General features: G+C 39.3%; 3 protein-coding genes and 2 pseudogenes across 3 annotated transcripts; 1 reads left to right on the top strand and 4 right to left on the bottom strand.

Annotated features, from left to right (window-relative positions):
- Window positions 1-12,861: 12,861 nt before the first annotated feature.
- On the bottom strand, window positions 12,862-14,817 carry LOC140242330 (5-hydroxytryptamine receptor 1A-like). The gene is made up of 3 exons (XM_072322068.1): window positions 14,503-14,817; window positions 13,589-13,766; window positions 12,862-13,112 (listed from the first exon to the last, which is right to left on the bottom strand). The coding sequence occupies exons 1-3, from the start codon at window positions 14,815-14,817 to the stop codon at window positions 12,862-12,864; spliced, it is 744 nt and encodes a 247-aa protein (XP_072178169.1).
- A 7,831-nt stretch (window positions 14,818-22,648) lies between these two features.
- LOC140242329 (uncharacterized) lies at window positions 22,649-25,048 on the bottom strand (annotated as a pseudogene).
- An 8,005-nt stretch (window positions 25,049-33,053) lies between these two features.
- LOC140242328 (uncharacterized) lies at window positions 33,054-37,750 on the top strand. The gene is made up of 3 exons (XM_072322067.1): window positions 33,054-35,068; window positions 36,526-37,085; window positions 37,122-37,750. The coding sequence occupies exons 1-3, from the start codon at window positions 33,054-33,056 to the stop codon at window positions 37,748-37,750; spliced, it is 3,204 nt and encodes a 1,067-aa protein (XP_072178168.1).
- A 5,327-nt stretch (window positions 37,751-43,077) lies between these two features.
- LOC140242326 (histamine H4 receptor-like) lies at window positions 43,078-45,026 on the bottom strand. Its single transcript, XM_072322066.1, has 4 exons — window positions 44,712-45,026; window positions 44,087-44,089; window positions 43,809-43,986; window positions 43,078-43,328 (listed from the first exon to the last, which is right to left on the bottom strand). Exons 1-4 carry the CDS (start codon window positions 45,024-45,026, stop codon window positions 43,078-43,080), a joined length of 747 nt encoding a protein of 248 aa, XP_072178167.1.
- An 18,092-nt stretch (window positions 45,027-63,118) lies between these two features.
- LOC140242500 (uncharacterized) lies at window positions 63,119-68,005 on the bottom strand (annotated as a pseudogene).
- Window positions 68,006-72,089: the final 4,084 nt, after the last annotated feature.

Raw genomic sequence — 72,089 nt, 5'->3', positions numbered from 1 at the left:
AGACGTTGCGGAGACGTCTCCGAGAATTGACGCGGGAGGCTGGCAAAAGTTTAAGTTAAAAGCACAGAAAAAAAAAAAGATTCTCTTGCGACTCTCCAAAGACAAGGCTATAGTCTCCAGGAGACGTCACCTGGTTTCCATCTATAGTCTTCAAACAATGAGATACCCACTTTAAACCTGGGAGAATACAGCGGAATAAATTGCGTGTAACATGGACGTGTTTTAGCAGGTTGAATGTTCACTTGAATGGTGTGAAGGTACATTTTGAATGAATTTGACAATTTTCCCCTCCCATACCTCCTGCATGCATGTCTATACTTGTGCAGAAATCTGTTGTAATTTGGATGGATTATACATGTAGTGCGTACGTATACCATTCCGAGTAAAGATAAGAAATACTTATGTCGCAAACTGACATTTAGAAATTCAGAAGTAATTACAATACGATAAACTTTTCTTGAATAGCTTTATGATATTCTATTACATTTTTTGTTGTTATTTCGATATACAGCGTGTCCCAGAAAAAACGAAACCGAGTTTCATTGCAATTCTTTGCGATCATAATTACATATTTGCTTTATGGGTTGTACATGTACATGGATTGAAAGACACTGAGTACACTTCTCTTCTTTCATTTGATGCACAACTCATTGTTCAAAATTCGTGCATGACTGAGTTAGAACATTAGACAGTAGTGCTACTGAATTTTCATTTGCACGAGCAAATGTCGACTTTGAATGAGTTTTTCAGACTTTTTCAGCAATCCCTTGCAAAAAATAAAATCTTAGCCTTAATATCCATTCTTTTTCCTTTCATATGATATCCCATGCGTCAAAAATGATCAACGCCTGCTCGAGAAAACTGAATTTGAAAATATGCTTCCATTCTACCCAGATGGATAGATAGTAAATAAGGAGCCTGTTAGCTTTCCCGACATGCCCAACTTGGCAGATAACGATGGCTTTCATGCTCAATGAATTTACACAAACATGAAGGGAGGGGGTAAAAGAGATTGTTACTGACGGTTCGGTTTTGAATAAGGTCTTAAATTAGCACATGATCATGAGCTTGCCTGACCATGCAGCTAACTACAGAGCAAAGGGTGTTCATCAGCGAAATGTTTGGGAAGGTGGGGTGGGAGAAACTTACCGAAAAAACCTTCCGAGCCTCCTCCCCCCCCCCCCGAAAAAAAGACGATTTTCTGCCCTGCACTTGCACCTCTGAAATGTTAGAAACGCAAGTTCAGTGATAAATAAAGTGATGTACCCTCTCTTTCTACTTCACCTCCCCCTTCAAAAATTTAAAAATCCTGTCAGTGATGAAGGACTAACCACGCGTGATCGAGGGAAATGTAGAGAGGAATGAAAACAGGGAAATATGTTTGAGGTACAAAATCATCAAAATGTGTATCATTGTTGTAATGTTGTTTCCCATAGCCATTAGACTGCGTGCAGCCTGAGCATACTCACGATATTAGTCTTCAATAATTTTGGTTATGTCTCATAGCTTATTCTAAATAAATGACAACAAAGGGCTTTCCGTCTCATGCAGCATTCTCTGTAAATACCTCCCCCCCCCCCCCCCGAACAACATTCACTGTAGCACTGCGGTTGTTTTGTGTGAATTCAATGGTGCAGATGAGCCCATTGTCTAATGCTAAGTCGGGAGAGCTGAATGCTTGTTTTTCGACTATCAGTAGAATCGGTAGAAATGAAGCATGTTTTCATGCAAATTTTTCTCAAGCATGCATTATTCATATTTGACACGTTAGGTCTCATATGAAACAAAAAAATATGAATATTTGGCTAATGAACTTTGTTTTTCGAAAACGTAACGTTAAAAGTCTGAAAAATTCACTTAAAGTCATAATTTGCGTGTGCAAATGAAAATTTGGTGGCCCACTGTTCATTGTTCTAACTCAGTCATGCATGAACGATTAACATGAAGTTGTACATCAAATGAAAGAAGAAAAGTTTATCTTTCCACTGATGTATATCTCATAAAGAAAATGTATGATTTCAATGGTAAAAAGTTGCATGGAAACCCGGCTTCGTTTTTTTTTTTTTCTGGAACACGCTGTATCTCAGAAGAAAACAATAACAGATGCTCTTTGCTTGAGATGATATGGTAAGATGACATCGGGTCAAAACCTTATGCTTCATATGAATGGAGGTTATTACTATTCTGGGGTTGACAAGATGACAGCCCATTGATAAATTCATGTGTGGTATATAATGCGTTAATTATGTGAAGTACGTGAATAAACCATAGAAACAGATGTCCTGTGTGATGTGTTTTTTTTTCTTCAACCTGATGGTCTATTATAGGAATGAATTTTGTCAAATGTTTTACCGAAGTCGATACCCATTGATGTCGATTCTTTTAATATTATTTTCTGCAATATACAAGATTACCTGAAAATTTCTTATGTTTATGGTTAATTCTTCGAGATTTGCTTTTGTTCATGTTGTTCCTGTTCTTTGCACGTTTACGCGTTATTTAGCGTTCTATCTCTTTGGCCTATCGAATATGACACCTCGTTAAGTCCACAACTCCCAGCTCACACGGCGTGCCAACTTCCACAGCTCGTCGCGCACGCGTCGATTCATGCACGAGTATACCAAGGGGTCCAGAACAGTGATGCAGTATGCCAGCCACATGGTGAACACGCCGAACCAATGATCATCGTTGACCCAGTTGTAGTTTGAGTGGAACAGTATGTATGGTGTCGAGCATATGATATTGATTGAAACGAGGACGGCTCCTACAAAAATGAAAACATGAAAATGGTAAACTAGTAATCTGACTCTGTATATAGAATCTACTTACGGACCGAAAATGGAGATTGAGAAAAATATCCAACTTAGGTCACATGGACAAGGTCCATGTTAACTTTGCCAAATAGAAAATCCCTGTCGAGCTCAAAAGGACCTAGAAAATTAGCAAAACTAATGGATATTCAGCCGAGTGACTTGGGTCTGACGCTGACGTTCTGATTTTATTACACGTACTGTCGTTTATTTGAACAAATGTGATTCTGGATGGTTAAAGGGGTATCTATCCAAGATTCACGGCTCCTGATACAGACTCTGTATCTAAATTTCGTTTTAGAATGTTAAAGTTATGGTAAAATCTGAAGTGACGAAAAGAAAAAAAAAATATATGCTCTCTCTTTACTTTATTTCATCACAGATTCGCCCTTCTTCCGTGCCTATATTCTTACCCACTCTTGCCACTCGACTGTGAACTTGGTAGCCATGACGTCGACTCCTTGGGACTGCCTTCCTGTTTGTAGTGACGTGTGACACAGGAACATCATCCTCCTTGTTGCCATGGTGATTGGCCTCATCACTGACGACGGATGAAACATCAATGGATGTGCGCGTCACCGACTCCGTCTGATCAAGGGAGTGTGAGATAGGAACAGACACAGGTGACGAAAGCATGAAAACTACACCCTCAACCCACGGTAACTCGTTTACGTTACTGAATGACGATGATTGAGATAATCTAACAAAAGAGATGTCAGGACACGGGGGAAGGATGTTTGACCGCCTGCTTCAAGCGAAACGCAGTACATAAACACCAATTATACCTGCACTGCTGCAGCTCCAGTCTGGTGCAGCCATGAAAATCAAATTTGTTTAGTACATCGATTATGACAGCATCACTAAACACGTTGTAACCATTTAAGGGTGTATGACAGGTGTCTACACGTAAATCAAGACAGTGAATAGTACATAGGCCTACGGTTTAATATTGAGTATACCAGACAATTTACACTTCTCTGTATGGAGACCAGGGCTCTGTTTCATGAATGTTGTCAGCCCTTACAAGTTGTCAGTCTCTGACAACTTCAGTAAAATCCTTGGTTTTGATTAGCTGAGAAGCTCTGGTGTCTCATTGTTACCATGGCGATTGTCAGTAACTGACAACTTATCAGTTCTGACAACATTCATGAAACGGTACCCAGTTGTGACGATGACATTAACCTTTGTTAACAGTTACAGTCATGCACATTCGATCAAGCTTTCAAACTGTCAAAATTGTATTTTGATACTTTGATCAGGTTATTACCAATGACAGCAGGTCTCCATGATATTAATGATAGTTGAGAGTACTAGCCCTCGGATGGGTTTGAAGAGCTTAAGTGACTCAAATACCTTCTATATTGTGTTACTTCCGGCAACTTATAACCTGCATATAGAATGTGAATGATATCTCAATGTGGCAGGTCATTACGTTTACCTGACCGTTGCGCCGATCTTCGTCAAGAGTCACATTCCTGTCCAAGGGACTGTTGGATGTCAGCGCGAAAGATGACTTTGAACTCTCATAAGCATCTAAACGCCGTTCTGCTCTCCACAAGTGGCAGGGGATGACACAGTAGAAAAAGACCATTGCGGGAGCAAGTATGCCATAATTAAGTACTAAGGTGGCAACTCGGTATTTCTCGTAACTCCTGACGGGCGAGCAATGCTTGGTGTCCACGTTGTACCTGAACTCGTCCAGCCAGTCTGTTGCCACTGTCAGAGCGAATATGAAACCCATCGTCCACGATATGGCAATTAAGAGACCGATACGAGGTCGTTTTGGCGGGGTGCGATGCGGTGAGCAAACGATAATTAGGAATCGATCCAATGCGATAGAGAATATAAGTGGACGATTGGTGAATGTAAACCAATTCGAGAGAAAACCATTAATCTGTAGGGAAACGTAAAAATATATACTCGAAATAATGTCTTATTTCTTGAAACTACACAGTCATGTGTCAATGTGTTGGACTGACGTCATGAATATTTGGTACTACATTTCGAATTACAAATAGGCCAGCCTGCGAGTTTCCTGTGATAAACTGAAAGATGATGTGGTTGTACTAAACCACAAGGTATAACTACAGGTGAGTTAGAGATATACCTCAACCTCCAAACGAGGCGTTTGTTACATCCCTGTCAAACGGAGCATGAAGGAGTACCAGACAGGAGCCAACGTATACAAGTAGTCGGTTGGTCGGTCAGTCTGTTGGTTCGCCATGGGAGTCCAATATCTACACAGTTTCAAGTAATTGAAACGATTTTTTTAACCTTTTTCCCCTTTGAAAGTAGGAATAGGTACACACTGTCACTACACTTTAGGAGAGGTTACAAGAAATTATGGGGCTCAATCTCATTACCTTGCATACTGCCCTGTGTGACTCCAGGAATCTTCCTTCGTCGAAGATAGACGCCATGGAGAATGTCATGCTTGCCAGAGCCACGCCCAGATCCGCCACAGCGAGGTTTAACATCAGCAGATTGTGCAGGTTTTGTCTCAGGCTGCGCGTGCGCAGTATGACGAAGATCGTCAGGGAATTGAAGGACAGCGCACAAAAGAGGATCACGGATAAGCTGTGAGAGATTATAATCAAATGATAAAAGCTAACAAATTATGCGTGACATAAGGACTTAAAATGTATTCAATCAAATGTGTGGATGTCTGTATATAATTGTACATACGTATATGCATTATGTTTTGTGTATTTGTATGTGTGTACGTGTGTGTTTTGAATAAGACTATCTTTACGCATTGATGGACAGAGTGTAAATCATGATATCGATTTGTAATTTCTTGAATTTGTTGTTTCGTTGTTTGTGAAAGTGCAACGACAGAGAAAATGTGCTTCGATACTTTGAAAGAAATACCACATGGTGGTGGCGGGTGTACTATAAAAGTTAATTGACATTTTGGCCGGTACTAGGAAAAAAAAGGAAAAAAAATCATCAAACTTGGCAGGAAGCATCCCTATAAGGGGACAGGATTTAAATTTGTTCAAATGGGCACAATGATAGAATTTATATTTGCACGAATGGGCACCATATACCCCCCCCCCCCCATAGTCTTCAAGAATGCATGGAAGGTTATTACACTTACCATTATCAGGTTATCTGCTCTATATCCCTGGGTCTTATGCTTTCCTCCTCTTCTACTTTGATCAATGTAAGTATCTGAGTTGCATACGTGTTTTAATATTGCGTTAATCATGCCATCAATATCATTGTTACGGTTAATATCATTTTCACTAATATGATATATTGTCATCATATTGAGGCTGTCAAAGAAATCAGACTATTGGTTTCCTCTTAAAATCTTACTACATGTACTTGAATTCATGGTCTGTTACTACTTTCAAGTGAGTGGGTGAAGTCGATTGAGTAAATGATGTATTGGATTCAAAAGGATCATCATTATCTGCAGTCCCTGTGATGATTTTGAAACTTCTTGTGTCATAATACTGGCAAAGGACTCAAGTGTTCTGATAGTTGTGTCTTTTTCTTTGTTTAATGGGCACACACCAAATGATATAGTCATTTTTGGCACCTAATGTACAATCAACTTCCACATGGAATTTTGGACTATAGAAACTATGTAACGACCAATGTGTACGAGCGTCTGTCAAAGTCCCAACATGGTATTGTGGAACTGGAACACACTTCAAAATACATTTCTTAAAGCGAGTTGCACTTCTTATCTTACCTCAGTGCCTGTAGAATTTTATCCTCATTTCGCTCCCGGCTTTCACCAGTAGATGGTGTACTGTGTGTTATGTCCATTGAAACAGGCATTTTCGTTTGCAGAGAGACAATCGTAGTGTGATCTTCCACAAGATGAAAGTCAGAAAACACTGAGCCAAGCAGACGAATTGCCAACAAATTTAATGTGTACGTGTTGAAACATGGGATGACACCTTCGAAGATGCGCGTGACATGAATTTGATTAGAAACAGGAGACACGTAGGAAGTTACTAGGAAAGGAAGAGAAGTATCTGAACAAGTTGACCATGCAACTTACGAAGTAGTATGACAATGGAATATAAACATTAGTGACAATTGTGAAGTAACTGAAACCAATCCTTGAATGAACATTATATTGTCAATCATCTATTATATTGTTCCTCACAACCTCTTCTTCACGTCAGGAAAGATGTAGTTCAAATCACATGTCCTGTCTCAATGGAGATGACGTCGCGGCGACTCGTGTAACTCGAAAGACTCCATGAAAGACGACTTGCAAGACGTCTCAAAACAAGGCGACATCTTGCCCGGAAGTCGTGGGGACGTCGCTGCGACTTTGCCGCGACTAAGAAGACGTTGCGGAGACGTCTCCGAGACTTAAACTGGAGGCTGACAAATGTCTTCGTTAAAAGCAAAGCAAAAAAAAAATCACCTGATTCTCTCGCGACTCTCCGGAGACAAGGCTATAGTCTCCAGGAGACGTCACCTGGTTGCCATCTAGTCTCCAAATAATGAGATACCCACTTATATAACCTGGGAGAATACTGCGGAATAAATTGCGTGTAAGATAATCTACAGTGTACTGTCATGGACGTGTTTGAACAGGTTGAATGTTTACTTCAATGATATGAAGGTACACTTTGAATGAATTTCATAATATTTCCCCTCCCACACCTCCTGTACGTGTATTACATACTTGTGCAAAAATCCGTTGTTATTTGACTGGATTATAGTGCGTATGCATACCATTCCAAGTCTGAGTAAAGATGCGAAACATTTATGTCGCAAACTGACATTTAGAAATTCAGAAGTAGCTACAATACGAGAAACTTTTCTTGATTAGCTTTAGAATATTCTATTACACTTTGTAATCATTATTTCAATATACCCCGGATGAAAAAGAGGTGCTCTTTGCTTGAGATGATATGGTAAAGATGACATCGGGTCAAAACAGTATGCTTCGTGAATGCAGGTTATTACATTAACGGTTGTTGACAAGACGACAGCCCATTGAACGACAGATAAAGTCATGTGTGGTGCATAATGCGTTGATTATGTGAAGTACGTGAATAAACCATAGAAACAGATGTTCTGTGTGATTAATTTTTTCAACCTGGTGGTCTATTATAGCAATGAATTTTGTCAAATATTTTACAAAAGTCGATACCCATTGATGTCGATTCTTTTAATATTGTTTTCTGCAATATACAAAATTACCTGATTTTTTTTAAGGTTTGCGCCAAAGTTAATTCTTAGAGATTTGCTTTTGCTAATGTTGTTGTTGTTGTTGCTGTTGTTTTTAAAAAAAATGTAGCACTGTCTTTGCAAACAGCAAAATGGAAAATACCGGCCAAGTTTTGCAAGTGTTATTCTTGGATAATGAACCATAGGTGATCTATTCAACTTTGTAAGATTTCTCTCACACGTGAGTTGTAAAGTGGTACTCTGAAATCCTAAATAAACGAAATCAGTCAAACATGATATTCTTACATTATCTTTCAGCATGGGAGATCACATGAATACGGGTTACTATTTTGTATTGAAAACATCAAGTGACATGTATGTCGAGTGGCCTTTTTACAAACACACTGCAAACATGCGGACTTGTTTAAAGTATTGAATCCGAACGGGTTGGTATTTTCATCCTATGTAGTAAACGTTTATTGCTGACATGCCACTTCAAATTGAAAAATTGCAGTGTTTTTAATTCGCCTAGTATTTCCACTGGAAGCTAATATCTGTGATATATGTGCTGTCTACTCTTAGTAATGTATTTCCTTATTCATTATCCTCCCTCAGAGCATGGATAACCACGTTTGATTGAAGCTGTACATGCTTTTAATACGTAAGTTAAAGGAAACCTCCGGATGATTTTCAGATTTTTACATTTGAACAACTATAAATTAGTTATACTGAGTACAGAGTTTCAGAATTTGTGATAATTGGGATGAAGAATAAGAATATTTTCAAAATTTAGAACAAATTGCAATGAACAAGGATGATGACATGGCAGAGTCACCATAAGAATGCATGAGTTGGGGCTCAAGGAAGCAGAACAAAAGAAGAAGGCATGCACAGATTACACACAGGTGAACTCGCAAGCAAGCGGTATTGTAATGGAATTACACTGCTACATTTCTTAAATATGTGAACCTCCTATGTCATCATCCTTGTTCAGTGTAATTTGTTTAAGGTTTTTCAAAGTATTGTTTCTCTGCTCAAGAACCACAATAAATTCCAAAAATCTATACATGGAGTTGTCGATTTATGTACTACATGATGTGAAATTATGAAAATCGTCTGGAATGTCCCTTTAACTCTAATTTAATCGTATATGGTCTACTAATGTGTACTGAAGATCATTTGTAACTTCTGAATAGGGCTCATCATGTAACATCCTGTGGAAGAAGAAAATAAAATGAATTGAACTGAACTGAATCCAAATCAGTTGTTGATATATTACTTTTTAAACTATATGCTCGTACTGTTAAGCCCAGCCACGCTCACACTCAACCAAGAATCAAGGCCGTATCGAACTTTGTTATTTTGAACCGAATCTTAACTCAGTGCCCGTGGTATTATATCCTCATTCTGTAAATGTGTCAGTCAATATGTAAGTGTATTATACATTCCTATACGTTTAGGTAATCCCACAAAAAGTGACTGTCATTATGAGATATGTATACAGTATATTATTGTTTCGGCTTGGCCGTTGTAGATGAACAATGCCAAGAGGATCTCATTAAAAAAATATAGACAATAGAGGTGAGTAATTGTAAGCCTGTATAGTTTCCAGTTTCACTAGGTCAAGTGGTTTAAAGACGCCCGAGGAATATTGAACTGCCTTCCAACTCCCCATATCCCACATCCTTTGCTGAGATAAAGTTCGATTCAGGTATCTGTGTCTAATATTCATACTGAAAACTCTTGTATTGTTAGGTCAAATCGAACGAGAGGTGCAGTAATACACTATACCATACTTAAAGTTATATTTAAAATGAAGTAATCCGGGTCCAAAATTCGTGTCCCTTTCATTCCGTAGCTTCACCTAAATTAATATTGCATTTTTTTTATATATTCCTTTTTTTTTTCTCTTCTAGCTTCACTCTCTATTTAGTTAAAGGTATGATTACAGTTTTGGTGGTGAGATGGTGCTCCAGGTCTCCAACTTCTTTGTAGGATAATGAGAAACCTATTTGACCAGAGGGTTTATGATAATTGGTTTTGAAATTGCGGAGATATGTAAAACAAATCGACCCTAACAAAAGATGGGACTCACCTTTCATTACGATGGCTCTGTTTTATTTTTTTTTTTAAGAATATCTCAGCCATTTCAAAACCAGATTTCATCAAAATATACTTTGAATTCCTCTTAGAACTGCATGTGCGCTCTTATTTCATTAGAGGTTTCTCATTATCTCACAAAAAGGTAACAGCTGAATCCCCATCTCAATCAGAAAATATATCATCCCTTTAAAATTGCCCCCGAGTCCACTTCTATCGAGACCAAAAACATCGCCTTTGTTTTATAGAGACTATGTGCTCTAGTGAAGATTCCTGTCATACTGTCACATGCTAACTTCTTGTTTGATCAGGGAACTTATGACACCATGCCTACTTGATTGGACTTTCTTCCTTCCTTGTTTGTGGAATTGGAACAGTATTGCTTACATAGCTTGTTCTTCATGGATTGACATTGCGTGTTTATGTTTCACCAAAGTAATATAAAAAAGACATATACAACTTGATGAAGGAAAAGCAGAGAAAGGCCTCCCCAAAAGACATTTCTACACTAAAAAAAAGTGCCCCTTTTCCTGACTTAATGCGCCCTTCTTGTTTTATGCCAGCAGTGAGTAAACTTTTTCTTTGTGTTTTCTAATTCATCTGTTGTTTTCGTTGTTTTTCCTGGAAGTGATTTTCTTAAAGGTATTAGCCCACATTTGTAAATCTGCAGCAATTGGTCTCATAGTTAGCATGGAGTTTGGGTATGATTGCAGTAACACCTGTGCAAAATTTCGTTCCAATTAGTCCATTACTTTCATAAAAATAGATGAAAATGCACCGTAATCCGTATGCATGCGTAATACGCTCGCTAGCTCCGGTCCACGTACGTGTTACATGTACAATGTACGTAGCTATAGCCCGCGCTCGTAATTCGATTTTGGGTCGGGATGACCCGGTTTGAAAATTGATTTTAAAACGATGATTTTCTCTCTTTTATCGAATGGTATAGACAAAGAGCGACAGGTGAGGTATGTTACTGTTATAACTTGTACTTGAAGTCATATTGGACCTGTTTTATGCAGTTTTGATTTTCGTGGGCTTGCAAATGTGGGCTAGTACCTTTAAACGATGATGCTGTTTTACAATTCATTATTTGGAATTATGCACACATTTGGTAAGTCCAAAGAGAGGATATATTTTTGACAGTCAAAAATATAATTTTATGCTCTCCTTGGATTTACCAATGTGTGCATAATTCCAAATGATAAAGGGCAAATGAGCATTAGGAAGAGACCTCCAGCCTAAAGAAGACTTTTGTCTAACTGGTTTTGCTCTAAGAATACATGCCAATGACATCCGCATATAGCATGGCTACGATTTTCCGTGAAGAGAAAACTATACAACGAATAATTAATGGCTTTTACGCACTCTATATCACCCTGAAATAGCACGTCAAGTAGGGGAGACACAAGGTTCTTAAAGGGTGTGTACAGTTCTGGTCGAGGTGAGGATTTAGCAACGTTTTGCGAGATATTCAGAAACCACTCTATGAGATGTCAAAGAGCATACAGTTCTAAGGGGTATCAAAAGTTTATTCGATGAAAATCGGTTTTGAAATGGCTGAGATATCCAAAAACAAGGCGAAACAATGAGATCCTAATAAAGTTGTGGCATGTCGCCTTTTATCATTAGCACTTTTTTGGATATCTCAGCCATCTGAAAACCAATTTTCATAAAATAAATGTTGAATCCTTCTTGAAATTACATGCTCTTTCATATTTCATGAGAGGCTTTTCATTATCTCACTTAGGAATGTTCAAAACATGAATCCCCACCTCAACCAGTACTGTACAATCCCTTTAACTCCATCAACAAAGAGGAGCATTCATGCCTTTTAGTGGGGTCGGATGATCTTTGTATTGTTGAGGACTTTCGGCATCTATTCTGATACCCTCCTCTTACCCCCCCCCCCCCACACACACACACACACACACACGATGAAAAAAAAAGAGGCTCTAGAAACAGTGGTGGAAGAGAGCGATTTGAAAAAAAGAATGAATACACATTCAAGATGTTATATATTTTGTATACACATTACACGTATGTACATTTAATGTATATTTGTACGTGTATATCCCCATTGAAGTGTGTTTACAGTTATATTTCACACACACATACATGCATACACATCTACACACTGTGAACATATACACACATAGTATATGCACACACACACACACACATTATATGTATATAATACTTCGGAGTCCTCGTGTCGGTCAAACAATATTAATGTGTAGCCGGTGAACAGAGAAATTCTTCCTTAAAATCATCATGCAGTGCGACCAACTGTTAATTTTTGTTATGAGTGATTTACAGGTATCGAGATTCTTAATATTCCAATAATATTGTTCATTGACTATTGCACTATATTGCCTTTTCTTTCCTTTCCGAAAAGTTTAAAGGCAAAGCGGGTTGAGTGCCATTTGTAATAATTTTGAAGCAAGTCCATCATAAGCCCGATAAGACATCAAAATGTAATCTTTCCAGTAATACTTCACTTGTTACATGGCGACATGCATGGGAAGAAATATTCTTGAAGTTATGATCAAGAGTATCCCACATTTTCCCGTTATTTTCTTTATTTTTAAGCAACTATAATGTTAGATATCTCAAATCAACAAGAATGGAGATAGCTCGTTTTGGATCAAACGCTTCATACGGTGATTTGCGTCATACAAGCGAACATGATATTAAGAATTCATTTCAGCAATGAACCAGAACGCCTTCGTCAAGAAAGACTTATTTGCGATATACAAACTCGCATACTGTAATAGCAGTTTCCCAAACGTCATTTCAGGACCCCTCAGTTTGGTACATTGAATGTTACACTTCTTCTATGCCTACAGCACCGCAACCGACGCGCCAACTTCCACAGCTCGACGCGCACGCGTCGATTCATGCAGGAGTATACCAAGGGGTCCAGAACAGTGTTGCAGTATGCCAGCCACATGGTGAACACGCCAAACCAGTGACCTTCGCTGACCCGGATGAAGTTTGAGTGGAACAGTAGGTATGGCGTCCAGCATAGGATGTTAATGAAGACGAGGATAGCCCCTGTATAGATAACAACATACAAACCGAAACTAAGAGCTGTGACCGTATACTTTAGAAACCCAAAATAGATTGAGAAAGATATCCAATTTCGGTCAAATAGACTATGTTTGTCACTGAAGAAAATCGCTGGATCTAGAAAACAAAACAACTGAGCATTCTGCTTTGTGCCTTGGGTCTGACGCTATGTAATCTTTCGGGATGTTGTTTAAAAATTGAGGTTTTATTTAAGAAAATGGCACTTATTCGAATAAAAGAATATGACTCTCGATGGTTAAAAGGAGCGTCTATCCAAGATGGCCAAAAGGGGCGTCTATCCAAGATTCATGACACTCAAAACCCTTACAATGCATTTTAATTTTATAACTTAAAAAGCTACGGTTAAAGCTGAAGTGACAAGAATACAGAAAAGGATTTGTACCCCCTCTTTTCTTCAATAATCCAAGATACGCTTATCCTCCTTGCCTATTTGTCCTCACCTACTCTTGCCACTCGACTGTGAGCCTGTAGGTGGCGGCGACGTCGGATCCTCCAGGCTGACTTCCGGTTTGCACTTACGGATGGCACAGGAACATCATCCTCTTTGTTGCCATGGTGATCTGCCTCAATGCTGTCGACGGATTGATCATCTTTGGATGCAGGCGCTGCCGTCTCCGTCTGATCAAGGGAGAGGAGGATACGAATAGACACAGGTGACCAAAGCACGACTTTTAACATGTGTCGAAAGACTTGGCAGATGATGTTGTTGTCGCTATACGTACTTACGACATTTTCGACCCACTACAACTCGATCGTAACTGAAAGACGATTGGGATAAGCTTACCAAAAAAAAAAAAAAAAAAAAAGACGAAGAAGAAGAAGAAGAAGAAGAAGAATGGAAGAGAGTGCCTGGACTTGAGGGAAAGGATGCGTTTGACTGTCTGCTTCTTGACCGAGGAATTAGTGGCGAAACGGAGTATATGTATCTAAAATAGTATAAAACGATATACCTACAGCGCCAGCCTGGTGCAGTCATAGAAAAGAAAGTTCGTTTAGTATACTGACTATAATGATTGTAACATTCTCCACTTAACCCCTGCAGTGTGTATGATTACTATATGTACACTGAAAACGAGAGAGTGAATATAACGATGTGACGAAAATTTATTTGTTACATTCGTACACATTTATAACAACTTGCAAACAGTCAAAATTGTTTCGACACTTGATTTGATTATTACCAATGACATTAAATGCTCTACAATATTCATTTTTGTTTGGAGTAATGGCACTAGCCTTTAGATGGTTGATGAGTTAAAGTGACTGAAATGTTTTCTATATTGTGTTACTTCGGGCAACTAGCCTGCACAGAACGCTATGTCGAGGATATCCCAATGTGGCAGTTCATAGTTACCTGACTGCTCGACCGGTTTTCCTCAAGAGTTCCATTCCTGTCCGAAGGACTGCTGGCGGTCAGCACGAAAGAAGATTTTGAAATCTCATAAGTCTTTAGACGCCGCCCCTCTCTCCACAAGTAGAAAGTGATGACAGCATAGAAAACGACCAGTGCGGGAACAATTATACCATAGTTAACTACTATGCTGAAAACACGGAATTTCTCGTAACTCCAGTCGGGCGAGCAATGCTTAGTGTTAACGTTGTATCTGAACTCGCTCAGCCAGCCTGTCGCCACTGTGAGAGCCAAGATGAAACCCATCGTCCACGACATGGCAATTAAGAGACCGATACGAAGTCGTTTTGGCGGGATGCGATGCGATGAGCAGACGATAATGAGGAATCGATCAAATGCGATAGACAATATAAGTGGAAGATTGGTGAATGAAAACCAAGACGAGAGAAAACCATTTACCTGTAGGGAAAAGCAAGAGAGCTTCGATTTTATGTCTTTTAAATACATAGAGATTTGACAATGTGATATTCTGAAGATAAGGCATCACTGTCGAAATACTCATAGTTGGCCAACCAATGAAACTCTCCGGTATAAAATTTAATGATGAGGTGTTTATATTTAACTATTCGGTACTACTCCAGGTGACTGAAGCCCTCTGAAAATACTGTCACTTTGTTACTTTGTTCTCTTTGTCCAGACGTCAGGATACCTCAAATTCCAAAACGAGGCATTTCTATATCCCTCTTAAACTATACTTTTAAGGGAGTACGAAATAAAAACCAGAGTCAAGTCAGTCGGTCGGTCAGTCTGTAGGTTGATTATGGGAGTCAGAATACTTATTCAGTAAGTTTTTGATACAAATGACGATGATAAGCCGCAGAAAAAAAAAATATATATGTACATATATATATATATATATATATTAGTCCAGTCAAAATAGGGTTTCACCCACCACTAATTGCAACAGTAGGAATTCCACTGCAGTGCATCTTGTTATGGGCTCCTAAACACCATACTAAAAGTCCCAAGAAATCCAGTGGGGCAAATTGGCTAAATTTGCATAATATGCAAATTAGCACCCATAGTTATAAAGATGCAGTGTTTCCATGAAAACTAGGCTTCTAGGATTCAGATTGGAACACCGAAAGTGTTGAAACCTATGTTTGTAATGTCAGTTAGTGCGATGCATACATTTCCATGCACATTGTCTGGACCTCATTTGCATAATATGCAAATTAGCTCCCAGAACGATAAAAATACAATGTTTCCATGAAAATTAGGCTTCTAGGTTTCAGATTGGAACACGGAAAGTGTTGAAACCTATGTTAACAATGTCAGTTAGTGCGATGCAAACATTTCCATGTACATAGTCTGGGCCTCATTTGCATAATATGCAAATTAGCTCCCAAAATGATAAAAATACAGTCAATAGTGTTTCCATGAAAACTATGCTACTAGGTTTCAGATTGGAACACCAAAAGTGTTGAAACCTCAGTTAGTGCGATGCAGACATTTCCATGTACATAATCTGGACCTTATTTGCATAATATGCAAATTAGCTCCCATAATGATAAAAAAACAGTGTTTTCATGAAAATTACGATTCTAGGTTTCAGATTGGAACACCGAAAGTGTTGAAACCTATGTTTACAATGTCAGTTAGTGCGCTGCAAACATTTCCATGTACATAATCTGGGCCTCATTTGCATGATATGGAAAGGGTACCGAGCCAACGGAATATTCAAATGCTTCAAAGCGCCCGATATGAGCATATTAAGAGTGTTCAAATGTGATATTTCAGTTTCTCTTCACCAAAAATAAACTCTACAGCATTAGTAACCTAGCATGAATAATATTACGCAAATTACAATTTTGTTATCAGACAGATAATGATACCTTATCCATCAATTACGTAGAATCAAAGTACGAAATTAAACAAGTGTCAACATCTATAACTCCAATTTTGTAATGAATGAACTGTATTTGGAGGGTGATTTATTCGAATCTTGATGATTCAGCTCTTGCATCCTTGAGGGTTTTGAGATATTGAAGATGGCCAGTCAACTTTAGGAAACCCTGTGGGTAGTGCCCAAAGTTACCCCTTTCGATCATATTATCGACACGACCAATTACAGAACATGCATCAACCAACGCGATTTCGATTGTTCTAAGCGTACAATTTTTTTTAATGTCGTTCGGCCGTCTAGCAAAGACTCTTTTATTTCCATGAAATAGAATTGGCACTGACAGCGGAGATATTTTTCTACAATGTGTATATATATCTTTTTGAATAAAAGGTGGTGCACAGTCAAAGCGACTCGCAGGGAGGTACCCAAATTTATCCCTATACCCTCACGGCCCGGTACAAAACATAATCATACGCACGTGAATACAGCTGTTTGAAGCGAAAAAAAAAAACTCTGTAACGTCCTTTTCGTTTCATTTATCCATTAAAATTCAGTGAAAGTTATAGAAGAACTATTGTTTCACAATATCTATAAGGTGAAAATAGTTCACATACGAGGGCAACCACGTGGAGGGTACCCAAAGTTACCCCTTCCAAAGGCAGTCTAAGACATGCAATGATCATGTACCGACGCAAATACATAATTATGTTCTATGTACATGCCTTTCAACAGTCCTTCTGGGGGGCATTTCATGAAGGAACTTGTCGGATAAAATATCTGACAAGTCAATTATATCCGACAAGTTTTGAGAAATTCTTTAGTCTGATTGGCTGATTTCTCTGAACTTGTCGGATATAATTGACTTGTCGGACATTTTATCCGACAAGTTCCTTCATGAAATGCCCCCCTGGTCCTCTAGCAAAGAAACTTTTATTTAATGAAATTCAATGAGGTTAACTTACACTGACATAGTTAAAGTGGTGACCATTCGAAGGGAGCCTCCTATATGGGAAGTGCCCACATTAATTGCCTCTATACATGACCTTATAACGCAAATACCAACGCAAGTACAGTCGTTCAAAAAGTGCATGTCTCAAAAAGTTTTATGACTATCACTTGAGTTTTATGACTATGTATAAATATTGTAAGGTGCTATACAATCATTGAACATTCTTTTCATCCTTCATAGTTTTACGCACCTCATTTTCTGTTCCAAAAAAAAAAAGTGATGTCTATTGTCGAAAAATGAAATAAAAATTGAATGGAATAATTTATTGTATTGAATTTAATTCCTGCCATATCAAGGCACTTTTATTTCTATAAAAATTGCCGGGGTAAAGATAAATAACAGCATTGATCTACAATATCTATACAGTACAAACGGTTCACTTGCAGAGACCACCTTGTGGGAGGTGCTCAAAATAACCCCATGCATCCTAAAAACGTGGTATATACAACCGCGAAAAATGTTCCATGGGTACATGCCTCTGAAAAGTTCTTTCGCCTGTATAGCACATACGCTTTTATTTTCGTTAAAATGCAATTAAGGTAATAGGGGACGTTGCTTTACAATATTTATTTTGTCAAAAAGGTGGCCATTCAAACGCAAGCCCTTGGGAAGTGCCCAGATACTCCTACCCTGACCGTCGTGGTCCCAAAACATGCATTATATGCCAAATCAAACTCAGTTGAACATGCACATAGAAAGTCGTTTTGCCGGGTGGTAAATAAGACACTTTACTTTTCATGATTTTTGAATTGTAGAGACACTGCTTTACAATAATCATATAGTCAAAGGGATGCACATTCAAAGGCAACCGAGTGGGATGTGTTAAAGTCATTTAATCCCCAGGGCAATATAGGAAACATGCACTACCACATAGCACGAATATGTTTCAATATTCCATGCCTTCATATAGTTGTTACGGTTGTACAGCAATTGCCCTTTTGTTTTCAAGAAATGCAATTTAACCCATTCCTTACGGGAACCTGGCGGCCTGTGTATTGAATCTATGCGGATTTCAGAATTCGGCATAGAATGGGTTAATAACAAGAAGAAAAATTGCTCTACATTATATTGTCAAAAGGGTGAACAATCCAAAGCAATCCCTTGGGAAGTGTCCAAAATTACACCTCCGCTCAAGCCTCGTAATTACAACGCAAGGATCTATGAACGCAAATACCGACGTTCTTTCGTGCATGAAGTAGTTCCGGCAATACTGTTACAGTTACACACTTTTATGTCAGTGACTGTCGTGGAAATGATAGAAGCATTGCTTCACAATATCTATGCAGTGACAGGATGCACATTAAATGTCAATCCTGTGGGATGTGCCCCAAAGTACACCACCCTCGTTGCAATATAGAAAACAATGAATATCATTAACGAGAATATACTATATGTACCAAACGTACATGTCTTCAAACTTCGATCGCGCCGTACATTAAGGGCACTTTTGTTTTCAAAAATATGTTTTCGCTCTACAATATCCATATTGTTAAAAGGGTGAACATTAAAAGACAATCCCTTGGGAATGGTCCAAAGTTACATCTACGCTCATGCCCCCTTAAGACAAAACACAGATATTAGCAACGCAAACACCATTGTTCTATAAAGCATGGATGGTTTTAAAAGTAGTCCCGGCAATACAGCAAATGCACTTTTTATCAATGAAAATTCATGAAAATGATAGAAGAGGCTTAACTTTACAAGATCCATACAGTGAAGAGGATACACATTAGATGGCAACCCTGTGGATGTGTCAAATAATATTCCACCATCACGGCAATATAGAAAACTTATTGTCATAACAACGGGAATATATATATGTTCCAAACGTACATGTTTCTAAAATTCCATCGTGCCGTATGTCGAAGGCACTTTTGTTTCCAAGAAATGCAACTAATTAATAGAGAAGACATTACTCTACAATAACTTTATTGTCAAGAGGATGAACATTCAAAAGTAATCCATTGGGAAGTGTCCAAATTTACACCTACGCTCACGTCCCCTTAGTGCAAAACACAGATATTAGCAACGCGTATACTGTTGTTCTAGCGTGAATGGTTGTAAAAGTAGTCCCGGCAATACAGCAAATTCAATTTTCATCGATGACAAGTAATGGAAATGATAGAAGAGACTTAACTTTACAAGATCTATACAGTGAAGAGGGTGCGCATTAAACGGCAACCCTGTGGGATGTGCCAAAAAACAACCCACCCTCACAGCAATATAGAAAACATATAATATCATATAATGCGAATATATATATGTTCCAAACGTACATGTTTTCGAAATTCGAAATGCCTTATAGCAAAGGCACTTTTGTTTCCAAAAAATGCAACTACTTAATAGAGGAAACATTGCTCTACAATAACTACATTGTCAAAGAGGTGAACAATCAAAGGTAATCTCTGGGGAGGTGTCTAAATGCACGCCAACGCACACCCCCTTTATTACGAAATACAGATATTAGCAACCCAAATACATTTGTTCTAGCGTGAGTGGTTTTAAAAGTAGGTCCGGCAATACAGAAAATACGCTCTTATATAAATGAAAATCACGAAAATGATAGAAGAAGATTTGCTTTATAAGATGTACACAATAAAGAGGGTGCTTGTTGAAGGGCAATCCTGTGGCGTGTGCCCCCAAAGTGCCCTTTATTCACTTGGCAATATAGAAAACATATAATATCATATAACGCAAACATATGTGTTCCAAACGTACATGCTATCAAAATTCGATCGTGCCTTATAGCAAGGGTACTTTTGTTTCCAAGAAATGCAATGTAATCAATGCAAGATACATTGCTTTACAATACTTATATAGTAAAAAGGGGTGTACATTAAAAGCGGCCCCTTGTGAGGCGCCCAAAGTTACCCCCTCAACCCCGCGTCCCCATTATGCAAAACGTGCGTTATGCCAACGTGAGTACTGTTGTTATGAATGTACTCTTACAGCTACCGCTAATTTGCATTTTATGTAAATTATTTTTGTATGACCAATTCGAAAAGGCATCCATCGTGTTCATTGACCTACAATATATAAGTTTACACATTTACAAATTTAAAATTGGATAACGGGAAGCTAAGATCTGTCAATTTTCTCTCATTACAGGTGCTAATTTGCATATTATGCAAATTTTACTATTTTGCCCCACTGGATTTTTTGGGACTTTTAGTATGGTGTTCAGGAGGCCTCAACGATTTGCACTGCAGTGAAATTCCTACTGTTGCAATTAGTGGTGGGTTACCCCCTAAAAAGCGCTAGATTGACTGGACTATATATATATATATATATATATAAATGTGTAGTGAAATACTTTTACATTGTCGTGTACATGTTCAATCTTGTTCCTTTTATGGCAGGAGTATAGGCACATTTTTTGTCACTTCATTTTCATTTTGTGCTTTAGTGAGCGTTTGAAAAAAAAAAGAAGGATTGTGAGGGGGTTCAATCTTATATTATTTTTACCTTGCATACTGTCCTGTGTGACTCCAGAAATCTTCCTTCGTCGAAGATAGACGCCATGGAGAATGTCATGCTTGCCAGGGCCACGCCCAGATCCGCCACAGAGAGATTCAAGATTAGCAGATTGTGGGGGTTCTGTCTCAGGCTGCGTTTGCGCAGTATGACAACAATCGTCATAAAATTGAACGACATCGCACAGAGGAGGATCACGAATAAGCTGTTACAGAAATAATGATCAAATGACAAAAGATCAAAGTATATACGTGTGACATCAGGCCTTGCGTGTCTACATGTGTGTACCTGTATGTAGGCAAGTTTAATATACATAAAGCTTGAACCATTTCCAAAGCATGGGGAAAAGGTTACATTTTATTTAGCAATTTCATTTGATCTTTGACCTTCGACCTAGGACGGGACTTCCATATTCTAAAATTTTCTCTAGAGAATTTTTATCTGAAAATACTTGTACGCACTAAGTTTCATGAAAATATCTTCAGGAATTGTAGAGATATAAAGGCCACACCTTTTTAACACATATAATTATAATCAAAACTACATGGGGAACTTTGCACTCATGTGGTATGATAAGGGTACAATTTAGAGATTATTCAGCATTCTTCGTTGTTGTTGTCGTCACCTTCTTTTATTTTTTCTCCTCTTCTACTTCTGATCAATGTAAGTAGTATTGTTGTATATGGTACTTTTATTGTATTTATCATTGTAATCACCAATATCATAGTCGTCATCATACTAATTGACAATGTTATTCAAAATTTGCATTGACTCTCTCGCCAAAGAAAGGTGTGCGTTTTATTTGATAAGTTAAACCTTTAGAAAAGAATAAGACCTACGAAATATTATTTATGGTCTGCTACCGATTTCGAGCATCCAGGCACACACTGAATAATAGTTGCATACCTTTCATGTCACCAATCCAATTCGCGTCCGGAATTTTGGACGATAGAAACCATGCAACGACCAATGTTTCCGAAGTTCTTGTCTCTGTACCGACATTTGTCAGATCCCAACATGGTGTTGGGGCATTAAACTGAGGAACACATTTCAAATACATTTCTTACAGCGAGTTGAATACTTTTTTCAAGTAATCTTACCTCAGTGCCTGTAAGGGTTTATCCTCATTTTGTCCCCGGCCTCCACCAGTAGATGGTGTGCTGTGTGTTATATCCATGGAATTAGGCATTCTCGTTTTAATACAGAAAGTCGTCGTATTGTGATCTCCGGCAAGAAAAATGTCAGAAAACGGAGTAAACAGAAGGTTTAACAACAGTGATGTGTACTGTACGTGTTGAAACGTATGATGCTAACTTCAAAAATGTGTTACAAAAATATGATCAGCAACTGATATCAGGCACTTGAGAAATGATGGGAAAGACGGAAATATCTGCACAAGATTATGATGCATCTTATGAAGAATTCAATCGCGGTTTATGTAACAATAGGGTAGTAACTGAAACCCATGCGTAATAGAACGTACATGGTCAGTCATCTTTTATACTATATATCCTCACAACTTTTTCTTCACAGCATGAAAGATATAGTTCAGATTACGTCGATATAAGCTTGGAAGAATACACTTATTGTGTGCACTGGTATTTCTGGTCACTGCCTTAAGGTTTACTTTTGATTTGATAAATGACTCACTTCAATTCACAAATAGATGAGCTCGAGAAAGCCACTCAAACTCCACTCTAAAACAAAGCAGCTTGGGGTCGAATCTAATCCTGTCCACCGTATGTATGGACCATGCACCTTTAAGTCCACAGTCCACAGCACCTCACACGGCGCGCTAACTTCCACAGCTCGGCGCACGAGTCGATTCATGCAGGAGTATACCAATGGGTCCAGAACAGTGTTGCAGTATCCCAGCCACATGGTGAACACGCCAAACCAGTGATCATCGCTGACCCAGTTGTAGTTTGAGTGGAACAGTATGTATGGCGTCGAGCATATGATATTAATTGAAACGAGGACAGCTCCTACAAAAATGAAAACATCAAAACGGTAAATTAGTGATCTGACTGTGTATATAAAATTTATTTAATGGACCGAAAATGGAGATTGAGAAAAATATCCAACTTAGGTCACATGGACAAGGTCCATGTTAACTTTGTCAAATAGAAAATCACTGTCAAGCTCAAAAGGACTTAGAAAACAACAAAACGAATGAATATTCAGCCATGTGACTCGGGTCTGACGCTGACGTTCTGATTTTATTACACGAATTGTCGTTTGTTTGAACAAATGTGATTCTGGATGGTTAAAGGGGTATCAAATCAACATTCACGGCTCCTGATACTTACTTTGTATCTTTATTTTCGTTTTAGAGTGTTAAAGTTATGGTCAAATCTGAAGTGACAAAAATAGAAAGGATTTATGCTTTCTCTTTACTTCATTATTTTCATCAAAGATTCGCCCTTCTTCAGTGCCTATATTCTTACCCACTCTTGCCACTCGACTGTGAACCTGGTAGCCGTGACGTCGATTCCTTAAGGCTGCCTTCCTGTTTGTAGTGACGTGTGACACAGGAACATCATCCTCCCTGTTGCCATGGTGATTGGCCTCATCATTCTCGACGGATGAAACATCCTTGGATGTGCGCGTCACCGACTCCGTCTGATCGAGGGAGTGTGAAATAGGAACAGACACAGGTGACAAAAGCATGAAAAATGACTTGGCAGATGATGTTGTAGTCGCCAAGTTACGATACTCTCGGCACACGGTAACTTGGTCGCAACTGAATGACGATGATTGAGATAATCTTACAAAAGCGATGCGAAGACAGAGTGTCGGGACTCGGGAGAAGGATGTTTTGTCCGCCTGCTTCAAGCGGAACGGAGTATATAAACACCAAGTATACCTGCACTGCTGCAGCTCCAGCCTGGTGCAGCCATGAAAATCAAATTCGTTTAGTACATTGATTATGACAGCATACACCACTAGACACCTTATAACCAGTTGAAGGGTGTATGACAGGTGTCTACGCGTAACACAAGCCAGTGGATGGTACGTAGGCCTACAGTTTAATATTGAGTCCACAAGACAATTTACACTTCTCTGTATAGAGACCAGTTGTGACGATGACATTAACCTTTGTTAAAGGGGGTATTTCACCGGGCTTGAAACTAGTTCGCGACTAATTCGCGACTCCAGATTTTGATATTGCAGAGACGTCTCCGCGACGTCTCCGAGACGTCTCCTGAAAAATACAGAGTCTCCGAGGAGTCGCAAGAAATTTAAACATGTTCGATGTCTCCACGATGTCTCAGAGACGTCTCAGAGACGTCGCCGAGAGCTGCTGGAGACCAGAAAAACTGGTGAGAGGTCGCGGAGACGTCTCCGCGACTCTATTTGACGCTGTTTGACCTACTTTAGAAACCACGTGACCATCTGCGTGTTGACATCCTGCCTAGATCAAGTCAGGTGATCCTGCAACGGCTCCATCATATTTGAAATTTTTGACACGTGCCATAACTCGTCTCAGAGACGTCTTCTTGGTGAGATCGCAAGCCATTTTTATGTTGGAGACGTCTCCGCGACTGCTGCGACTGATAAGTTGGAGACGTCGCGGAGAAGTCTCCGTTGGTGAGATACTAGCTTAATCGTCATTCAGCTTTGTTGCAGTTACAGTCATTCACAGTCAATCAAGCTTTCAAACTGTCAAAATTGTATTTTGATACCTCTAATCATGTTATTACCAATAACAGCAGTGCTCCATGATATCAATGCTAGTTGAGAGTAACCCTGATGGGTTTGATGAGCTTAAGTGACTCAAATGTCGTCTATATTTGTGTTACTTCCGGCAACTAGCCTGCATAGAATGTGAATGATATCTCGATGTGGCAGGTCGTTACGTTTACCTGACCATTGTGTCGATCTTCGTCAAGAGTCACATTCCTGTCCAAGGGACTGTTGGATGTCAGCGTGAAAGATGACTTTGAACTCTCATAAGTATCTAAACGCCGTTCTGCTCTCCACAAGTGGCAGGGGATGACACAGTAGAAAAATACCATTGCGGGAATAAGTATGCCAACTAAGGTGGCAACTCGGTATTTCTTGTAACTCCCGACGGGCGAGCAATGCTTGGTGTGCACGTTGTATCTGAACTCGTCCAGCCAGCCTGTTGCCACTGTCAGAGCGAATATGAAACCCATCGTCCACGATAGGGCAATAAGAGACGGATACGAAGTCGCTTTGGCGGGGTGCAATGCGGTGAGCAGACGATAATGAGGAATCGATCAAATGCGATAGACAATATGAGTGGACGATTGGTGAATGAAAACCAAGTCGAGAGAAAACCATTAATCTGTAGGGAAACGTAAAAATATACACTCGAAATAATATCTTATTTCTTGAACTACACAGTCATGTGTCATTGGACTGACGTTTGGCATTACATTTCGAATTACAAATAGTAGGCCAGCCTACGAATTTCCTGTGATAGACTTAATGATGAAATGGTTGTACTAAACCACAAGGTATTATTACAAGTGTTACTCCAAAACGAGGCGTTTGTCATATCCCTCTCAAAAGGAGTATGAAGGAGTACCAAATAGGAGCCAACGTACAGTCGGTTGGTAGGCCAGTCTGTTGGTCCGATGGGAGTCCAATATCTACACAGTTTCAATTAATTGAATCGATTTTTTTTTTATACTTTTTTCCCTTTGAAAGCAGGAGTAGGTACACATTGTCACTACACTTTAGAAAAGGTTACAAGAAATTATGAGGCTCAATCCCATTACCTGGCATACTGCCCTGTGTGACTCTAGGAATCTTCCATCGTCAAAGATAGAAACCATTGAGAATGTCATGCTTACCAGGGTCTCGCCCAGATCCGCCAAAGCGAGGTTCAACATTAGCAGATTGTGCAGGTTTTGTCTCAGACTGCGCGTGCGCAGTATGACGACAATCACCACGGAATTGAAGAACAGCGCACAAAGGAGGATCACAGATAAGCTGTGAGAGATTATAATCAAATGATAAAAGCTAACATTATGCGAGACATAAGGACTTAAAATGTATAAATGTGTGCATGTCTGTATATAAATGTACATCCGTATATGCATGACACATGTTTTGTATATTTGTTTGTGTGTATGTGTTTGTTTTGAATAAAACTATCTTTACGCATTTATATTGATGGACACAGTGTAAATCATGATATTGATTTGTAATTAATTTTCTTTGTTGAATTTGTTATTTTTTGCATGTTAAAATGAAAGTACAGAGAAAATGTGCTTCGAGATTTTGAAAGAAATACCACATGGTGGTGACGGATGTACTGTGAAAGTTAATTGACATTTTGGCCGGTGCTAGAAAAAAAAAAACACACCAAATTTGGCGGGAAGCATCCCTATAGGGTGACAGGATCTTAATTTGTTCAAATGGGCACAATGCCCCTCCCCCGTAGTTTCCCGTTTGTTTATGGCAGATCCTGGGGTGTCGGGGCCCTGTGGGGAAGACCAAATTAGGGCCCAATCCTCAAAATTTTGTCTTCTCCTTTAACAGACATGTGATTAAACTTAGTAGAAATTTTCGCCTGGGTGATAGAAACTATATTTGCACGAAATAATGGGCACCATATACCCACCCCCTCCCATTTACTATGTTCTTCTCAGGTAATAGTCTGCAAGACTGCATGGAAGGTTAATTTACTTGCCATTAGAATGTATCGGGTTAGTGCTAGATCACCGAGTCTCTTGATTTCCTCCTCTCGTACTTTGATCAATGTGATACGTGCATACGTGTTTTGATATTGTGTTCATCGTGCCATCAATATTATTGTCACCGTTAATATCATTTTCACTAATATATTATTGTCATCATCAATTATTGAGGCTGTAAAAAAATTCAGACTATTGGTTTCCTCTTAAAATCTTACTACTTGAATTCATGGTCTGTTCCTACTTTCTAGTGAGTGGGTGCAGTTGATTGAGTAAATGATGTATTGGATTCAAAAGGATCATCATTTCTGCAGTCCCTGTGATGATTTTGAAACTTCTTGTGCCATAATACCGACAGATGACTGAAGTGTTCTGACGGTTATATCCTTTTCTTTGTTTAGTAAGCACACACAAAAAAAAATAGTCACTTTTTGGCACCAATAAATCAACTCGCACATAGAATTTTTTGAACACATAAGTTCCAGGTAACGACCAATGTCCGTACGAGCGTCTGTCAAAGTCCCAACATGGTATTGTGGAACTGGAACCAGTGGCGTATCTAGGGGGGGGGGGGGGGGGCAAGGGGGGCACGTGCCCCGGGCGCCACTCCTTGGGGGCGCAAAAAAAAAAAAAAAAAAAAACGAAGAAGAAGAAGGAAAAAAAAGGAAAAAAATGAAGAAGAAGAAGAAAAAAAGAAAAGAAGAAGAAAAAGAAGAAGAAGAAGAAAAAAAAAAACTCTCCCGGAGGGGGGAGGGAGAATGGTGGGAGGGGGGGGCAGAAAACCAAATCAAACAAGATAAAAACAAAACATGATGATGACGCGGACAAAATGACAATGTTTATTGTGTTCACACAAAAATTCCATGTTCTGTGAGCTGAAATACAAAAATTTTCAGCTCGCTCGCTGCGCTCGCTCGCCAAAATTTATATAAAAAAGAAGGTAAGAACAAAACGTGATGGTGACAAAATGACAGTGTCTATTGTGTTCACACATGTCATTTTATACTTAGCAGGCAAAATGTTTCACGGAGCAGCGGCTGCAATTTCATTCGTTCTGAAGCGATCGCCAATTGGATCAAAAGAGGGCGTCAACGGTTTCGAACATACGGGGGGGGGGGGGCGCAAAAAAAAACAACAACAAATCAAACAAGATAAGAACAAAACGTAATGATGACGCGGAAATATACAAATTTCGGCTCACTCGCTCGTACTAATTTAGAGTATTTTTTCAAGTCCTCAGTTTGTTGGTATAAATCGTTATCTATAAGGTCGTCACTATAATTGTGAGATTCAATGAGCAAAAAATGACAAGAATTCCATGTTTTGTAAGCTGAAATACAAAAATTTTCGGCTCGCTCGCTGCGCTCGCTCGCCAAAATTTATATATAAAAAAAAGATAAGAACAATACGTGATGATGACGAGGACGTTTATAAATTTCAGCTCACTCGCGCGCACTAATTTAGAGTATTTTTTAAAGTCCTTAGTTTTTTGGTATAAATCGATATCTATAAGGCTGTCACTATATCTTGATTAGAATTGTAAGATTTGGTAAGCAAAAAATGACAAGAATTCCATGTTTTGTAAGCTGAAATACAAAAATTTTCGGCTCGCTCGCTGCGCTCGCTCGCCAAAATCTATCAAAATTCATTACATTTAAATCACCCTCAAAAGATCCCTTTTAAGTGCTTGAAAAAGCATCATGTGGACTTTGTTTAAAGTCCCTACCGGGATGGGGTTGGGGTTGAACACTTTTTCAGAAATTAGGGGCGCAATTTTCGTGCTTGCCCCGGGCGCCGTTTTCCCTAGATACGCCACTGACTGGAACACACTTCAAAGTACATTTCTTAAAGGGGGTGTACAGTTCTGGTCGAGGTGAAGATTTAGCTTTTAATGTTTTGCAAGACATTCAAAAACCACTCTATGAGATGTCAAAGAGCATGCAGTTCTAAGGGGTATCAAAAAGTTTATTCGATGAAAATCGGTTTTGATATGGCTGACATATCCAAAAACAAGGTGAAACAAAGAGATCCTAATAAATTTGTGGCATGTCGCCTTTTATCATTAGCACTTTTTTTGATATCTCAGCCATTAGAAAACCAATTTTCATCAAATAAACGTTGAATCCTTCTTAAAATTGCATGCTCTTCCATATTTCATAAGAGACTTTTCATTATCTCACTTAAAAAATGTTCAAAACATGAATCCCTACCTCAACCAGTACTGTACAGTCCCTTTAAAGCGAGTTGCACTTCTTATCTTACCTCAGTGCCTGTAGGATTTTATCCTCATTTCGCTCCAGGCTTTCACTAGTAGATGGTGTACTGCGTGTTATATCCATTGAAACAGGTATTCTCGTGAAGTGCAGAGAGACAATCGTATTGTGATCTTCCACAAGATGAAAGTCAGAAAACACTGAGCCAAGCAGACGAATTGCCAACAAATTTAATGGGTACGTGTTGAAACATGGGATGACACCTTCGAGGATGCGCGTGACATGAATTTGATTCGAAACTGGAGACACGTAGGAAGTTACTAGGAAAGGAAGAGAAGTATCTGGACAAGTTGACCATGCAACTTACGAAGATTCCTATCGCAGTATGACAATGACATATAAACATTAGTGACAATCGTGAAGTAACTGAAACCAATCCTTGAATGAACATTATATTGTCAATCATCTTTTATATTGTTCCTCACAACCTCTTCTTCACGTCAGGAAAGATGCATTTCAAATCATATGTCCTGTCTCAATGGAGATGACGTCGCGGCGACTCGTGTAACTCGAAAGACTCCATGAAAGGCGACTTCCAAGACGTCTCAAAACAAGGCGACATCTTGCCCGGAAGTCGCGGGGACGTCGCTGCGACTTTGCCGCGACTAAGAAGACGTTGCGGAGACGTCTCCGAGACTTAAACTGGAGGCTGACAAATGTCTTCGTTAAAAGCAAAGAAAAAAAATCACCTGATTCTCTCGCGACTATCCGGAGACAAGGCTATAGTCTCCAGGAGACGTCACCTGGTTGCCATCTAGTCTCCAAATAATGAGATACCCACTTATATAACCTGGGAGAATACTGTGGAATAAATTGCGTGTAAGATAATCTACAGTGTACTATCATGGACGTGTTTGAACAGGTTGAATGTTTACTTCGATGATATGAAGGTACACTTTGAATGAATTTCATAATATTTCCCCTCCCACACCTCCTGTACGTGTATTACATACTTGTGCAAAAATCCGTTGTTATTTGACTGGATTATAGTGCGTACGCATACCATTCCAAGTCTGAGTAAAGATGCGAAACATTTATGTCGCAAACTGACATTTAGAAATTCAGAAGTAACTACAATACGAGAAACTTTTCTTGATTAGCTTTAGAATATTCTATTACACTTTGTAATCATTATTTCAATATACCCCGGAAGAAAAAGAGGTGCTCTTTGCTTGAGATGATATGGTAAAGATGACATCGGGTCAAAACAGTATGCTTCGTGAATGCAGGTTATTACATTAACGGTTGTTGACAAGACGACAGCCCATTGAACGACAGATAAATTCATGTGTGGTGTATATTGCGTTGATTATGTGAAGTACGTGAATAAACCATAGAAACAGATGTTCTGTGTGATTAATTTTTTCAACCTGGTGGTCTATTATAGCAATGAATTTTGTCAAATATTTTACAGAAGTCGATACCCATTGATGTCGATTCTTTTAATATTGTTTTCTGCAATATACAAAATTACCTAAATTTTTTTTTAATGTTTGCGCCATAGTTAATTCTTTGAGATTTGCTTTTGTTAATGTTGTTGTTGTTGTTGTTGCTGCTGTTGTTTACAAAAAAAAAAAAATGTAGCACTGTCTTTGCAAACAGCAAAATGGAAAATACCGGCCAAGTTTTGCAAGCGTTATTCTTGGATAATGAACCATAGATGATATTCAAGTTTGTAAGATTTGTCTTACACGTGAGTTGTAAAGTGGTATACTTTGAAATCCTAAATGAACGAAATCAGTCAAACATGATATTCTTACATTATCTTTCAGCATGGGAGATCACATGAATACCGGTTACTATTTTGTATTGAAAACATCAAGTGACATGTATGTCGAGTGGCCTTTTTACAAACACACTGCAAACATGCGGACTTGTTTAAAGTATTGAATACAAACGGGTTTGTATTTTCATCCTATGTAGTAAACGTTTATTGCTGACATGCCACTTCAAATTGAAAAATTGCTGTGTTTTTAATTCGCCTAGTATTTCCACTGGAAGCTAATATTTGTGCTATAAAATGTGCTGTCTACTCTTAGTAATGTATTTCCTTATTCATTTTCCCTCCCTCAGAGCATGGATAACCACGTTTGATTGAAGCTGTGTATGCTTTTAATTCGTAAGTTAACTCTAATTTCATCATATATGGTCTACTAATGTGTACTGAAGATCATTTGTAACTTCTGTACAGGGCTCATTGTCTCGCGGAGCGAAGCGGGTTTTGATTCTGGTAAGGGAAATTTGCGTTTGAGTTTGCCTCATTTGTGATTTGAGGACACCATAGACGACATGCGCAGTGAGTGAAAGTTGTCATTTGTCACGTTTCGCGCAGTTTCTAATTTGGTTGTGCCATTCAGTTAGTTAGCAGCTGACCGTGTCAACGTGAAGACTGGTCGCGTTATGGGATGCAAATGCTGACTCCCCCGTTTCTGCAGAAGACTCATGCAAGTCAAGTTTAGTCCCGCTACAGGAGTAAGTAAATACCGGAAAATGTGAAATGAACATTAAAAACTGAAAGAAAGCAAATAAGAGTATGCTTGAGCGAACTTATGAACTCATTTGAACTCAGTTACAGTGTTGAATTTGTTGCATGCGTACTGGTGAGTTGCAACGTGGTACGTACGTGGTTACACAGGTATTGCACGTGAACATTAGTGCATGTTCATGTAATGCACGTTCATGTCAAGGCATGTAATGCCAGGAATTTATGAACTATGTGTAATGTCATTTCATCAACCTGATGTGGTGGTTGTGTGAAGATACAGTTGTGACAGAAATTGACATTAAGACAGATTTAGTGTTATATAAATGTCAATAATGGTTCAAGAGACAAAGTTGTTGGTGAATAGAGTTGATAGTGGGAAAAGGTCACCACACGTTAATAGGTTCTTTGTGTATGATTTATCGACATGCATCAGTGTGGGTGTTTGTATTGCAAGACAAATTGCAAGGTAATTACAGAACTGTGCTTAATGACAGCAGTTCATACAGTGTTTGTAGTGCCTAAAGTGGAATCTAAAGTGTAAGAATCTACTCAATGGTGTGCTGTAAGGTTTAATTTGCATTTCTGGAGTGGAACTAGAATCCATGGTATGGAGGTAACAATGTTGAGTGTACAATATAGTGCTAAGCAAATACAGAAATGCAGGTTGTAGATTTGTTGTAAGGTGTTACATTGAGTATATTCAGCATCAATTACCGAGCTCAAAGTGAGATTATGAGTGTCTACAGTACAATCAGAGTGTAGATGCAAGTGATGTTTGACATAACATGTAAGAATAAGTACAGGTGGTTTGACTTTCACATACAGTTGTATGTACAGTGTAAGTTCTGTTTCATATCCGTATGATTTGTGACTGCAAGTGTATGAAGCAAAGTCACTGAGAGTTAAAGGGGTGATAACACATGTTGTATTTGTACAAAATTACATGTTTGTGCAGAAGTACAAATTAGACAGGATATGCACAACACGGCTAAGTACAGTGCAAGAGTGCAAAATAAAGTGCTCAGATTAATCTGCATGTGTACACAGTAAATGAGCACAATGAGCCAGTGTATTACATATTATACAAAGTTCTTTCAATAAGACGGAAAGAATCTGTAATTTTGGCATACAAGTGTACATTGTAGTAGCTAACTCCTACATACATCTAGCATACATCTAGCATACAAGTGTACATTAGCAAACTCCAAGCATTCAAGGTGCATGTTCAATTGATATTCCCTATGTAACAGAAACATGGTGATTTATTAGTCGCTTTTCAATATGTGACAGGTATAAATCCAGGTGAAGTGTACATGTACAATACACGTACAATATACTGTACTATGAAGGTAATAAGAGACAGTGACAACAAGCGAAGTTTTTGAATCTATATGCATGTCAGGCAATGCAAAGATTTAATCATATACAAATGTATAGTGTACAAGACGTGCATGAATAATGTACATGTGATTCAGAAGTCCAAGTTCAGTGTACAAGGCATGCCTGAGTATTACATGTGATTCACATGTCCAAGTTACTGCATGTGTATTAGCAACAAGGTGCTAATATTTTCTTTGTTTACAGTTTTGATCTATTCACAGATCGAATAAACAAGCTTCACGGCTTAACTATCTCAATCCACGGCTGGGCTAAACTCGGGTTCCATTCTTCGACTATTCATCATATTCGATTCCTATCTGACCTGGAATAGGAGACAGAGGGAACACTGCATGCAGTCATGAGTGCAGAACAGAAAGAGAAGGACCTCAAGATCAAGAGGAGGACTGCCAAGGCAAAGCTGACCCGATTATTGAATGCCTTGCAGAAATTGCTGGACAGCAACAGGAATCTTGACGAGGTCACCGAGTCCTTACAGAGTCTGGAGTTAGCGTATAAGGACTTAGAGGAGAAACATGAAGCTTACTGTGAGATCATCGAGGATGACGAGCAGTTTCTCAAAGAGGGCACTTGGTTGGAAGAGTGTCAGTCAAACTTCATGGATATGCAGATAAAGGCGAAGGATTGCATCAAGGCAAAAGCAAGTGAGGCATCTGAGAGAGCTGAGACACAACCGGCTGTAAATTTTAGCAGCAATGTAGCCTCACCTGAAAGACCAGATGAATCTAACAGTCCACAAGTAGAGTCTGCATTCAGAGTACAGGTAGAGCGGCCCAAACTGCCACATTTCAGCGGAGACGTGAGAGTGTACTCTACGTTCAAATCGGACTTTAACCATTTGATAGACCGATACAGTAAACGGGACGCGATGGCCATCCTTCGTACAGCATTACACGGTAAGCCTTTGGAGCTAATCAGAGGGATAGGAAATGACTATGATGAAGCATGGGCATTGCTGGACTCCATATACGGCGATCCAAGGCTCGTAGCAGATGTAATCGTGGATGAAATGGAGTGGTTCCCCCCACTCAAAGAGGGAGATGATGCAAGATTCTGCGATCTTGTGCACATTGTAATGAGAAGTTACAACACTCTGAAGGAAGTGGGGAGAACGGGAGATATGGATAACAGCCATATGCTGGCACTGGTGGAAAGAAAGATGACCAGCAATGATCGCAAGGTTTGGTTCCGCTATCTACAGAGGGATAGACAGGAGGCTACCTTTGAGGCACTGCGAACCTGGATGAGTGGGGAAATGAAGATGAGATTAAGAGCATCAGCCCCTCTTCGAGATGCACGGTCTTCCACTCAACAGAAAGACAAACGATCCAGTGCTTCAGTTAGTCACATCGCTGAAGAGGATAAGTCAGGCAAACAGGCGGACCACAAGTGCTGGATTTGCAAATCATCTGATCACTGGGTAGACCAGTGTAAGAAGCTTCTGTCAAAGAGTCAGCCCGAGAGGTTCCAAGTGATGAAAGACAATCATGCATGCTACAGTTGCTTGAAGAGAGCAGGCAGGGATCACAACATGAAAACTTGCAAGCGACGGAAGAGGTGCACAGAGAAATTGAACGGAGAACAGTGCACATCCTTTCATCATCCTCTGCTGCACAAAGAAATAGCCCGTGAGATAGTGGCAAGTGTTTCAGGTAAAACAGCCCTTCTGCCTGTTGTGACAGTTACTATGATGGGTTCCAAGGACCAGAGCTACTCAGCTAACTGTCTACTGGATTCTGGTGCACAAATTAGCCTTGTCAGACGATCAGTTGCAGAAAACCTAGGATTAAAGGGAAAGCCGATATCCATCAACATCACGAAAGTTGGCTGTGTCACTGAAGAGGTCCAGACGAAGATCTACCGATTAAGACTGCGATCTCTCGATGACAACAGAGTGTACAGAGTGTCGGCTGTCGGACTGGACTCCATCAATGATGACATAGTACAAGTCCAGACAGATGACTTGTGCAAGACATTCAACCTGGGACAGAACTGTCTACATCGTAGCAGCGGATCGATTGATGTCTTGGTTGGAATTGATCATGCTAAGCTGCACACAGGAGAAACAAGGCAGAAAGGAAATTTGGTAGCCAGACATACCCCCCTGGGATGGGTGGTATTTGGAGCTGACCCGGATCATCAGGCTGCCAAAAGCACAGTTTTGAATGTGATGGTTACAGATGCTGTGGACTTGAAAGATTTTTGGACAACAGAGTCGATGGGAGTTTGTCATAGTCCCAGCCAGTACCAACCAGACGGACTGAGTAGACAGGAAATGGATGAGAGTAAGCTAATCAGTGATTCCTGTCAGAAGGTCGGCAAGCAGTGGCTCGTTCCCTATCCATGGCAAAAGGAGCCGGATCTTCTGCCGGATAACAAGGCCCAGGCTGAGAGAATGCTATATGCTACTGAGAGGAAACTGGCAAAAAATCCCAACCATGCAGACGCATATGACAGACAGATCCAGGAGATGGTTGAAATGAAATTTGCCAGAAAGCTGTCAAAGGATGAAGTGCGATCGTATGAAGGCCCAGTGCACTACATTGCGCATCATGCGGTCGTTCGACCGGAGAAGCAGAGTACCCCCATCCGAATCGTATTCAACTCATCCGCCTCCTACCAGGGACACTCGCTTAACGACTACTGGATGAAGGGTCCCGATCTGCTGAACAGACTGTTTGGTGTACTGATGAGATTCAGGGAACACGAGGTGGCACTCTGCGCAGATATATCCAAGATGTACCACAGAGTGATGATACCTGAAAGGGACCAGCACGTCCACCGCTTTCTGTGGAGGAATTTGAACCAGGATAAGCAGCCAGATGTCTATATCATGAGAGTTGTCACTTTCGGTGATAAGCCATCCCCAGCTATGGCACAGACGGCATTGCGGAAGACAGCGGAGGAAGGCGCTAGGATGTTTCCGAAAGCAGCATCAACCATCATGCTTGATACTTACATGGATGACATCTGTGCATCGGTGCCGACAGTGACAGAGGCAGAGGAGCTGAGCAGAAGCATCGATAAAGTACTGGCTGATGGAGGGTTCAAAGTAAAGGGATGGAGATCAAACAAGGAGCTCTCCAGAGAACATGATGGGAATGACAACAGGCCCAAATTACTGAAGACGATCACTGATGAGAAAGTCTTGGGTGTGGTATGGGAAAATGACTCAGACACATTCTCATACAAAGCAAACTGAATGAGGATGCAATTCAAGCAATCAAGATGACAAAGAGGAGCATCCTTAGCCAAGTTGCACGTATCTTCGATCCCATTGGATTTGCAAACCCCATAGTGATACGAGCGAAGATCGGACTGCAGAGGCTATGGGAGAAAGGCTTGAACTGGGATGATGAACTACCCGAGGAGAGTCAGACAGAATGGAGAAAGCTGTTCCGTGAAATGGAAAAGTTGACAAATGTCAGATTTGAGAGATGTCTGACACCAGCTCACGCCAGAGGCAAGCCAACTCTTTGCATTTTTTGTGATGCATCTATGGAGGCATTCGGAGCATGCGCGTATCTCAGATGGGAGGTAGACGAGGCGAAGTACGAAGTGCGGTTCGTGACAGCAAAGTCCAGGGTGGCACCGCTGAAACAGTTGACTATCCCAAGGCTTGAACTACAAGCAGTGGTACTTGCAAGCAGGTTGTACACAGCAATCAGAACTGAGATATCAATGGAGCTGGCCAATGTTATCTTCATGACTGACAGCATGATAACACTATCTTGGATAAAGAGTAAGGCCAGGAGTTACAAGATGTTTGTCGCTGTCCGAGTTGGTGAAATCCAGACTGCTACTGACCCGAGTAAGTGGCGTCATATCCCCGGAGAGGTGAACGTAGCAGATGACCTGTCGAGAGGGCTAGATGCAGATCAGCTGACCGCCAGATGGCAACACGGACCTGACTTCCTTCGTAAGCCTATGTCAGACTGGCCTGAAGAAGGCAAGGCAGAGGAAAAGATGTCTGAAATGGAGAAGGAAATGAGAAAGGATCAGTCAGTTCTAAACATCACCCAACCACCAGATGAGGATGTTATAGACTGTGCCAAATTCTCCAGCTGGAGAAAGTTGATCCGGGTGACGTCATATGTGCTGAGGTTCCTGAGAAAGCTGAAAGCAAAGTGCAAAGGAGAAACTGACGAGAGTGAGAAAGTGAGTCCTTTCCAAGTGAGGGTAGGACGTAACAAGACTGCAAAAAACTACGGAGTCCTGTTCACATGCTTAAACTCAAGAGCCGTCCACCTTGAGCTTGCAACAGACTGTTCCACGATGGAATTCCTGCAAGTGCTTCGGCGATTCTTCGCTATAAGGGGCCAGCCAGGGAAAATCCTAAGCGACAATGGTACTCAGTTCATTGGTGCACAGCGTGAACTACGAGACATGGTAAGAGGCTGGTCTAAAGAGGAGCTACAAGAATTCTGTGCAGAGAAAGGCACGGAATGGACATTCACGACACCCGCTGCCCCCCATCAGAATGGCAGTGCAGAGTCGCTGGTTAAAAGCTGCAAGTATGCTCTGAAGAGGGCAATTGGGGAGCAGATCTTGACACCGTTCGAGCTGTATACGTGCCTGCTGGAGGTCGCCAACCTTGTGAATCAGCGACCGATTGGCAGGATTCCGACCGAACCCGATGACGGCAACTACCTATGTCCCAATGATATGCTGTTGGGGCGTGCATCTAGCGACGTCGCTCAAGGGCCGTTCCGGGAAACGAGAAATCCGAGGCATCGTGTCGAATTCATTCAGCGAATTGTCGACACATTCTGGCATCGCTGGACGAGAGACGTTCTTCCGTTGTTAGCACCGCGACAGAAATGGCACGTCGATCGCCGCAACGTACGTGTCGACGACGTCGCGATGATGGCTGACGCGAACGCGGTTCGAGGGAAATGGACCATCGCCCGCGTTATCCAAGTCTACCCGGGACCGGATGGTAAGGTGCGCAATGTGAAGGTGAAAACGCCAACTGCTGAGTATCGACGTCCAGTTACGAAGATCGCGGTGATCTACCCAGCTGAGGGATACGACTAGTGATTTGTTTGTGATAAATTCAGTGTTAAAGCGATCATGAGGAGAGATTTCCTCATTGGGTGGGGAGGATGTCTCGCGGAGCGAAGCGGGTTTTGATTCTGGTAAGGGAAATTTGCGTTTGAGTTTGCCTCATTTGTGATTTGAGGACACCATAGACGACATGCGCAGTGAGTGAAAGTTGTCATTTGTCACGTTTCGCGCAGTTTCTAATTTGGTTGTGCCATTCAGTTAGTTAGCAGCTGACCGTGTCAACGTGAAGACTGGTCGCGTTATGGGATGCAAATGCTGACTCGCCCGTTTCTGCAGAAGACTCATGCAAGTCAAGTTTAGTCCCGCTACAGGAGTAAGTAAATACCGGAAAATGTGAAATGAACATTAAAAACTGAAAGAAAGCAAATAAGAGTATGCTTGAGCGAACTTATGAACTCATTTGAACTCAGTTACAGTGTTGAATTTGTTGCATGCGTACTGGTGAGTTGCAACGTGGTACGTACGTGGTTACACAGGTATTGCACGTGAACATTAGTGCATGTTCATGTAATGCACGTTCATGTCAAGGCATGTAATGCCAGGAATTTATGAACTATGTGTAATGTCATTTCATCAACCTGATGTGGTGGTTGTGTGAAGATACAGTTGTGACAGAAATTGACATTAAGACAGATTTAGTGTTATATAAATGTCAATAATGGTTCAAGAGACAAAGTTGTTGGTGAATAGAGTTGATAGTGGGAAAAGGTCACCACACGTTAATAGGTTCTTTGTGTATGATTTATCGACATGCATCAGTGTGGGTGTTTGTATTGCAAGACAAATTGCAAGGTAATTACAGAACTGTGCTTAATGACAGCAGTTCATACAGTGTTTGTAGTGCCTAAAGTGGAATCTAAAGTGTAAGAATCTACTCAATGGTGTGCTGTAAGGTTTAATTTGCATTTCTGGAGTGGAACTAGAATCCATGGTATGGAGGTAACAATGTTGAGTGTACAATATAGTGCTAAGCAAATACAGAAATGCAGGTTGTAGATTTGTTGTAAGGTGTTACATTGAGTATATTCAGCATCAATTACCGAGCTCAAAGTGAGATTATGAGTGTCTACAGTACAATCAGAGTGTAGATGCAAGTGATGTTTGACATAACATGTAAGAATAAGTACAAGTGGTTTGACTTTCACATACAGTTGTATGTACAGTGTAAGTTCTGTTTCATATCCGTATGATTTGTGACTGCAAGTGTATGAAGCAAAGTCACTGAGAGTTAAAGGGGTGATAACACATGTTGTATTTGTACAAAATTACATGTTTGTGCAGAAGTACAAATTAGACAGGATATGCACAACACGGCTAAGTACAGTGCAAGAGTGCAAAATAAAGTGCTCAGATTAATCTGCATGTGTACACAGTAAATGAGCACAATGAGCCAGTGTATTACATATTATACAAAGTTCTTTCAATAAGACGGAAAGAATCTGTAATTTTGGCATACAAGTGTACATTGTAGTAGCTAACTCCTACATACATCTAGCATACATCTAGCATACAAGTGTACATTAGCAAACTCCAAGCATTCAAGGTGCATGTTCAATTGATATTCCCTATGTAACAGAAACATGGTGATTTATTAGTCGCTTTTCAATATGTGACAGGTATAAATCCAGGTGAAGTGTACATGTACAATACACGTACAATATACTGTACTATGAAGGTAATAAGAGACAGTGACAACAAGCGAAGTTTTTGAATCTATATGCATGTCAGGCAATGCAAAGATTTAATCATATACAAATGTATAGTGTACAAGACGTGCATGAATAATGTACATGTGATTCAGAAGTCCAAGTTCAGTGTACAAGGCATGCCTGAGTATTACATGTGATTCACATGTCCAAGTTACTGCATGTGTATTAGCAACAAGGTGCTAATATTTTCTTTGTTTACGGTTTTGATCTATTCACAGATCGAATAAACAAGCTTCACGGCTTAACTATCTCAATCCACGGCTGGGCTAAACTCGGGTTCCATTCTTCGACTATTCACTCATCATGTAACATCCTGTGGAAGAAGAAAATAAAATGAATTGAACTGAACTGAATCCAAATCAGTTGTTGATATATTACTTTTTAAACTATATGCTCGTACTGTTAAGCCCAGCCACGCTCACATTCAACCAAGAATCAAGGCCGCATCGAACTTTGTTATTTTGAACCGAATCTTAACTCAGTGCCCGTGGTATTATATCTACATTCTGTAATTGTGTCAGTCAATATGTAAGTGTATTATACATTCTTATACGTCTAGGTAATCCCACAAAAAGTGACTGTCATTATGAGGAATGTATACAGTATATTATTGTTTCGGCTTGGCCGTTGTAGATGAACAATGCACAAGAGGATCTCATTAAAAAAATATAGAGGCGAGTTATTGTAAGCCTGTATAGTTTCCAGTTTCACTAGGTCAAGTGGTTTAAAGACGCCCGAGGAATATTGAACTGCCTTCCAACTTCCCATATCCCACATCCTTTGCTGAGATAAAGTTCAATTCAGGATCTGTGTCTAATATTCATGCTGAAAACTCTTGCATTGTTAGGTCAAATCGAACGAGAGGTGCAGTAATACGCTATACCATACTTAAAGTTATATTTAAAATGAAGTAATCCGGGTCCAAAATTCGTGTCCCTTTCATTCCGTAGCTTCACCTAAATTAATATTGCATTTTTTTTATATATTCCTTTTTTTTCTCTTCTAGCTTCACTCTCTATTTAGTTAAAGGTATGATTACAGTTTTGGTGGTGAGATGGTGCTCCAGGTCTCCAACTTCTTTGTAGGATAATGAGAAACCTATTTGACCAGAGGGTTTATGATAATTGGTTTTGAAATTGCGGAGATATGTAAAACAAATCGACCCTAGAATACCAAAAGATGGGACTCACCTTTAATTACGATGGCTCTGTTTTATTTTTATTTTTTTAGAATATCTCAGCCATTTCAAAACCAGATTTCATCAAAATATACTTTGAATTCCTCTTAGAACTGCATGTATGCTCTTATTTCATTAGAGGTTTCTCATTATCTCACAAAAAAATTAACAGCTGAATCCCCATCTCAATCAGAAAATATATCATTCCTTTAAAATTGCCCCCGAGTCCACTTCTATCGAGACCAAAAACATCGCCTTTGTTTTATAGAGACTATGTGCTCTAGTGAAGATTCCTGTCATACTGTCACATGCTAACTTCTTGTTTGATCAGGGAACTTATGACACCATGCCTACTTGATTTAACTTTCTTCCTTCCTTGTTTGTGGAATTGGAACAGTATTGCTTACATAGCTTGTTCTTCATGGATTGACATTGCGTGTTTATCTTTCACCAAAGTAATATAAAAAAGACATATACAACTTGATGATGGAAAAGCAGAGAAAGCCCCCCCCCCCCCAAAAAAAAAGAAGACATTTCTACACTAAAAAAAGTGCCCCTTTTCCTGACTTAATGCGCCCTTCTTGTTTTATGCCAGCAGTGAGTAAACTTATTCTTTGTGTTTTCTAATTCATCTGTTGTTTTCGTTGTTTTTCCTGGAAGTGATTTTCTTAAACGATGATGCTGTTTTACAATTCATTATTTGGAATTATACACACATTTGGTAAGTCCAAAGAAAGGATATATTTTTGACAGTCAAAAATATAATGTTATGCTCTCCTTGGATTTACCAATGTGTGCATAATTCCAAATAATAAAGGGCAAATGAGCATTAGGAAGAGACCTCCAGCGTAAAGAAGACTTTTGTCTAACTGGTTTTGCTCTAAGAATACATGCCAATGACATCCGCATATATCATGGCTACGATTTCTGTGAAGAGAAAACTATACAACGAATAATTAATGGCTTTTACACACTCTATATCACCCTGAAATAGCACGTCAAGTAGGGGAGACACAAGGTTCTTAAAGGGTGTGTACAGTTCTGGTCGAGGTGAGGATTTAGCTTTTAACGTTTTGCGAGATATTCAGAAACCACTCTATGAGATGTCAAAGAGCATACAGTTCTAAGGGGTGTCAAAAGTTTATTCGATGAAAATCGGTTTTGAAATGGCTGAGATATCCAAAAACAAGGGGAAACAATGAGATCCTAATAAAGTTGTGGCATGTCGCGGCCTTTTATCATTAGCACTTTTTTGGATATCTCAGCCATCTGAAAACCAATTTTCATAGAATAAATGTTGAATCCTTCTTAAAATTACATGCTCTTTCATATTTCATGAAAGGCTTTTCATTATCTCACTTAGGAATGTTCAAAACATGAATCCCCACCTCAACCAGTACTGTACAATCCCTTTAACTCCATCAACAAAGAGGAGCATTCATGCCTTTTAGTGGGGTCGGATGATCTTTGTATTGTTGAGGACTTTCGGCATCTATTCTGATACCCTCCTCTTCCCCCCCCCCCCCCCACACACACACACACGATGAAAAAAAAAAAAAGAGGCTCTAGAAACAGTGGTGGAAGAGAGCGATTTGAAAAAAGGATGAATACACATTCAAAATGTTATATATTTTGTATACACATTACACGTATGTACATTTAATGTATATTTGTACGTGTATATCCCCATTGAAGTGTGTTTACAGTTATATTTCACACACACACATACATGCATACACATCTACACACTGTGAACATATACACACATAGTATATGCACACACACACATTATATGTATATAATACTTCGGAGTCCTCGTGTCGGTCAAACAATATTAATGTGTAGCCGGTGAACAGAGAAATTCTTCCTTAAAATCATCATGCAGTGCGACCAACTGTTAATTTTTGTTATGAGTGATTTACAGGTATCGAGATTCTTAATATTCCAATAATATTGTTCATTGACTATTGCACTATATTGCCTTTTCTTTCCTTTCCGAAAAGTTTAAAGGCAAAGCGGGTTGAGTGCCATTTGTAATAATTTTGAAGCAAGTCCATCATAAGCCCGATAAGACATCAAAATGTAATCTTTCCAGTAATACTTCACTTGTTACATGGCGACATGCATGGGAAGAAATATTCTTGAAGTTATGATCAAGAGTATCCCACATTTCCCGTTATTTTCTTTGTTTTTAAGCAACTATAATGTTAGATATCTCAAATCAACAAGAATGGAGATAGCTCGTTTTGGCTCAAACGCTTCATACGGTGACTTGCGTCATACAAGCGAACATGATATTAAGAATTCATTTCAGCAATGAACCAGAACGCCTTCGTCAAGAAAGACTTATTTGCGATATTACAAACTCGCATACTGTAATAGCAGTTTCCCAAACGTCATTTCAGGATCCCTCAGTTTGGCACATTGAAAGTGACGCTTCTTCTAAATCTACAGCACCGCATACGGCGTGCCAACTTCCACAGCTCGACGCGCAGGCGTCGATTCATGCACGAGTATACCAAGGGGTCCAGAACAGTGTTGCAGTATGCCAGCCACATGGTGAACACGCCGAACCAGTGACCTTCGCTGACCCGGATGAAGTTTGAGTGGAACAGTAGGTATGGCGTCCAGCATAGGATGTTAATGAAGACGAGGATAGCCCCTGTATAGATAACAACGTACAAACCGAAACTAAGAGCTGTGACCGTATACTTTAGAAACCCAAAACAGATTGAGAAAGATATCCAATTTCGGTCAAATAGACTATGTTTGTCACTGAAGAAAATCGCTGGGTCTAGAAAACAAACAAAACAACTGAGCATTCTGCTTTGTGACTTGGGTCTGACGCTATGTAATCTTTCGGAATGTTGTTTAAAAGTGGAGGTTTTATTTAAGAAAATGGCACTTATTCGAATAAAAGAATGTGACTCTCGATGGTTAAAAGGAGCGTCTATCCAAGATGGCCAAAAGGGGCGTCTATCCAAGATTCATGACACTCAAAACCCTCACAATGCATTTTAATTTTATAACTTAAAAAGCTACGGTTACAGCTGAAGTGACAAGAATACAGAAAAGGATTTATACCCCCTCTTTTCTTCAATAATCCAAGATACGCTCATCCTCCTTGCCTATTTGTCCTCACCTACTCTTGCCACTCGACTGTGAGCCTGTAGGTGGCGGCGACGTCGGATCCTCCAGGCTGACTTCCGGTTTGCACTTACGGATGGCACAGGAACATCATCCTCTTTGTTGCCATGGTGATCTGCCTCAATGCTGTCGACGGCTTGATCATCTTTGGATGCAGGCGCTGCCGTCTCCGTCTGATCAAGGGAGAGGAGGATACGAATAGACACAGGTGACCAAAGCACGACTTTTAACATGTGTCGAAAGACTTGGCAGATGATGTTGTTGTCGCTATACGCACTTTACGATATTTTCGACCCACTACAACTCGATCGTAACTGAAAGACGATTGGGATAAGCTTACAAAAAAAAAAAGAAGAAGAAGACGAAGAAGAAGAAGAAGAAGAATGGAAGAGAGTGTCTGGACTTGGGGAAAGGATGCGTTTGACTGTCTGCTTCTTGACCGAGGGATTAGAGGCGAAACGGAGTATATGTATCTAAAATAGTATAAAACGATATACCTGCAGCGCCAGCCTGGTGCAGTCATAGAAAAGAAAGTTCGTTTAGTATACTGACTATAATGATTGTAACATTCTCCACTTAACCCCTGCAGTGTGTATGATTACTATATGTACACTGAAAACTAGAGAGTTATAACGATGTGACGAAAATTTATTTGTTACATTCGTACACATTTATAACAACTTGCAAACAGTCAAAATTGTTTCGACACTTGATCTGATTATCACCAATGACATTAAATGCTCTACAATATTCATTTTTGTTTGGAGTAATGGCACTAGCCTTTAGATGGTTGATGAGTTAAAGTGACTGAAATGGTTTCTATATTGTGTTACTTCGGGCAACTAGCCTGCACAGAACGCTATGTCGAGGATATCCCAATGTGGCAGTTCATAGTTACCTGACTGCTCGACCGGTTTTCCTCAAGAGTTCCATTCCTGTCCGAAGGACTGCTGGCGGTCAGCACGAAAGAAGATTTTGAAATCTCATAACTCTTTAGACGCCGTCCCTCTCTCCACAAGTGCCAAGATATGACAGCATAGAAAAAGACAAGTGCGGGAACAATTATACCATAGTTAACTACTATGCTGAAAACACGGAATTTCTCGGAACTCCAGACGGGCGAGCAATGCTTAGTGTTAACATTGTATCTGAACTCGCTCAGAAAGCCTGTCGCCACTGTGAGAGCCAAGATGAAACCCATCGTCCACGACATGGCAATTAAGAGACCGATACGAAGTCGTTTTGGCGGGATGCGATGCGATGAGCAGACGATAATGAGGAATCGATCAAATGCGATAGACAATATAAGTGGAAGATTGGTGAATGAAAACCAGGTCGAGAGAAAACCATTAATCTGTATAGGGAAAATGAAAATATCATCGAAATAACGTACGTCTTGCTTTTTAAACTACGTAGACATGACTTTACTTGTGCCAAAGTGTTGTTCTGAAGTTTAGGCATCACTTTTGACATAATGTAGTACGCCAGAAAACGAAATTATTTATCATGCTTATTATGAAGCATAATGACAAGGTATATGTAAATGAAGTTCTCTGAAAAGAAAGTTTACAAACCAATGACAGGAGATTGAAGGATCTGCTACGGTATCCTGTTAATCCCCGTCCAAACCTCAAGAATACATGTATCTAAAATCCCCCAAACGTCTGCTGGTCTGTTTGGAGTCCAATATTTGCACAGTTTCAAGTAATTGAGACGATATTTGGCGCAAATGATGCAAAACGTGTTTTGTGATTGCCCGATATGGCAATGTTTTAGCCGCAATAATATGTACCAAAAAATTAGTGTGTGGCGAAATACTTTTACATTTCTACCCCATTGTCTACACGTTCCATTTTTTTCTTTGTATAAAGCAGGAGTAGGCACACTTAATTGTCGCCGCATTGTCGCTAAGACAGCGACTTAGTGTAGGGATTTGTCCAGGGTGCTTGTTTCGGGTTTCGTTAGTTAGGTTAGTTATACGTCTCCATATCTCAGTTTCTCTTGTTTTCCCACTTTTTATGTATATCAGTCTATCAATCATGATATTATAATTTGTTGTATTACGTGCGTGGGGAATGCACCCTACAAGCACTGCTTTTTAGCATTCCTCCCCATTTCCAGCATTTCCGTATACTTACAATATGTTGTGAACTTATCCTTTATTATGTATTATGATGAAATGTATGTATTCAAGTTCGGTAAAATATTTATATGTTTCTGTTGGAAATGAAAAAAAAAAGAATATTCATCTTCCGCTTTACGAAAGGGTTAAAAAAGGAATATGAATTTCAATCCCATTACCTTGCATATCGTCCTGTGTGAGAGTAAGAATCTTCCTTCATTAAAGATGGACGCCATGGAGAATGTCATGCTTGCCAGGGCCACGCCTAGATCCGCCATAGCGAGATTTAACATTAGCAGATTGTGCAGGTTTTGTCTCAGGCTGCGCGTGCGCAGTATGACGACAATCGTCATAAAGTTGAAGGACAGCGAACAAAGGAGGATCATGGATAAGCTGTGAGAGAGATAATATAATGATAAAAGTAACAATGTAGGCATGGCGTAATTTTAGTCACTTAAATCACACTATAGATTTCTTGTTTGTTGAATTATCTGATTTGATTTGATTTATTCTCTGTATGCATTTTTTTTTTAGAAGTAGGCCTACATTAGTTTTCCGCAGTTTCATTGGCATTGTACAAAATAACAGTAATAGACTATTTTCAACAATTATCGTCAAATACATACATCTGTAATATAATTACGTGTGTTACATCTTAATTTGCATACAGGACAATTGTCAAGAATAAGCACAAAGCTTGACTGTTTGACAACCGACAGTGAATAACATGAAATTTATGGATAGAGAGCTTTTTGAAGGGATGAATGATGATTGGATTGAAAAAAAAAAAAATGTAGATAAGTTGTGTTCATGAGGAAATATGTTTTATTTTATAGTTCGATTACGAAGGCGAAAGTCAGAAGAAAAAATGAGAAGTTACAGAGAAAAAGTACTCCTAGCTAACCATTGGCCCCTTCTACCATGTCTACAATTAGTGTATGTAGAAGATATTGAGCAAAAACAAAGCAAAACAAAACAAAAACAAACCCAATAAACACATAAATCGATATTAGATAAGTTATATGATTAATCTTGGTAGTAGAGTGCGGTCGAGGATGGAATATTTTCTCTAGAGGAAAATTTACAATACGTGTATTTTGAACAAATTCTTTCGTCCATTAAACGTATCTTCTCTCTTTAAGAAAAGTAACAGATCAAAGTTCACGCATACAATGTATGAAATTACTTTACTGTTAAGTGAAACACCACCCATATTTGGAAGTTGAAAAATCTAAAAACTTCACCTGGTCCCGTCATAATAGAAGATAATGTGACAAAGCAAACAGTATGTCTGCTCTTAAAGGCATTGTTTACCATTGGGAGCAGTGATTCAAAAATGTTCGAGCTATTACATTTGATACCTGATTGTGTGTAGGTCAGTTGTATCACTAAACCATAACTGTAGACAGTTTGTACAGTATTCACATTTTTCTATTTAACTATAGCATTGATTATAATGATTACATTTTTGCATTGGTTGTTTCTATCCCTAACTGGCATTTCAGAACTGTTTTGAAGCACTAAATCTGGGTTTTTGTTTCATCTGAAAATGGTAAATAATGTCTTGAAGAACAAAATCCTTTAAAATTATCCTCTGTTGTCCTACTGAGGTAATATCAATCACTTTCAAATCATTGGTGTGTGCCCAAGACTCTTATACTGTAGCACTGTTTGGGACCCACATTAAAAGACATATTATCTATTGAAACAACAACAAAAATGAAGAAAAGAGCTGCATAGTCTGTAACCGGAAATTACAACAGAGAGACTATAGCTCGTCCTCGGTACTAAAGCTAGGATGGGAGCCTCTTGAATAGATCGCCGCAAAAAAGCTAATGGGTTCATAATGATCTACAAAGAAAGAAAAGAAACCCAGGGACTGATCACACACAATATGCCGGATTAATAAATTTTTATAAATAGGTAAGCCTATGGTTCGCTACCATACTGACCGCCTATACACGGTCAGTTCTACGAAAAACCAAAATGCAGCAAAGATTGTCTTAAATACTCCCCTACTCTCTTACTATCACTGAGTGGAAATTACTCCTGGATTGTGTGAAGACGACCCTGAACCTAGACAATTTTAAAGCCAATATATCAAACATGGATGTTTGTAACTTATAGAATGTTCATTTAAAACAAATTAATTATTGCTGCCTCTTAAATGTCATCAACCACTCATGGCAACCACTGCACCGTGATAGCCCACAATGGCGTTGTGTCCAGTACCGAACTAACAAAAACAAATAAGAGATAAAATCATAAGTATTGAAGGAAAATTCTAACAGAATTATTAATTCATTAGTGGAAAAATGAGTAAAAAAAAATGGGATTCCATTAACCATTAATTCTAACGAAAACATAAGATACTCAATACCACTATCGGGATGATTAAACATTAACACTTATATTTAAAAGGGGAAATGTTTGTGAAAAAAAAAATCGATTCTTCTTTTAAGCATTCTAAATGTCAGCAATGAAAGCAGGGATTATCATGAAAGTGAAAGGACCATTAATTAAAAAAAAAAAAAAAAAAAAAAAAAAACCTGTCAAGAATAAATCACATCAGGTCGTAGCGGGTTAACTGTGAAATTTTGTTTTACATTGTCATTTCATTTGATTACAATCTATTTTCATATTTCTCAATGAAAATGCTTCAGATATGAGCAGTCAATGATGGCCCACTGTCATGAACATTTGCAAAAGGCCAAAGACACCGTTGATGTCGATAACAGTAAATGGAATTTTGTAATGAAAACGATTAAGGGGGCACTTGAAGACATAATCGAGTACCGGAAAAAAAAAAAACGTATCGAGCCGCTGTTGGTGCAAGGTCAATTCGTAAAGCTCCTGGCCCTTTCTGATGAAAATCTCACCTAGAGATCAATTATGTACAACTTGCCAAAAAGGGTACTAACTTTTGTAACAAATGCATGTACTGACTCCTTACCATCTTGCAAATCTTTATAGGTGGGGGAAAAGGTTAACAAACAAATGCGTATTTTGTCCTAATACAACCGGCACTCTGCACCATATTTTGTCAAATTGCCCGGCATTTTTGGAAAGGTACGAATGGAGACACAACAACATATTGCAATTTTATTTACCGTACAATCAAACTAAGAGTCTCTTCCCACTGGCCATGTCATATAAGCTGATCTAGATGGGTGCAAAGTGGCAGGCGGAACGATTCCACCCCACGTAGTTACAACTAATCAACGACCAGACATAGCAGTCGTGCTAGAAAGAGTAAAACGAATCTTAATTGTTGACTTGACAGTATCTTTCGAACCTAACACCGAGGCCGCTCATGAAAGAAAAGTAGAGAAATACAAAGTATCGTTGAATGAACTAAAACGCAAGGGCTATAAGCCTTCCTTTCTTGCCATCGAGATCGGAGCAAGGGGGCAGATAACACTAGAAAACAAACAACGACTGAAAGGCCTACTCAAAACATGTAAATCCAAACAAAGTCCCACTGCATTTTATCAAAACAGCAGATTGGGATATGCAATTGTTTCATCATTCACCATATTCTATGCAAGAAAAGAACAGAACTGGGGGATGTTAATCACTTAGAAAGTAACATGTAAAAGAATGAAAGGCACTTAGTAATAATGTAGTAATTATGTAGAATTATTACATTGATTGGGTAAATGTAATGATTTACTGGAATGACATTTGGCACTTATCCAAAAAAGTGTATAAATCAATAAATTTGGATTGCCACGCGACTACTTGGAAATACATTTACAGCGGACATAATGATTTATTCGAATTTCACTTGATCAGTTAGAAAATTTGATGGAGCACCACGGACAAAATAACGAAATGAGTCATTGATAATACAGTGTATTGTGTACTGCGTGGGGAAATGTATTTAATTTTGTGTAATTAATGTTGTGTAATTGTTGTCAACCTCACAAATCTGTTGCGAATACAGCTATATTGTTATTTATTCACTTTATAAGTGTTTGTAAGTGTGTCATTACCTGCCATGTGTCCAGAATAGGACCATGGACCTGGTATATATGTCAACATGTCTTTTGTTTAACTTACCAATAAAGGCATGATTAAAAAAAAAAAAATATATATATATATATATATATATATATACATGATAGATATATACACTCAACCAAAAAAAAAAAGTAAGTTCCCCTCAGCATTTTGGATATTATCTCAAAAAGTATTTTACCGACTTTTATAATTCAAACTGGAATTGATAGGGAATTTCATTATTCATAACATGAATGGCATATCATTGCCACCAGATATCATTATTGGTGTGAAAAAATGCATTTTATGGCAAAATGCATGGGGAAAAAAAAAGTTGCACATAAGGTTATATGAAGCATATTGTGTACATTTTCTGTGCAAGTTAGCAAATGACCTTTTGAAATTTTTAAATCAGGTACAATGTGCTTCCCTATTAAACAGATGTTATGCATACTTTTTAAACAATAGGCCTTTTCAATATGAAAATGTTGGTCGAAGCCATGTGCTTTTTAATTCCAATTTGGGTTGATCACATTAATGTGCTTATGGCCATTTTGCATCATGCCGCGTCTGCAAATTTTTGAAAGAGGGAGAGCTACAGCTTTCCTTGAAGCTGGGGTTTCGGTTAAGGAGATGGCCAGGAGACTAGGGGTTTTAATTAAGCGGAAAGCGAGCAAGAAGGTGAAAGATGACACTTCACTGCAAGAATTTCAGTGCATCTTGCAGAAAGCATGGGCCAACATTGAGCAGCGCCAAGTACAAACTTTAGTTAACAGTATGAGAAAGAGATGTCGGCTGGTCAGTGAAGCGGATGGTGGGCATATCAATTATTAAATACTTCACTGTATGCTCATGAAAAGAAAGAGATAGAGAAATATGCAATAAACCATGCTTAAAAGTTCAGAATCATGAGTGATTGTTTGATTATTTGTGTAAAAGTCAATGCAAATCACTAAAGTGCAACCTTTTTTCGCATGCATTTGGACATAAAATGCATTTTTTTCACACCAATAATGATATCTGGTGGCAATAATATGCCATTCATGTTATGAGTAATAAAATTCCCTATCCATTCCCGTTTGAATTATGAAAATCGGTAAAATACTTATTGAGATATATCCAAAAATGCTACGGGGAACTTGCTTTTTTGGTTGAGTGTATATATATATATATATATATATATTGGAGAACAATAGAGACATTAATAAACGAACCACAATGATAGATGACATTTCTCGATATATCAAATTAAAAGGCAACATTCATGGCAAAGAAAGAGAAGAATGTTTTGTATATTTATTTTATAACATGTGTTTTATCATGTGTAAAGTATTATATAGTAGTGTGGGCAAAAGGGTTGTTTCAAAAAATAACTTATCGCTAAACCGAGGTCAGATTTTGGAACATAGAGAAAGTCGTGCGTTTGTTCTATGATTATATTCGATGATAGTTTCAGCATGTTTGTGAAGCTGTGTTCCCTTGTTTCAGATACTGTACTATAAAGGCAAACACTGTCATTAACAAGAGATGACAGACGATACTTCGAGTTTGTGTTTGATAAAGAAAGTTTATTGACAGTTTGCACTATATCTTTCAGGAAATTTGCTAGAATAACTTTGATTAACTAAGGTTAATTGATAAAACAATCGCCTGTCATATTTGTATTTGGAAAATGGGTAGATGAGGTAGATTTTAAGAGGGTACTTTGAGTTGTATATACCAACAAAATATAAATAGAATATTAGAAAAACAGTATAAATTCTTTGTTGTTTTTATGATGCAAAGAAAGTGGTAGATTGTAACATGTAGTTATTTTACGTTTAATAGAAACATTTGCGTTATCAAAACTATAATTTGTAACATCTCTTTCAGCAATGTTCAGTAGTTCGTAGTTGGGTTGTTATGAAGAGATATTGATTGTAATAAAATGTGAATAAGGTATCAGAATTATACAGAAAGATATGAAAATCATGTCTTTCACTGTTTGTTGGTGACTTTGTCAATGATCAGAGCATCACCTGCATACGGTGATTTACATTTCTTTTGATACAATGCGAGAGTATCAACTCGTGTATTTGCTTAATTGCTTATATGACCGTCTTCGTCTTTGAGTTAACATTAACTTAGTCTTCAGTAATTTTGATCTGAAGTTGCCTCCTTTGCCATTTCAGTGCTAAGGAAAGAGTCAAAGGTTGTTATGTGTTGTTTTTTTTTTTTTTTACGATTATCAATCTCTATATCAAGAAATATCATCTAAAAAAAAGTGAATTAATCTCAAGACAAGCACAATAATATCATGGCTCTTCGACAAGCAAATTCACCCAGGATAACCAAACTGGGTATAAAGTACACAAGATAAGTACTAAGTAGTTTGTTGTGCATAGCTCAAATCAAGAAAGTCGAATTCAGTTATGAGTGAAGTGATGGTGGAACCAACGCCATTGTGAATACGCATACCACATTGGATAAGGCAATTAAGATTATGTATTGGGGGAGGGAGGTTCCAAACTTACCCGAAGGGAATATCAATGGCAAGATATTTTAAAACCCATGCACTTTTTTACCCACTTCTGAATCCCCGGGAATTTGCAATGCTGCAGTAAAAACAGGGAAATGATCTAGAGGCTATTTCTCTTTTTGGTCGTCGTCGACTTCTCCTTGCTTCCTCCTCTACTTCTAATCATGTAGGCTAGCATACATTGTACATTATGTCCCCCCCCCCCCCAAAAAAAAAAAAAAAAAAAAAAAAGAAAAAAAAAAACCCAAAAAAAAGAAACAAACAAACATATTTCCGCATTGATAACTCCCAATATGATTAAACCATCTGCATACTGTTTCAGGGTCTTAAAATATAACATCTTAGCTATATTTTGCAGAAACCCCATTCATTTTCGTTAGGTGGTTACGGAGAAATGTGGATCGTTATAAAGCAAGTCACGAGTCTGACCCCGTTTACAGTGCGGGGCCGCGGGCTCGGCCGCGGCCGAGCCGCGGCCGAGTCCGGCCTCAATTGCGCGGCCGAGCCTCGCAATTTTGTCCGTTTACACTGCTGGGCTCGGCCGCGCTTTTGATTCAAACCTTTCAATATTTTGTCGTAGTGGCGCTCTGCTTGTAAACAAACGCAATTTGGTATTGTCTGGTTTTCAGACCCTTTGCCAAATGAATTCCGTGGCGACGAAGTCGCCGTTCGGGCAAAGGCCTTTGCCGAAGGAAAAAATCCTTTGCAGGACAAAACCACCTTAAACTATACTAAGACCCCGTTTACAGTGCGAGGCTCGGCCGCGGCTCGGCCGCGGCCGTGCCCAGCCCCGCTTCAGTGTAAACGCACAAAAGGCCAAATGCGAGGCCAAAATTGGCCTCGCATTTGGCCTCGCTCTGGAGGTGGTCTCGGCCGCGGCCGAGCCGCGGCCGAGCCCGGCCTTTTCTTGGTGTAAACGCAAACTGGGCCAAATGCGCGGCCAATTTGCGCGGCCAATTTTAGTCTAGCTTCCAAACCCTCTGCTTGTATCTTTCGCTATTCAGGATATTAACCCCCTCAACGTCGAAAACTAGTATAGTTTAAGGTGGTTTTGTCCTGCAAAGGATTCTTTCCTTCGGCAAAGGCCTTTGCCCGAACGGCGACTTCGTCGCCACGGAATTCATTTGGCAAAGGGTCTGAAAACCAGACAATACCAAATTGCATTTGTTTACAAGCAGAGTGCCTCTACGACAAAATATTGAAAGGTTTGAATCAAAAGCGCGGCCGAGCCCAGCAGTGTAAACGGACAAAATTGCGAGGCTCGGCCGCGCAATTGAGGCCGGACTCGGCCGCGGCCGAGCCGCGGCCGAGCCCGGCCCCGCACTGTAAACGGGGTCTAGTTTTCGACGTTGAGGGGGTTAATATCCTGAATAGCGAAAGATATAGGCAGAGGGTTTGGAAGCCAGACTAAAATTGGCCGCGCAATTGGCCGCGCATTTGGCCCAGTTTGCGTTTACACCAAGGAGAGGCAGGGCTCGGCCGCGGCTCAGCCGCGGCCGAGACCACCTCCAGAGCGAGGCCAAATGCGAGGCCAATTTTGGCCTCGCATTTGGCCTTTTGCGCGTTTACACTGAAGCGTGGCTAGGCTCGGCCTCGGCTCGGCCGCGGCCGAGCCTCGCACTGTAAACGGGGTCCATGATTCTTCCAAGTTTTGCACTTGGATGCTCTTGGAACTGCATATCAATGTGCGAACACAATGGACAGAACTTGGGGGGAAGGGATTCCTGACATGCTCTACAAAAATCCTCATTTCTCTTTGGCCACAGAAGCAAATCGAATGGGGTTTTCTATAAAATGTGGGTAATAAGTTATAGTTTCACACCCTGAAAGTATATTTGGAATGATTCACTATTTTTAAAGTTATTGGTGCGGAGTGTCCCGTTGTAATTTTTTTTTTTCTGGGACATACGGTATTGATTATTGCATGTGTTACTGCTATTGCATTTGTCATGTCAATATAAGATTGTCATCGTCGATATTGTTATAAATATTATTGTCGTTATCGTATTGATTATTATATTCTGGAATAGTTGCGTCAGTTCTTTCGCCAAATTGATATGTTTAGCACTTATCTGACGTCTTAACCTTCAGACGAAATTAGGCCCGAATTATGATTCGAACGTATGGTCTGTTATTACTTTCGTTTGATTCGTTTGACTTGATTGAGTAATTGACGCATTGAATCCAAAGGGGTCAGTTTTTCTAACCCCGTGATGATTTCGAAACGCCTTATGCCACATTAAAGACAGGTGATTCTAGTTTTCTGACGGTTGAATGTTGTTGATGTTGGTTTTTGTTTTGTTTTTTATGGGCACACACCCAATTTTATAGTCACTTTTTGGCAGCAATATATCATCTCACACCTTGAATTTCAGACATTAGAAGCTACATGTGTGTAGCGACAATTATCTATACGAACGTCTGTCAAAAACCCAATGTGGTATCATCATCATCAGCATCATTTCGGTTTTATTTCAAATCAAAAGAAGCATAACAGTAAGTCATAGTGTCATGCGTACAGAATAAAAGTACATGCGTGATTACAGAATATTCACGAAAGAAAAAATCAAAAAGTTAAAGAACCTATTAAATTATTCAATCATACCAATGTCAATTTCCTTACAGTCCTATAATTACACATTACATTTACACAAGGTTAAGACTGGATACACATGTGGTGATATTGCTGTAAACATAGATGCAGGTATTCAAAAACAGACAATATACATGTACTATAGCTTAGAGCAGAATAAATTTCCACATGCAGCATAACGAATAAAAAGAACAACGTTAAATCAGCGGATGCATAGTACCACATATTAAAAATAAGTTAAAAAAAATATTGAAACACACTTCTGATACTGAAACACACTTCAAAATACATTTTGAGAAGCGACTTCTCAAAGGAATCTTACCTCAGTGCCTGTAAGGATTTATCCTCATATTGCCCCTGGCCTTCACCAGTAGATGGTGTACTGTGTGTTATATCCATGGAATCATCCATTCTCGTTATAGAAGGACGATCTTACAGTCTTGATCTCCCGCATGAGGAATGTCAGAAAACAATGTAAACAGACGGACTGACAGCAATATTGCGTAGGTGTCGAGACCTACGATAAGAACTTCAAGGATGTGCGTGACAAGGAACTAATTAGAAACTAACTAAATTTCAAGCACTTATGAAAGTATTAGGAAAGATGGAAAAGTATTCGGACATGTTGACCATACATCTTATATGAATTGCGGTATGACCCTTGGTACGCTTTGACATGTGCAACAATGCATCGTGAAGTAGCTGAAACCGATTCTTGGATGAATTCATGGTCAATATATTTTATGAGATTTATTGTTATCTTTTCACAACCTCAATCTATACTCATGTCAGCAAACAGGTCTTTCAATGACATTGATTTATTACTTTGGAAGAATACACTGTGCATTGTGCTTATGGTTATCGTGTTTTTCTGTCTTTTTTTTTTACATATAATTTGTATTATACTTTGTGACTTCTACTTATAAATTGTTAGAACAATATGATTTGTTGAATGTATACTGCGTACTATTTGTTACCTTTTGTGTGGATGGAATAGAGTAAATTGAACTGAATTGAATTCTGGTCATTGTCATAAGGTATGCCTTTAAGGAGTCATTCATATTATATATGCAGAAATTAGATGAGTTCGAGGAAGCATGTCCTTCAAAGTCAATCTTCTGTCATTTTCAATTTTGAATTCAAGAATTTATACCTTTAATTCGTATGCACAAATCAGATCAGCTCGAGGAAGCAATTAGACATTCAAAGGCAAATTTCAGTCATTTTCAATTTCGAATTCAAGAATTTAGTATTCATTATTATCATTCAAATCAGATTGCCAGAAAACACCTTGTGTAACCTCCAGACTCTTTAAATATTATGCACCATGCATTCGAATCAAAACCTGCCTACCGCGTACATCCTCATACACAATGGCCCGAATTCGCGAAGGTGGTACAAATGAAACCATGGTTTAAAACCATGGACAAAAACCATGGAGCGCCAAGTGTCGCACGGAATATTTCGTTACGAAATTGGTCAAATTCGCCGACAAATTCGCCGACAAAATGACTGTTTCGTTGATGAAATTATCATTTCGTGGACGAAATGTTCATTTAGTTACAAATGTTGTCATTTCGTTACGAAATCATAATTTCACCGACGAAATGCCTGTTTTCGTAACGAAATATTCCATGCGACACTTGGCGCTCCATGGTTTTTGTCCATGGTTAAAACCATGGTTTCATTTGTACCACCTTCGCGAATTCGGGCCAATGTGTTTACCAAGGGATCATAAACCCTCTGCTTGCCACATTGAACTTGAACTTGAACTTGAACTTTATTCTGTTTCATTTAAAAAACATATAATTTGTACAATGACAAACTGAGGACAGGAAACGAGTACATGAACATGCATACGTAACATAATAACAACTATAAATGAAACATGGAAACTACAAAAGACCGGAGTCTTGTCAGGGTAGTTCCCAACATACAGAATAATAGGAAATAATATTGCATTACGATCAAGACATAGGACAGGTGAAAATATTACAAATATTACATTTACATTAATTACCTGTCCATAGGTTAGTATGTAAAATTTGTCCAGTTTTTGACTCATTGGCACAGAAAAGACACCTGGCAATGTTGGGATGGAATAAGGGCAATAAGTCAGTCTGTAGTTCCACTCTGCGCACTCATGAGTAGAAACGGTCATTTGTGATAACAGGCATGTTGGTTTCTTAAAGTCGTTTTGATATAAGCATCTGAGACGTAATGACTATTCATGACATAATCCTCATAAACGCTGCTTCCTATAGCACGTCCACCTCACAGCAAGAAAGTGGTCATTAAAGTCTCGATATAATATAGTACTTGTCAAAATAGACAATAGGTTTTTTTTAATGCATGTAATGCATAAAATGAAAGGATGCTCGCAAGTTAAAATTGAGTTTCTAGTCACCAGGAGCCTGCTGCATAAAACTGTTCATCTGAGAAAACTCAGGTTACTTTAAACAGAGCCTTTCCATGTGTTAAAGTCAATGCAAGGCCATATACTAACCTGAGTTTTTATTTCTAACCAGAGTTTTTCTCAGAAAAAAAAAAGAGTTTTATGCGACAAGTCCTTGGTCTACACAGGTTCATTCTTTATTTGAACATAAATATCATAAATTGTTACGTCGGACATGGTTGTGCTCTGATAAGGAGTGAAGTCCATAATCAAATGAGAGAAAATAAAGGTCATTAATTTGTCCAAATGTGCATATGAGCTAATTACGGACTGGCTATACAGAGGAACGTTTAGATTACACAGAAGGGAATGTAAAAGTGTGGGTGAATAAGACTGCACTATTATCACATTTTTTTTTAATTTGGAAATCAATAAATGATGTGCAATACCTCACGAGTATGTTCCAGGTTGAAGTTAATGACACTGAGTGCGTCACATCTTTAACTTCTCAAGCATAAGTAACTAATTTTGCTTTGAATCGATAACATTTCCTGACAATATTCCTCTTTAAACTTCCATGCGTTTCAGCTCGCAAACAACTATCCATGAAGCACCATACAGTATGATGGAGCCGCAGCGATAGCACAATACATTTTGATTCATTATCGGTTATCCCGAATGGATAAAGAACAGGGTTACGCCTATCAGATTGTAATCCCTGTCAACAGTAATTCCTTGTGATTTAGATTTTGAAATCAATTGTGTGGAGACTAATTAAGCTATCACAACTTAATGTAACAACGTACTAGGCTCTGTGGTCCCAGCTTTGCTGCGCATGCTTGCATACCAATGAGAACCAGCAGAATTCAAGGCCGAGTAGCATTCACGAATGTGGGCGCCATTCATCTCGCTATTCCAGCGGTGATAGCAGGGAAGGACGATTATTGAGCGGTGAGCGCGAAAACTGCCATACCTTGACGCATGCTTCCTCATTCACACAACAGCCGAAATTAAACAGCTCATAAGGCGTCATCATAATCATTACAGTATGCGGAGTACCTCCTACGTTAAATTGATAAAAGGGCTGAAATAACTAGTGTGATAACATTCCTCACATTACTAAACAGATATCAAGCGTGCTTCATCTGATGTGGAGGTGTTACTTTGTCCAACCATGGTCAATAATATTGTGAATTTTAGATATTTTTACAAATGCATTTTATTACGTGATGAGGTCCCACAAGAGGTGTCCTCTCAGGAAAAAGCAATTGTATCTGAATAAGGAAACATGTATGTTTATGCGAATGTCAACTGACATTAACAGCGATGAGCATCAGATGAGACAGTGTAATGATTTTAAAGGGGCCCTGAAATCCAAATGCATGTTGATTTGTGTTGATTTATGATACCCTCAACATTACTTTTGTAGTGAAACGAATATCTAGAAACATTCCATATATTTTTAACGTTTTTTTTTCTTTTATTTTCATTCAGACTACTTGGGAACGCCCTCAAAAAAATCCTTCCAAACCAATATTCTTGAGATGACATCATCTGTCAATCATTGCTAAAGTACTGAAATGTTTAACAAAAGACATTGGAATGCACCTCCCCCTCGACTCAGCATCTTTCCCACGTCACTTTGGCCTTGTTGATTATTCCTTCTGGCTGTTGAAACGGGGTCATCCCACGAGACCGACACCCACGAGTCATACGGTCCACGAGACCGACATCAATAAAAGGTCCATGAGTCATACAGCCCACGAGTTATACGGCTCAGGAGTCATACAGCCCATGAGTTCGACACTACGCACAAAAGGCTCATGAGGCCGACACTAAACAAACACAGCCCACGAGACCGACACTAAGCAAAACAGGCTCACGAGACCGACACTAAGCAAAGAAAGCCCACGAGACCGACAGTAGGCAAAGAAGGCCCACGAGACCGACAGGATAAACAGCGCCATCTACATGTCAATTACCTGTACAGGGTGTTCCATGAACGGAAAAATAACATACTGGCGGGTGCAATTTCGTCACGCTATCAAGTGAAAGATGGAACGACATCAAATATGTATTTCTACATACTTCTGGGGGGGGGGGCAGGTCTGTCAGGGAGCGACATTGTTATCAATAAGAAAAATAGAAATTCATTCTTCATGTCCTTCCCCCCCCCCCCCAAGAAAGAAGAAGACAAAAAACACATGGTCAAATGAATTGATAAAAGAGGACAAGAACGATGTGTGGATTAATTTTAGAGCTTTGGATAGAGCCATCGTGCTACTTTTAATAGGCTTTCCTAGTTCTTAGGAAGAAGATGGACAGGATGTACCTTTTACCTCTTCTCTTTCTCTATTCACCATTTTCTTAGGCTATATTAGATATCCTACTCCCTGCTTAGACATTTTGGAGTAAGATCTATTTGTAATTTTCTCTGTAACTATAATGTATGTAATTCAACTGATTAAAACGTTTTATATCGCAGGGATTCACCTCGATTTGTGGTTTGTGTTATTCTCCTCCAAAACAGTTCATTCTTCGTGAAATACAATAGCTGTTTTCATGGATACATCTTGTTTTTTCCGAATCCAAATCGAATATGTATATATTATATAGGACCTATATGAGAAATTGTCATTTTTTAATCATTTACTGCCATCACATTTCGTGATATTTTTTCCCCTGATAATCTGATTCGTAGAGCCAATGCAGATTAACATCATAATACAACAGTATCTCATAAGATCCCCAAATCCGTGGAGTATAGCTAAATCACTTATCTCTCATCCATTCTATGTATTGTTTTTGCATAAAAATTTTTATGCTTTATTTTCTTCCTAATTCGTTGACTTATATTCTTGTCTGCAGCTCCACCTTCTCATCATGTAATTTAAGTGATGTTAATTTGCCAGTTCTGTGACGAGTTTTCCACAAGCAACCGCCCACAAGAATAAAAACGTAATGATTTTGGTAGCCACTTTGTTTATACAGATTAGATTGAATTGCACTAAGAATTTTTCTTACAAGCAGTTTTTTCTCTATTCAACCCATTAGCATACTCGAATCATGGCGATTTTCACTCTATAAAATGCCTCTCGATGATCCCACTAGAATATAATAACAATCACTAAAGGCAGATCTCTCTCTCTCGAGATCTCTCTCTCTCTCTTTTCTTGGGGGGGGGGGGGGCTGGGAGTAGGAATGTAATATAAAAGAGGTCAAAGGGTTAACATGCAAACGAGGGTGTCTTGGCATCTTTTAGTTATTGTGGAAAGATCTGTTGCACACTTTTACTAAATTTTGTTCACTTTTTTTTCTCAAACACACACACACGCAAACACAATTAAAGATCCTGATCATTTCAGGGCGTGGGGGGCAACTGATGGGGTAACGCCCTGGTAACTCTTCTTTTCTATCTCTCATATCTTCCTTATGCCATTATCAGGACACCCTATACAATTTATTGGTCTATAGGTGGCGCTGTTCATCTTGTCGGTCTCGTGGGCCTTCTTTGCGTAATGTCGGTCTCGTGAGCCTTGTATGCGTAGCGTCGGTCTCGTGAGCCTTTTAAAGGAGACCTCCGGATGATTTTCAAATTTTTACATTTGAACATATATAAATTAGTTAGACTGGGTACAGAGTTTCAGGATTTATAATGATTGGGATGAAAAATAAGAATGTTTTCGAAGTTTATAACAAATTGCAATGAACAAGGATGATGACATGGCAGCCTCACCATAAGAATGCATGAGATGTGGCTCAAGGAAGCAGCACAAAGGAAGAAGGCATGCATAGATTACACACAGGTGAGCTTGCAAGCATGTGGTATTGTAATGGAATGACACTGCTACATTTCTGAGATATGTGAGGCTCCTATGTCATCATCTTTGTTCAGTGTAATTTGTTTAAGGTTTTTGAAAGTACTGTTTCTCTGCTCAAGAACCACAATAAATTCTACAAATCTATACATGAAGCTGTTGATTTATGTACTACATGATGTGAAATTATGAAAATCGTCCGGAATGCCCCTTTAAGTGTAGTGTCGGTCTCGTGGGCTTTGTTTGCTTAGTGTCGGTCTCATGAGCCTTTTGTGCGTAGTGTCGGTCTCGTTAGCCGTATAACTCCTGGGCTTATTTTACTCGATGTCGAACTCGTGGGATTTATTTACTCAGTGTCGAACTGGTGGGCTGTATAACTGGTGGGCTGTATGACTTGTGGGCTGTATGACCCGTGGGCTGTATGACTCGTGGGTGTCGGTCTCGTGACGTGCACCCGTTGAAACAATCGTTGCGGCGATGTTGGTCTTCTATATTTGAATTTGATTTGATCGCTTTGTGTCCTCTGTAATCAGTATGTTGAGTTTGTTGTGTATGACATCACTGATGAGGCTGTTACGTCATCACCAGATCCAGGTGACTGGGGGATTTCGTTAAAAGACGCTGGACAATGTTCTGAATGGTTTGCGATGGATTTGAGAGCATGTGAAAAAAAGCTTCCTGCTTTTGCAATTTCTGTTTTGGTTTTTCTGTTGTGCGATTTCAGACCAGCTATTCTACTTTTCATTCAGATGCGCATGGTCGTATAGATATTTTGACCTCATCGAATTTATTGCGTCTATACGATGTAGCGCATGCCTATATTCATAATATTCAGGAAGAGATTCCCTCTGATTCTTGAATAGATACATTATGAGTGGCGTGATATTTTAGAGCTCTTAAGCTCCTGTTTCTCTCTGAAATTGGAGAGTTTTTGAAAGTCCTGTCTAATTCTGTGCGCATGTGATGAATGCAATCGGTTTCATCTAGCCTTTCTCCACTGTAAAGTGAAAGTAAGAGTTAATTGTGACAATAATGATAATAAACAACTGCAGCAAAATTTCCCAATAACTTGACCTATTGATGGGTTAGGCAATATCATCCATAACTTGGCTTTCTATTAATGAAACGTGCCGGGGAAACATGTTCCTGCCAAGAGGTATTATGATAGTGAAAGTAAAGTTGGAGAGAAATAAAAGCACGTCCCCTTCAAGCAGAATTTAAAATGGCAAACATACGTGGGTGGATCTCCGACTGTCCTTGCAAGAACACAAGGTGGTGTTACATTGCTTTTCTTGTGAAGCAAACAAAATAGAAGAAAAACATTCTTGTGATTCAAGAAAAAAGATACGTGAACAGAAAGTCTTTTAATTGTCCTAAGTATCTACAGCCGCAGTTGCCAACCTCCCTGTGCACAATTATTAGCAACTGCGGTGACATTTTATTTTGTGTTCAGTTTGCTCTACAATGTTCAGTAGTTCAAAAGACGATCAATATACTTATGTGAACCAGGCGATCAGATGCTTCACACTTGGTAGACAATCTACGGTGGCGCTATTCATGTAGATGAATTATTGATTGACTGTCCTGGGTTTGATCACGACATCAAACTTGTTACATACTATTTAAATAAACAAGTACATCGTTGTCCATATCGTTGCAGAGAATATTTGCAGATTATTGATAATAGACCAACGCTTGTCTTTTGTCCCTCGGGATTTCAGTGCATGATAATGGGTACAGAACGTGGCTAAATTATCCCTCCGAAATGGACTACTGCCTTATCACAACAGACTGCCCTTTGCCACGTATATTAAAGCAAACATAGGGTTTGAATATTTTCAAGATATAGCGAGACCTTCACTTTGCTGCTGTAAAACTTCTTTGAAACCCACAACACCGAAAACGGCGAGTCAACTTCCACAGCTTGACGCGCACGCGTCGATTCATGCAGGAGTATACCAATGGGTCCAGAACAGTGTTGCAGTATGCCAGCCACATGCTGAATACGCCAAACCAGTGACCTTCACTAACCCGGATGTACTTTGAGTGAAACGGGAGGTATGGCGTCCAGCACAGGATGTTAGTGAAGACGAGGACAGCTCCTATAAGGATAACAGTATATGAATGAATAGTTGCATCTTTTATTACCAAGTACACTTTATACATAGACGTAAAATTTACATGGAGTAAAATCTCAACAGGCCAGCATTTTTTTTTTTTCTCTCACGATCATCCATGTCGAGCTTCTGAAAAACAAGAAACAAATTGACTAAACCTCTCGGTGTCTGGTGTCTAAAGCTGACCCTTAATTCTTAATGTCGTCCATAGCAGAATGAATATGAAGATATTTATTTGAAGAAAAATATAGTTTTTAAAAATGAATGTGATTCCCGATGGAAGAGGAGCACTACGTCAAAATGTTCGTTGACCGATTTGCTGTTGTTATTTTGTCTTTGAAGCTCATATTGTTGGCGCAACTGTTATGCATAACATCACCGAAAATAAAAACAACAGCAGAAGGTATTTATACAAACTGTACTATATTCTCTGGTATGGTATCTTTACTTCATTAATTTTATCTACGTTGCACTCATTGTAGCTCCGTGCTTATGTTCTCACCCACTCTTGCAACCCGACTGTGAGCCCGGTGGCGTCGGCGTTGGATCCTTCAGTCTGCTTTCCTGCTTGCAGTGACGGATGGTACGGGAGCATCGTCCTCTTTGTTGCCATGGTGATCTGCCTCAACAGTGTCGAAGGATGAATCATCTTTGGATGCAGACGTCGCCGTCTCCATCTGATCAATGGTCTGTGAGATATAAACAGGTACAAAATGTGACAAAATCACAAAACACAGTTGCCAGACGATGTTGCAGCAAGGAGCTTCAAGCTCCTTGGTTGTAGTCACCGAGCTACGACACTGTCGGCCCAACTTTAAAGGTCCTGTTTACCTTTGGGAGCAGTGATTTCAAAAATGTTCAAGATATTACATCTGATGCATATGTGTAGGTCTGTTGTGTCACAAAACATCCTACCATATAAAATTTTTGCAATAAAGCCTAAAATATAAGGAGATATTAGTGTTTTTCTCAATAAACCGTAACTGTATACGGTTTAGTCGGGAAACATTCTTATTATAACTATCGTTTACCTTCTGTGTATTTAACAACACTTAACATTGATTATACGGATTCAAATTTTTACAGTGGTTGTTTCTATCCCTTACTCGCATTTTAGGACTATTTTAAAGCACCGATGCTGAGTTTTTGTTTCATGTGCAAATGGTAAATTATGCCTTTAATGGTGACGATTGAGATTACAAAAGAGCTTTTGAGCTTACAAAAGAGATGCGGAAAAGAAAATGACTCTCTAATTCGTAACAGAGGACTAAGAGGAGCAAAGCCAGGCATCAACACCCGTGTACATGGTAGCGCCAGCCTGGGGGTGTTTCATAAACATGCTCGTAAAGTTACGAACAACTTACGAGCGACTGGTTATCAGTTCTGACTCGTGTGGTATACTTATCAGAATTTCCATAATTCAGCACAACCAGTCACTCGTAAGTCGTTCATAACTCTACGAATAGCTTTATGAAACACCCCTGGTGCAGTCATCAAATGACAAATAACGTTAAATAAAGTTCGTTCAGTCCATTGCCTATGTATTGTACACCCCAGTTGATATTTACCCCTTAATTGTATAGCGTATGGCGATGTCTAGACGAAAGCATGATAGCCATCAAATATAATACACTCAAGATAATTTACATTCATCTGTAAAGAAACATTATCCTTGTCATATAACTAGGAACAATAAATGCTCATGTGAGTTTAGAATAGTCCTGACAACATTAATGAGCCGAAACTTGTACTGACTGAATTTCCATATACAGTCTCTCTTGTATTATAGGGCAATTCAATGTTTACGCAACTTACTTGATCTCTCGACTTGTTATAGTGGGGGTATTAATCCATCTGCCTTGTGAAGGAAGAAAGTACAATGCTCTTTCGTAACGCTACAGAAAGTGAAAGTATTTTGAATTCTTTTTATTATTTCCTGTCTTTTTCTTTCCACCATATTAACATCACGAACTGTTGTAGTCTTCTTATCCAGCGATGGCGTTGCGTGGACTGATTGTCTGATTGGCCTCAAACGTCACTAATGTGTTCTATCAATATTTCTGCATTCACTGAATTCTCTTAAGGTAAATTTAGCCTTAACTCTGCCACGGTTTACTGAAGAATTCATGTAGGCTACCTGACTGCGTGACCGGTCTACATCAGCGGAAGGAACGCTAGAAGTTACAGTGAAAGTGGACCTTGTAACATCGTGGCTGTTGAGACGTATCCCCTCCCTCCTCAGGTAAAAGGTGATAACGGCGTAGAAAACGACGAGTGAGGGAACGATTATGCCTTAATTCAGCACCACGCAACCGATTCGAAATCCTTTTTCAGTCCAGACTGGTGTACAGTGTTTGGTGTACATGTCATGGGCGTAAATCCCGGGGGGGGGGGGGGGAGGGGGTGGGGGTGGGGGGGATATATCTCCCCCCCCCCCTCCCCCCCCCCCCGAAATGGAGGAGGGGGTGGCCTGTACAATCATCCCCCCTGAAATTTGAGGGGAAAATGGAGGAAGCAGAAATGTGATTGTATCAATTTTGGCATATTGCATGACGTTCGTACGCCCGCCTCCAGACAGGTAACAGAGCTGAACAGTATTCTATCATGTAGGATAATGTATACATAATTTTCTCAAGCGCTCGCTCGCGAAGAAAGTAATATTGACATAAGGTATGGCCCAGACGTTGACAACGTCAAATAGATTTCACCAAAAGTGTGCAACAGATCGCTTAACTTCAGGTCTGAAAATGCAAAATCTTCCTCGTCTGGGAGGGGGGATACCCCCCCCCCTTAATTTCCAAAGCGAAAAATTATAGCTACAAACGGCAGTTTTGAGACTGAAAAACGTCAAAATTTTCAAGCTCGCTCGCTCCGCTCTCTCGCATTTAATCATGATGCCATTCCCCTGATGTTGCTGCCAGTAATTGACAGCAGTTGCGTCCGCTGCGCCCCCTCCTTAATTTTCAAAGCGAAAAGATATAGCTACAAACGGCAGTTTTTGGACTATAAAATGTCAAAATTTTCAAGCTCGCTCGCATTCAATCGTTATGCCATTCTCCTGATGTTGCTGCCAGTAACTGCCAGCAGTTGCGCCCGGTGCGCGGCCCCCCCCCCCTTAATTTCCAAAGAGAAAAAGTATTGCTACAAACGGCAGTTTTGAGACTGGAAAATGTCAAAATTTTCAAGCTCTCTCGCTCCGCTCGCTCATATTAATCGTGATGCCATTCCCCTGATGTTGCTGCCAGTAATTGCCAGCAGTTGCGCCCGGTGTGCCCCTCCTTAATTTTCAAAGCGAAAAGATATAGCTACGAACGGCAGTTTTTGGACTGTAAAATGTCAAAATTTTCAAGCTCGCTCGCATTTAATCGTTATTCCCTTCTCCTTATGTTACTGCTAGCAATTGCCAGCAATTGCCAACAATTGCCCTCCCCCCCCCCCCTTAATTTCCAAAGCGAAAAAATATAACTACACAAACGGCAGTTTTTGGATTGTGAAATATCAAAATTTTCATGCTCGCTCGCTTCGCTCGCTCGCATTTAATCGTTATGTCATTCTGCTGATGTTGCTGCCAGTAATTGCCAGTAGTTGCGTCCGGTGCACCCCCCCCCCCCTTTAATGTCCAAAGCGAAAAATATAGCCAAACAAACGGCAGTTTGGGGACTGTGAAATGTCAAAATTTTCACGTTCGCTCGCTTCGCTCGCTCGCATTTAATCGTGATGCCATTCTCCTGATGTTGCTGCCAGTAATTGCCAGCAGTTGCGCCCGGTGCGCCCCCCCCCCCTTAATTTTCAAAGCGAAAAGATAATCGTTTAACTACAAACGGCAGTTTTGGGACTGTAAAATGTCAAAGTTTTCAAGCTCGCTCGCATTTAATCGTTATGCCATTCTCCTGATGTTGCTGCGAATTGCCAGCAGTTGCGCCCGCTGCGTCCCCCCCCCCCCTTCATTTCCAAAGCGGAAAAAATATAGTTACAAACGGCAGTTTTGGGATTATAAAATGTCACAAATTTTCAAGCTCGCTCGCTAGTTCGCTCGCTCGCATTTAATCGTTATACCATTCTCCTGATGTTGCTGCCAGTAATTGCCAGCAGTTGCACCCGGTGCGCCCCCACCCTTAATTTCCACAGCGAAAAAAAACAAAACAAAACTACAAACTGCAGTTTGGGGACTGTAAAATGTCAAAATTTTCGAGCTCGCTCGCTCCGCTCGCTCGCATTTAATTGTTATGCAATTCTCCTGATGTTGCTGCCAGTAATTTGTCGTTTCATACCGTCATTCCATAATCAATAAGGAAAACTTACAATGTTGCTCAATGACTGCACTGTGGAATGCATCACATTCCGTTATGTAGTGCAGTCCCCATTAAGTTTGCAGACTGACAGCACACGCACATACGCGCACACACACATACACACGCACGCACGCACAAGCATACACACCCTCAAAATTTCTTTTCCACGAGGTGCCCCCCCCCCCCCTCGTAATCGTGGTGATGGTGACTATCGCCGATCATCCCCCCCCCCTCCTCAGCACGGATTTACGCCTTTGGTGCATGTTGTATCTAAACTCGCTTAGCCAGTCCGTTATTGCCATGGTCGTCACGACAAAACCCACTGCCCACGACATGCCGATCATGAGGCCGATGCCAAGTCGTTTTGGCGGGGATCGAAGCGACGAACAGACGATAATGAGGAATCGATCGAAGGCGATAGAGAATATCAGTGGGAAATTGGTGAATGAAAATCCAGTCGAGAGAAAACCATTAGCCAGCAAAGTATAATCGAAAAATGACATCGGTAAACATATTATTTATGAGCGACATTCTACGTTCTTACATTATTTTATCAACAGATTTTGGTAACAGACGATTTCCCTTGGTCTTCAGATCGACAGAGACTCATAGGACACGCCGAAAAGTTGTCTTTTTGTGATTGATGGAAAGTGGATAGACCGCAAAATGACCACAAAAAAAAAATGAACGTGGCTTTCATTTGTCGGGAGTGTGTGGATAAAAGCAAAGACAAAAAAAAAAACGAAACAAAATAAAAACAAGGCGGAAGACATTACTTACATGCTTGTGATTAATATGGTGTGTAGGTGTATTACATTGCACTTGGAGGAATGGTTTCGAGGTTTAGTGTGAGAAACATTACGAAGCATTATCATGTTGCATTACAATTCAATATGAATCTAGCTTTCATATGGAAGTACGTCACTGTAATAGCATTATTACTCGCTGTGCCCTTCTGTGAGGTTTAAAAAGCGCGAAAAGTTTATGGAAGAAGGGCTCAACATATTATTATACAAAGGACAAAGGTCCTTTGAAATAGTGCAAAAAAGGTGGCGATGTCTTGTATTATTGCATGGATAGCGTATTGAGGACGGGATAATGTTGGGGCAAAATGGAAAATTCTGTATCAATATGAGGTTGGGGAGGGATGTTCCCTTTTCCTCACACAAACACATACACTCGGATTTTTTTTTTTGGCATATTTCTATAATTTCTATATATTTCTATGATTTGATATTTACACTTGATATTGTATTGCCCATTGCTCAAACAGATCCCAAAATCCTCTTACGTACCTGCTGTTCTTCTTTACTTATTATTAGTATGACACAATTAAGGTGCTGTTTGATGCCGTTCATTCACACTACATGTAATTATTTTAATGGTTGATAAATACCATGGGTATTACACTACGGGTAAGACAAAGTCGTCCTGTTCATATTACGCTCAGTCAAGAATATCATGATGCCGTGCAACCAGTGCATCCACTAAACCAGTGCCATTATATGGTGAGCCTGAACGCTTATTTTTGCCCTCATGAATAGGCAGATATGTGCGGAAAATGAGAATGAAAGGTTTTATAACGAAACTGTCATCAAACCACATAATATCATAATTTACATGTTTATGTATGACGAACTATTTATAGATGTTACAGAATCCTCTGCCACCATCGTCGTCAGCTGTGCTGAAACCATTCTCAGGTATCACAACTCGTCATTGCTTATTTCCACGTAGAACCTCTAGAAAAAAAGTAATGTGATGACCAATCAATCTATTTTCCTATTATACACTCAATAATAATCAAACGGATCATAAGGCGTCATCATAATTATTATGTGTGGTACCTTCTTCTACATTAAGTTGATAGAAGGGCTGAAGGGTCATAACATTCGTCACATTGCTAACAGATCAAGCGTGTCATCTGATCTGGAGTTGTTGTTTTGTCCAACCGTGGTGAATTTTAGATATTTTTATAAATGCATTTTGTTACGTGCTGAGGTCTCACAAGTGACCTGTCATGAAGAAGCAATAATAGTAGTAGTAGTAATAATAATAATAATAATAATAATAATAATAATAATAATAATAATAATAATAATAATGATAATAAGGCATGCTTTCCAGGGTAGCCTCTTCAGTGTTGCCACTGCTCTACCAGAGGGCCCTGCCATTATTATTACTCCAGCGTTGCCAGGTACCCATTTATACACCTGGGTCGAGAGGGACAAAGTGGGTAACAACATCTTGTCCAAGGACGTAAGCACTGGGCGGGAATCGAACTCGGGTCCTCCGATTGGGAGTCGGGAGTCTTATCCACTATGCCAGAGCGCCACCACGAATATGTATATTATACGAATATCAACTGGCATTAACAGCGATGAGTATCAGATGAGACTTGGTCATGGTTTAAAAGAGATTTCTTTAGTTTCAATTTGAAGGTATTTTGAGTGCAGAGTAGATGATATTATATCCAAGGAATCATGTAAGCTTGCAACATACTAAGTGTCAGTGGGTTCTAAAATGCATATAATATATGCTTATTTGTCACCAAATGCAATTTTTGTTCAGGTCTTATGAATATAAAATGCACATTTCAAGACTTGATAAAGTATTTGGTTAGATGCAATGAGAATTACTACAAAGATGCTAGTATTATTAATGCTCTGTTTGGTAACGGCTAGTAACCGGTTCGTCGGTGTTGTTGTTGTTGTTGTTATGAAGATGATTCTTGAACAACGTCTAAACAATAAAAAAGAAGCAGATAGACACACTTTGAATTATCATGAATTTTTCATATTTGCTGTTGATCACCAGGAACGACGACATACTTCACAGACTCACTTTTTTTTCTTTGTGTGTGTGTTATTTTTTTGTCTATTTGTTTATCAGGATTGCTGTATAAATTTATCATTCATGAATTTTATTCATGACATCTATGATTACATCTTGTTAACATAATAATGACAGGACCACATCACAAAAGATGGTGTCTTACTTCTCATAGCATACGTGTATGTATCCAGTGTGTTAAAGGGTTGGTATAGTTTCTGTTGAGTTGGGGCTTCAGGTTTCCAACATTTTTTTTTTAATGCTGATTTTTTTGAGATAATGAGAAGCCTTTTACTTAGTATGAAAAAGCATATAACTCTAGAGGAATTCAAGTTTATTTGATGAAAATTGGTTTTGAAATTGCTGAGATATCCAAACCAATGTGATCCTAATAAAAGGTGGGACCCAACTTTTATAGGACCGCTCTGTTTTACTTTGTTTTTGGATATCCCAGCCATTTCAAAACCGATTTTCATCAAATAAACTTTGAATCCCTTTAGAATTATATGCCCTTTAACATCGCATAGAGTGGTTTCTAAGTATCTCGTAAAAGTTACAAGCTGAATCCTCATTTATTTTATTTATTTATTTCATTTCTTGTTTCTGCATGGTACAAATAATTTTAAAAAAAATCATTGTGACAGAGGAAAAAGATACGAGAAGAGGAAAAAATCAATGTAGCATATAGGAGGATCCCCAGTAAGCTGAGCTTAATATTGGAGCCTCATTAACTTTACTTAACGACATACAACAAACTATGTCACACACACACACACACACACACATACTTGGTCATGTACACAGGTGATGCTATGAAAGACATAAAAAGAGAAGATAGGGATAGCAATAATGGAGGATGGTGAGAAAGAACAGGAGAGAAAGAAATAGAAAGAAACAGGAAGACTCCTCCTTCATTGTGCAATAACGCTATACACTGTACAAATAAAACACTACTGAAGGAGCATTCGTCTCAACCAAAACAATACAATCCCTTTAAGACATATCCAACTGGCTATATCGTTCAACTTCATCGTTCAAAACTTCTTCTTTGTCTTTTTGATCTCTGTTTAAGAAGCAGAGAAACTTCAGGCTTCCATGATCGTGAATGGTATGCCCATTTACAAATGATGCTATATTACTGCATGGGTCTGACAATTCTCAGGTCTCGTGTCCATGAATTTTGCGCATGTCGTAGCAGCCTTGGTAAGTGACACGATCAATACCAGTCGACTGTGACCATCACTAACTTAGATACAATTCCACACTTTGTTTTCATAGACAGATTAAAATCAGACTAACAGAAAAGTAGAGGTTCCATAAAAAGTAGACCTCATCTGTGAGAAAGATATGAAATATTTATGATGTCTATTATCATTCTCGACAAAATGGTAGTATACAGTCACAATCGCGTATTCATATTGGCAAAGAGGATTGTTTGGTTTGGTTTGGTTGGTTTTATTTTTGCATTTTTCATCATTTCAATTCAAAATGACATCATTAATGATATTTTTAACATTTCAATACAAAATATACAAAAAAAATTTCGAGAAATCTTGAATATTGTACTTTAAAACCGATTACATCTAC

Source organism: Diadema setosum, chromosome 19 (assembly GCF_964275005.1).
Source record: "Diadema setosum chromosome 19, eeDiaSeto1, whole genome shotgun sequence".
Taxonomy (NCBI): Eukaryota; Metazoa; Echinodermata; class Echinoidea; order Diadematoida; family Diadematidae; genus Diadema; species Diadema setosum.
The sequence above is the reverse complement of the archived record's forward strand: the minus strand, read 5'-3'. Positions and strand labels throughout refer to the sequence as shown.

What these genes read in the sequence shown, in the direction of transcription:
- LOC140242330 (XM_072322068.1), bottom strand. Translation starts at nt 14,817, where the DNA reads ATGTCGTGGACGATGGGTTTCATCTTGGCTCTCACAGTGGCGACAGGC. An exon ending in AAAACCGGTCGAGCAGTCAG is followed by an intron (nt 13,767 to 14,502) that starts GTAACTATGAAC and finishes TCCCTTGATCAG; the next exon opens with ACGGAGACGGCAGCGCCTGC. An exon ending in CAGTCGAGTGGCAAGAGTAG is followed by an intron (nt 13,113 to 13,588) that starts GTGAGGACAAAT and finishes TTATCTATACAG; the next exon opens with GGGCTATCCTCGTCTTCATT.
- LOC140242328 (XM_072322067.1), top strand. Translation starts at nt 33,054, where the DNA reads ATGAGTGCAGAACAGAAAGAGAAGGACCTCAAGATCAAGAGGAGGACT. An exon ending in CCCTATCCATGGCAAAAGGA is followed by an intron (nt 35,069 to 36,525) that starts GCCGGATCTTCT and finishes TACTGACCCGAG; the next exon opens with TAAGTGGCGTCATATCCCCG. An exon ending in TCAGTTCATTGGTGCACAGC is followed by an intron (nt 37,086 to 37,121) that starts GTGAACTACGAG and finishes GCTGGTCTAAAG; the next exon opens with AGGAGCTACAAGAATTCTGT.
- LOC140242326 (XM_072322066.1), bottom strand. Translation starts at nt 45,026, where the DNA reads ATGTCGTGGACGATGGGTTTCATCTTGGCTCTCACAGTGGCGACAGGC. An exon ending in CAGTCGAGTGGCAAGAGTAG is followed by an intron (nt 43,329 to 43,808) that starts GTGAGGACAAAT and finishes TTATCTATACAG; the next exon opens with GGGCTATCCTCGTCTTCATT.